Genomic DNA, 71,884 nt, shown 5'->3' on the forward strand with positions numbered 1-71,884 from the left:
GAGCATCAGCCTTAAGAGTTGGGGTCTTATATGAGGCCTTAAATAGAGAGGCATTAAATATTTGGGGCAAGGAATTATATCATTACATACACATTCTGTCTTCAGTGGGGAGAATCAACTAACTGCCAGAGCAAGACTAGAGCTGGGAGGAGAAAGGAGGAGGAGGGAGGTGACAGTGATCAGTGGCCTGTGTCACAGTGATGGTGGCAGGAATGAAGGGAAGTAAAGCCTCAAGGGAAAAATCGAAGATGTATGGAATCCCACCAAATCTGAGTCCACATTCAGTAACAGGAGGTGACAATTGGGAAAAGTTGGGAAAAGCTGAGAAGTGACTCATTAAAAACAAACAAACAAACAAAAAAACAAACCTTTTTTTTTTTTAGGATTTATTCACTTATTAGAGAAAGAGCAGGGGGAGGGGCAGAGGGAGAAAATTTTCAAGCAGACTCCCCACTTAACAGGGAGTGTCCTCAGGGCTCAATCCCGTGAACCATGAGATCATGACCCATGAGATCATGACCTGAGTTGAAGTCAAGAGTTAGATGCTCAAATGATTATGCCACCCAAGCACCCCCTGACTGGGGGGTTTCTAGATGGTATGTTGTCCTTTACTGTGGTGGGACAGGTGGCAGGAAAACATGGAGAATGGGAACCCAGGCAGCCTGGGGCTGGAGCCTACATGCTTAGTTGTACTGCTCTGAGGTCAGGGCTCCAGGATTGGGCTAGGGGAATGAAGGAAACCTAATCAAAGTGAGAAAACATCCCTCAGTGGATGTAGGTACGCCGGACTTCCTAAACCCTCATGCAGCCAGATCCAAACCCGGCCTTAGAGCCACTACAGGCCTTTGTTCCTCCCTTCCACCCAAGAGAAGACACCTGAGGCCTCAGCTATGCCCCTGAACAGACCATGGGGTGGGGGTGGGGGGCTGAAACCGATCCTACTAGAACTCTTGTGTGAAATTTATTATTTCTTCAACCTGTATTCCTGGAAAATCACTTGGGAGCTCTTACCCTGATAACCTAAAGCTAAGCCTCCATGGCTGGCACAGTATTGATGGCAGGGTGCAGAGATAAATGATTTTTGTCATTTGATTAATTTGATTAACTCATCTTAAAATGTGCCTTGAAGAATAGATGCCCCCAAAGAGCTAATAAATCAAATAAATCATTTCAAAAAAGAAAAACCAAGAGTCAGGACTGCCCTACCACATTTTAAGACGTCCCACAGAGCCATAGTAAGACAACAGCAGAGTTCTGGTGTAAGACAAATAGATCAGGAGAGTTTAGAACCACGTCTCCGTGTTTGTGGAAACATATGTGCAAAGACAAAAAGAAAAGACAGTTTAAACTCACAGAACAGTGTGCTTTCTGGAATCCTCTCGTTTCTGTCCAAACATACAGGCACTGTATGGTGCGGTCCGTGAACACACCAGCCTTGTAGGAGGTGCTGAATGGAATGACTTCCTAAAGCACCCCAGGGACAGTCTCACACTCATTCCAACCAGAAGGTTAAGCCATAACCTTCAAGACTTAACCCATAGTCAAGTCATGGTAATAATATCTGAGAGGTTAAGAAACTTGCTCAAGGTCACACAGCTAATGTGTGGCAGAGGTGGAAGGCAAATCCAGCTTACGCTGACCCCAGAGCCAATGCTCTCCTTGCTTATTAGGCAGCAACCACCCAAGGGAGAGAAGGCTGTGTGGGCTGGAACCATTGAGAAAGCCTAGAAGCTTCCAGAAACTCTTGAGCTCAATCTCTGAAGCAGGAGTGGATTTAGGCAGCAACCTGGGTTGGATTGTTCCGAGCCAAAAAAATCCAGCCTGGTAAAAAGGGCCACAGCACAGGATATCAATGGGACCACAGCACAAGAGCCCCACAGGAGAGAGAGGTCAGACTAATGAAGAGCTTGGAATGACAGAGAGGAATTGGGACTTTGAATCTATTTGAAGTGTTGCTTTGATTTTGTCACTCTCCTGCTCTACAACATTCTATAGCTCCCTTGGCTACTGTCTCCTCTTTACTACTCTCCTATGTAGATGGAAAGATGTGGGGGGAAGCCTGGAGACAGACTTATTAGGCATCACAGTCCAAGATGGAGACGGCAAGGTGTGCAGGGGAGGCGAGAAAGGAAGAGTGCGCACTCTGGGACAGGATTCTGTGAGAAGCCCCTCATCCCCGCTACCCCCACTGGCATCTTACTACTCTCACCAAAGTAGGGATCACTGCTCCCCGGCAGCATCAGTTAACATGTCCAGTTTAGCAATGAGCTGGGACCTTATTCTTCTCACAGAAGGGAGCCACCAAGAGCCAGAAAAATCAGCTACTGCCTAAAGCAGCAAAAACCAGCGGACAGCTCCTTCCTGGTTCCATCGAGGCCCAGAAAATAAGGGTCAGACATTCCCATGGGCTCATCTCCGGCCCCGCCTCAGGCAAGTAAATTTTTCACTGACTTGGTTTCTTCATCTGTTAAGTGGGGGATATTAAAAGTGCCCATGCCATTGGTTCGATGAGGTTCTCCTGAGATCATGTCCGTGAAACCTTTCCTGTAATAACGGGCGTATACTAGGAGCTCAGTAAGTTAGCTGTTACTGTTGACAACCAAATAATTGTTTAAGTAATACGTTCACCCTTGAACCATGTGACTCACAGCCAAAGAATGAGGGACAGAATTCTCAAATATTATGTATTTTACAGCCTGCTCCCACCAGGAGGTAGAAGCAAGTGGGCCTTAGAACTAAAAAAAAATAAAAAAATGTCAGAAGATGACACAAATTCCATTTGATTCAATTCAAGAAGTTATGAACTGTCATTTTCCCCGCTGTGGAGATTGCTAATTATAAATGGATGGAGAGACAGATGGGCAGACAGTAAATCGTGAAAGCTAAATATGCATTCTTTCTTTGAAGCACTGATTGATATAAAAAATAAAAGAAGAAGAAGGAAGGAAGGAAGGAAAAGAAAAAAGAAAAGGAGGAAAGGAAGGAAGAAAGAAAGGACGGAAGGAAGGAAGGAAGACCAGTTCCCCTTCCACAGGCTCCTGCTTGTGTGACAGAAGTCCGCAGTGTCACCTCTAGGGGTTTCTCATTATTCAGCAGTTTTGGGAATGAGTGATTGATGTAATTAAAGTTATTGGTAAAGAAAGACTCAGTCACCAAGGTATAGATGAGTCAGCAGAAAGTTTAAGTAATGAAATAATGTTCCAAGGAGTGATTCTTAAAATAAGCTTTTTTTTTTTTTTCCCCTCTTCTTAACTCTAGACATCTTAACCATTGCTGGTCAGCAAAAAGATGTGAAGTAGTTAAGACGTGGGACAAACACACCACATAATTTTAGAAATTCTCAGTTGAAGTCATTTTCAGCCAAAAGAAATCATAAGCATGAAGTAATTTTAGGAAAAGCATTCATTTCTGGAGTGTCAACCTTGTGCTCTAGTGAGCTTTGCTCACATTATCTCATTTAATCCTCACGTCAGAGGGAGATATCATTGTTATCCTCGTTTTATAGATGAGGACACTGAATTTCAGAGAGGTTCTGGAAATCTCCCAGGGTTACCAAGCGGGCACATGGCACAGATGGGAATGGAAGCCAGGCAGGCTGGTACTAGGGCCCACCTGTTCAATCTTCACAGCTTCTGGGCCTTTCTGTGGTGGTTTCTCAGTCACTTAGTCTTGTTCACAAATACACTCTGGATAATGAGTGCCATCCAGATTTGAACTCACCTCGGTCTGACCCCAGAACTGTTTCAAAACTCATATTTCTGGGGGAGAATATAGACCAGTGGATTGGCTTGGAGTCCATTCATCTGTTTGCGTTTCCACTAACATGTATTGAATCCTTTGGCCACGTCAGGCTTTGGACTCTGTGTTGGTATCACGAAGGTAGCTGGGAGAATGTGTGATAGTCCATGTGACAGATGACAAAGAGCGGTGGAGAGGAGGCAGTTGAATAGGATCCCCTAGAAGGATCTATGGGACCTGGGGAGTGAGGCCATGTGAGGAAAGAGAGGTGGCGGCCTGTTTCTGAAATTCTTCCACTGAGGGAAGTGCCCACAAGGTGACCAAGGTGGGCAGAAGGTCCTCACAGAGGGAGGAAAGAGGGAACAGGTGGGAGATGTGGTGGGGAGTGTTGACTCTGACTGACATTACAGCCAGGGGCCCAACAGTCTCCCCCACAGTAAACAAGGTTACCATGTGTGACCATGGGTGGCTTTGGGAGAGAAAGGAAGGGGACAGAAACTTGCCACTTGTGAGCAGCTGGAGAAAGAGGACATGAGGGGCAAGGACCACCCCCCCAGGTCTAGCACCCTCTACAACTCTGTTCAGAGCTGGAGGTCCCAGCTCCCTCTCCTTCCCCTAAAGAAGGAAAGAACAGCCAGAGTCTTCTGCGGTGTGAAAGGGCACATTGGGTAGTAGGTCTTGGCCATTTACCCCCAAAGAGTGACCCACAGACGAGAAAAAAAGGGCTTCAACCTTGCAGATCTAGGGGCACGGAAGGAACAACAGCCCAGCAGCGTTGCAGAGATCTTTCCAATTTGGTCCTGCCTTCTCCAGCGCAGGCGTGGAGATTGAGGACTACTGTCCAAGGCGTTTATTCAGAAAGGAGCACGGGGAAGCTGGCTGGGGAAGGGGAGGAAGCCTTCCCTGGCTCTGTCACCAGACAGCTTTGTGCTCTTGAGCACGTCAAACAAGTTGGGGCCTCTGTTCCCATACCTAGAAAATGAACAGTTACCATTTTCCAAAGTGTGGTAAGCCCATCTCCGGGGCCACACGAGGTGGTGTTAGGTAGGATGAAAACTTGCTCCTGTGGCCCATGTAATTTTGAAGGCAGTCTGCAAAGCAGAGGAATGGGGTTGGGGGGGGGGCTCTGGGACCAACCAGAGACCCCGAGAGGGATGCCGCTCACCTTCGGAGCCCAGGGCACCAAGAACCTCACATCACGAATTTGCTTTTTATCATTGTCTTGTGTTGATGCCAAGTGATACTCATTTTCCAGTTGCAGCACTGGTATAAATATCCCTTTCAAAATAAGTAGATGGTGATAAAACTCCAAAACTTGCAAGAAGTTATTATGGAAATAGTGGTTGTGATTGTCGGTGGCTGGGACAGGGACACGGAGGGTGGGAGCCCCGGAGGGTTTTGAGGAGGCTGAGCAACATAAGGGCTCATTCCTTACAGACTCAAGTCCTATGGAGCCTTCTCAGACATTCCTCCTACGTGGTGTAGGAACTGGCAGGTGTTTGCCAGAGTAAAAGAGAAAATTTAAAAAGGAAAAAGAAAGTGAGTAAGAAAAAAAAAAAAAAAAAGTTTGGTGAGGAAAACAACTCCACCAACCAAAATAAACCAGGCCAGTGATTTTTTGTACCACACTCTTCATGAGAGCAGAGAGGTGGTGTTTATTCTAAATGAACCCTTTTCTCCAAGTTGCTGCTAATCTACGCTTTTACGTGATCCAGGAAAATCGGTCCTCATGGGCCAATGAACATCTTTGCACGTATGAGTATTTGGAAAAAGAGTCACCTATTACCACAGGGTTTGGATTTAGATGCTGGATACAAATAGAGAGCAAACAAAACTAACAACAACAACAACAAAAAAAACCCTTGTGGTTTGGATCTAAAAAAAAAAAGTCTCAGAAATGACAACTGTGTGGTAAGTCTGATGTCAAACTGAGTTAGCTGGGAAGGTGTCTGGGATGCTGTGGAACTGTGAGGGTATTTGGAATCTAGGGCTAACAGATGTCTCACTCTGCTTGAAAGATGTCAAGATGCTGTTCCTAAGGGCCTATGAGTTCCCTTGGGACAAAGCCACTGATAGTTTTACAGAAAAAATGCCCAAGCTGAAAAGACCATATATCCAACACAAGGGGTCAAGAAAAGAATTGGGGGGTTGGAGGGATGGCAGGGAGAAACAGTAAAGCTAAGACATAAAGAAAGGAAGGAAGGAAAAAAGGAATGGAGGGAGGGAGGAGGGCGGGAAGGAGGAAGGGGGGGAGGGAGGGAAGGAAGGAAAGAATTCAAAAATAAATACATGAAAGATCCATGATTCAGGGCCTTGAGTCCTATTCAAATCTTTGTTTGATAGGAGGTGCTCTGTGAACCTAGGGGTAAAGGAACATTGATTTTTGTTTGCATTATGTAGGATAACGGCGTGCGGCGGGCAGACAGTCACTTCCAACAGGAGAAAATGAGCAAATCTTTTCAGCTAGCGATGATTTACAGAAGAAAACCCTCCTTGGCAGGGGCAGCAGGCTCAGACCCTCCTTGCTGTCGAGTGTCTGGGAGAGATGGCCCATTCCTAGCTTTGCCCTCATCTGCACTTCACACGCGGAGTCCTGAAGAGGCAGCAGTCCTCCAGCAGCGTTGGAGGAGGGCTAAGATGTTTCCGGGCCCAGCCTAAAAATATCTCCCTTGACAGCCTGTCACCGTGTCTGAGATTCCACCATTATAAATTCATTCCTCTCTGTTAAGGCATTTTGTTTCCAGCTCTCTGTTAAAATACGAATATCCCAGAGAACACAGCTCGGGCGAGGCACAGGCAGAACACAGCCGAGGAGTGAGGAGACCTGGATTTCTGGCTCCGTTCTGCCTGGGAACTCACTGTGTGAGCTTGGGCGAGTCATTTTCACTTTCTGGACCTCAGTGTCTCCACTGATTAAAAAAAAAAAAGAGAGATAAAGAAAGAAAAAGAAAAAAAATACAGGAGTAAAAGGGCAGATGTGGTGGTCAGGGAGCTCGAAGATGTCTGGTTTCAAGAGGGAAAACATTGTGCTCATTTTAGGGTTTGTCCCTGGACGCCCTGTGTCCACTGGAACAGCTCTTCTGGGCCAAAGGGCATGGAGGTCAGGTCAAATAGTGTCTTACTTTCTCCCTCTTAAAAAATAAAATAAAATAAAATAAAATAAAATAAAATAAAATAGGGGCACCTGGGTGGCTCAGTGGGTTAAAGCCTCTGCCTTCGGCTCAGATCATGATCCCAGGGTCCTGGGATCCAGCCCCGTATCGGGCTCTCTGCTCAGCAGGGAGCGTGCTTCCTCCTCTCTCTCTCTCTGCCTGCCCCTCTGCCTACTTGTGATCTCTGTTTGTCAAATAAATAAATAAAATCTTTTAAAAAAATAAATAATATAATAAAATCCCTGTGCCTCTCTTATATTTGACATCTCAACAGATGGCATCTCCCAAGTCTCTTAGTGCCCAAACCCTTGGGGGCATCCAGAATTCCCCTCGGCCCACCTCCCACATTCAATCTATCAGCAAAGAAGCCTGTTGACTCTACTTTCAAAATATGGCCTAAACCTGATCACTGGGAGCAACCACTACTTCTCTGGCGACCTCCATGGTCCAAGACAGCATCACCTCCCCCTGGATTCTACCATTAGCCTCCTAGCTGGGCCCTGCTCCAATCATGCCCACCCAGAGCTTCAGCTCTTCATGTTTGGGGATGCCTCGAATACATAAATTAGATCCTATCACTCGCCCAGACCATCCCTCTCTTCCTTTCTCTCTCTCATCATTAAACCCAAAGATCTCACCAAGACCAACAAAACCCCCTATAGCCCAAACCTGGGTTTGCCTAGGCCTCATCACCTCCTGGAAAGTTCCCCTTGCTGTTGCTCAAATTTGTTCTGACCTCAGGATCTTTGCACTTGCCATCCCTCTGCCCAGAAATCGCCCCTTCCAATATCTTCATGGCCTACTCCCCAACTTCTTTCTGGTATCTCCTCAAGGGCCCCTCCTAAGGGATGCTTCCCAGACTACCCTGGCTAAAGGAGCAAAATCCCTTCCACATCCTCATCCTACTTAATTTTTTCTGCCAATACTCATCATCCGGACATTGTGAGAAGCCATCATCACACTCATTTGCTCACTTGTTGTCTCCCCTTCCACAGTATAAGGTCCAGGAAGGCAAGCTTTGTTTTGTTCACTGCTGCAAAATCATACCTGGAATGGCGCATCTGGGATATCTTAGGTGCTCAGGTTAAGCAGAACTGCACTAACCTGGAGGCCAATCTAAGCATTCTATGGGATGGGATCAATGCCAAGGTCTTTCCTGCACTATTTCAGCAGGACAGGATGTCCTGGGGAGTCAAAGGTAGAGCAGACTGTTGAGAGATCAAGGTGGGGCAGTGTGGAGGATACAAGGTCGGCAGGGGAGATGAAGACTCTCAGCAGAATTTACAAGTTCATGGGCTGCAAGTTCTTTTTTTTTTTTTTTTTAAAGATTTTATTTATTTGTCAGAGAGAGAGGGAGAGAGAGCGAGCACAGGCAGACAGAATGGCAGGCAGAGGCAGAGGGAGAAGCAGGCTCCCTACTGAGCAAGGACCCCGATGCGGGACTCGATCCCAGGACGCTGGGATCATGACCTGAGCCGAAGGCAGCTGCTTAACCAACTGAGCCACCCAGGCGTCCCGGGCTGCAAGTTCTTGATTGAGACCAGAGGAAGCCAAAAGGCCCTTGTGGACAGATTCCAAAAGGCAGACAAAGGGTAGGTTGTGAGTGGGAGGAGTTCTGAACCACCACCACCAGGGAGAACTGATCTGAAATTTATTCTATCCCAAGGCTGGTCCAGCCAGCTTCCCAAAGCTGAGCTCTGAGCATCAGGTCACTCCCCTGTCTAACTGCCTTCCCAGGCTCCCAGTGTCCCCCCATCAAGCCCCAGGGAGTGCTGTGAAGCTAGAGAAGGTGGGAGGAGGGGGAGTGCTAAGGAACATCAGTCATTCTTGCAGGATCCTCCCCAAAGCCTCAGTCTGCCGCCCTCCCTTTTAACCCCAGGCCTTGGCTAGTGTCTCTCATGAAGTAGTCTTAAGAGAGTGTGACCCCAGTAACTGTACTGAAGGACAACTGTATGCCACTCACTAGAATCCTCACAAAACCAGGGGTGGTATAAGGCCTCATTTTACAGATGATAGGACTTAGCCTCCAAGGCCCAAGCACCCAACCAGTAAGCCATAAGCTCTCTCGCGGACAGCCCACACCTCCATTCCCGCGCTGCCTGGGGGTTCCCTGGTCACACTCTGTCCCAGCTATTACAAGGCTGAGGCTGGAGAGGCTGCCACCTATCCGGGCCTGCACCACAGGAGCCCAGTCTCCCCCTAGGCCTGAGCAGCCCGCCCGCAGGGGGCGATGGTGGCCCGGCTGGCTGCAGTCGCCCTGAATGCGGGGTTGACCAGCAGGAAGCAGCTAAGGTTAACGAAAGCGCCAGGGCCAGGGCCAGGCGCTAGGGGAAACCCTGGCAGCGCTAAGCACCCCGCTCCCCGCCCCCCAAGGCGGTACCCTGGCTGTGATGAGCGACGCTGCCAGGCCGCCAGTGCTGACCGGAGCTCTCTAGCCCTTGTTTGATGAGCAGCGGCCAATAAATTCATTAATCATCATTTTATGCCTCATCAAACCCCCTCCAAGCCCCTCCATGGGAGTTACACAAATTAGCCCCTGAAAAGACAGTAATTTCAGTATAGCGAGGTAAGTGCTTTCTGATGGGCTCCGCACACAGAGCTCTCCTGACAAGCCAATCCATCAGCGCCTTGGGGATGGGGCGCGGCCTTGCCGCCCAGCCTAGCCCGGTCTCACCCGGCCCAGCCCTGGCCAGCCTCCCCTGCGCCAGCCCTCTCAAGTCCTGCCCAGCTTAGCTTCCGGGGGCTACCTGGAGCGGGTCTCCGACGACGGCTCCCCTTTCCCGGGCTCCTTTACCCCCAGGCACCGCAGGCTGCTGTGTCTGGCCTCCTGTCCTCACCCACCCCAACGTCCGCCCCAGCCCTTCCGAAAAGAAGAAAAATTTGGCAGTGGGGGGTGTCCCAGGCCCAGCTTGGGGAACGAACTAAGGGTGGCGGAGGAGGACGAGCCAGCTTTGAAGTTCTGAACTCCAGACCCGGGGAAGGAAGAGCCAAGCAGACCTTTCTCCTCCTAATGCCTAGATGTCCGGGTTCCGTGACCCCTTGAAATTATTGAAGGGCTGTGTATATTGCATGCGCACGCTATGGGGCGGGCTGGAGGGTAGGTAATCCATGGCGTCCCGACAATTCTGAAAGAAACGCCAGGCTCCAAAACACACCCATCTGGGAACAGAGAAGGGGGTCCTTCTGTCTAAAGGGCTGCTCCACGGGACCCTGGTGGCGGGGGTGGAGGTGGGGCGCGCCTAGCCTTTTTCGTGGCCCTGGTTTCTTTCTCTCTGAGACAGCCACCTGGGGCGAAAGACGACGCCTGGGGAGGAAAGCAAGAAGGGATTTTCTATCAAATGGACCGGGGCCGGTTGGACTCCAGCTTGGGGAGCTGAGTAAGAGACGGGAAGGGAAAGAGCCAGAGAAAATTCTGGTGAGGAGTGGGATATTTGCAAAAGCGAAGCCCGCGCCGCGCCTTCTCTCTTTCTGGTCTTGGAACACAGAAGGTCCCATGAGCACCCTACCCGGCGGCAAGGGGCCATGCAAAGGAGGTCGAGGAGGAGCGGCCAGCCGAGCGGAACCTACAGACCGGCCAGCGCACTATAACCGTGGAGGGCTGGAGCGCTGAGCGACGCGCGGCTCCTTCATTAGCTTCCCCTCCGCGGCGCTGCATGCTTCGGAAAATAAGTTAGCAAACGGGGAGCCGTTTATCTCTTTTATCTTGGGGCCTGATCCAATTAAATAAGTGCACATTTACATTTGCATCCATCAGGCGAGAGCGCTGAGAGCCCGGGGTTTGCTCGGAGCAAATAAAAGCAGATTTCACTGGGAAAAAGTGGCGTCTGGGCGCGCCGGGCTCGTCCGGGCGCCGGAAACGAGCGCAGCGAGGAGGGCCGCCTTGGGGACTGAGAGCTGAGGCCTAGAGCCGACAGGAGGCCAGAGACCCCCCGCAAGGGCCGGAAGGGCGGACCTGGGCAGGAGGTGCGGCCAGAACTGCATCCCTGCCGCAGAGGCGATCCTCCCTTAGGCCACAACCTGGGCCCCCTCTTGTGTCCTGGACCCAAGTCGCATTTAAACGAAAACGAAAACGAGAGCAACTCTGGTCAGGTCACCGAGGGAGACCCGTGGGGTGGGTCTAGGGACAGTCCTGCAGTTTTGGCCAGTTTGGAAGGAGGGCAGGTGCCAAGGTCTCAGTCAGGCCCGATTTTCCTAGTCGGTGGCCGAGTGGAAAGGGATTCCAAGATCCAGGCCGAGGACGCGCCTCCGCTTTCCCCCAGTATCTCTGCACCGGGGGAGATCAGTCGACACTATGGGTTAGCGCTTCTGTGGGAGTAAAAACGGACGCTCAGGTGTGCACCTCTTGGTTTGCTGTGCCGACCTCATCAAAATTGCTTTCGAAATAGGAGGGTTTCAAGAATGCGAAGGTAGTTTTGTTTTTCCTTTTTCTATGGATGTCCAACGCATAGGCCAAAAGACAGAAACGGTTTTACGGGGTGCGGTTGCGTGGTAGACCCCGGATAGGCCAGCCCGCAGACTAAAAACAAAACTGTGCGGGTTCCAGAACCCTGGCCCAGAAAGGCCAGCAGAAGGTAAGCGCACACCTGAAGCCTAGCGGGAGCCGGGGCGCGCTGCCTGGGCCACGCACCGCGGCGGTCTCCCACCCGCACACTGTTTCAACCGTGGGCGTATTTCCTCAATTGCCTGCCGCCTAGTTTCTGACTAGTTTCTGCCCAAACCGTGGCGGGAATCGGTGGGGTTAAAACTGTTCTAATCGCGAGCCCTGCTCTCCAAATCTCCAATGCTAACTGGGTCCTGGGACCCGAGCCGCGGCGAGTGCGGCAGCTGGGCAGTTTCAGTTTGACCCGCTTGGGGTTCAGAGCTAAGACCCCGCTGGGGGTGGGGGACAGAGCCAGGTCTTGCCTTAACTCCTCCTCTCTGCCAACAGCGTGGCGCCAGGGGACCAGTAGGCGGCGCCCTTCCTAAACTGCATCCGCGTTGGGCTCCCTCCTGGGAGCGCAATCACATTCCTTTCACTTTGGGCCCTTTGCGAAGCGCTATTGCTTGCGTCTGCCCGAGCTGGCAGCTAGTCGTGGGGGACAGGTGGGTCATTTCTGAAACTGCACGTACGACCCTCCCCCGCAACCTTCCAGGCTCCAAGGGCTTCGCACCTCTAACAAAACGAGAGGCCCCGAAGGGTTTGCAAACCAGAAGGCCTCGATGCAGGCCCGCACCCAGGCCGGGGAACAACATTTCGAGCTCAAGCACCCCGAGCCGAGGAGCGGGAAGAGAAGCAGCAATCTGCCCTTTCTGTAGCTTCTCCTCAGTGTCCGATCATGCGCCCTCGAGTATTGACTGGGCTGTTGGCTCTTCACCCCCAAATCCCATGAACTGATTCGGACCCACACAGAGAAGTAAGGGAACAGATCCAGTCAGTCCCGGTTTGGCGGGGCCTCAGGGCGGGTGACTGCATAGACCCCACGCAGTGATCCCTCTTGCCCCTGCTGCCTGGGATTCGGCCCTCCTGGGACCTGAGTGCCAAGCTAAAGGCTCCTCGAAGGGTCCAGAACCAGCGCAGTCAAGTGCAGGTGGCAAAGGCCCGCGCTGCCCCCGCACCCGGGTGTCTTAAGCACTGCCTCGCGCAACTCCCGCACCCCAGTCTAAGCCTGCGAACAAACCTCGACTCCACTGCACCCCGGAAGTTTGCCCTCAGCGCCTCCAAGATGCTCTGCCTTTGAGACGGCCCAAGACGCAGCCAAGCGGGCTCGAGGAGGCATCTGGGAGCGTAAAGACGCGAAACTACTTCTAGGATTAAACGCTGGAGACATCTAATTATCCGAACCCCGAACTGCGGGGCAGGCTTCCCCCAAACTGGAAAGTCTCTAGACACCAGACAAATCACTGGCCAAGAAACCCAGCTCCGCAAAGAGCAAACCCCAAACTTAATTGGAGGCTTGTATTCAAGATGAAGTACGCAGAGAAACCCGTAGACCCTGCAGAGGCCAAGGGCAGGAGGGATGCGGACAGGGGGCAGCGACTCGGGTTCCAGCCTTCCGGCCCTTGGTGGTTTCGCTCCCTGGCCGGGAGGCTCCTCGCGCCGCCCCTCGTTGGGGAGAAACGCCGCGAGCTCCCCGGTGCGCGATTCCCGTTCCCAGGGAGCCCCGCGGGCATTCGGCTCCCAGCCCCGAGCCTCGGATCTCAGACTTGGGAGGCCCGCGCCGCGCTATTTGCATATTCCCGAGAACACAAGGAGGCCTGTAATTTTCTTTTTTAAAATCGTTGGGCAGGGTTTAGGGCCAGCGCTTCCAAAACCCCGCAGAGCTGATGTGGTCCTTAAACTCTCTCTCTTAAGAGAAGGGGACTGGCCTATTCTTCTGACTTTTTTAGAAGAGAAGGTGAATCCTGGGGCTGCATATTCAACGGGGGGGCGGGGGGGCGGGGGGGGAGCGGGGTAGGGGAGGAGAGGGAAGCTGATTGTGAACTAGGCTGTCGGGGGGTGGGTGGGTGGAGGGGGCCGGGGCTCCGGGGTGGGGGGGGGGGGTGGTAGGGCTAGTCATCTCTGGAATGCAATTGTTTAAAAAAAATCATTTATAATTAAAGGGACAAAATAAAATACGATCATCTCATGCATATTTAATCACTCACACTTCCAGCTTTGAAACCATTTTCCCTGCGTGAATTTTCTCACTAATTTAAACTCTTAAATCGACTGCTGTTCGCAAAAACATCTGGACAATGCGGTTTGCAAACTTGTTTAAATTTGAATAAGGGAATGGAGTCCCGTCGCAGGTTTAAAAAAAAAAAAAAGCAAAATTTAAAACTTCGATGAAAGTTTGGGGTGTGTCTAAAAAAACAAGTAGGGTTAAAGTAATCTTGAGTAGAAATGCAAATATGTGCATTCTGATTTAGGCTAATTAAACCGGTGTTATGTGCAAACACATTCACTCTGCACTCAAGCTTGGGTTTAATAGAGCAAATTAATTCCCCTGGCTGGAGTATATTTTTGCGGTAAACCCTCCCCTCCCCCTACCACCGAAAATTTCCCACGAAGTAAAACAGGTCCTCGGTTCCACCTCTCCGACGCAAAATGGAGACACGAACACCGACACTGTTGGCGGGCCTCCGGCACAGGGCGGTGTCTTTTCCCCATTTGGGATTGAGACTCATCCTGATTTTTCATTTTGAGATGAAACATGCGGGATTAAAAGTAGAAAATAAACCCCCTCCAATACTTTTGTTACTACTTAGACTTTCGAATCAGAGACAGGAAAAGTGCTAACGCGACGACAAGCCTGATCGAGTCCACAACAGCCTCATTATCTAGGCAAATGTCTTCTAACTTTTGAAGGCCACTTGTCCAAAAAGGGGCGCGTGCGGGAGCGGGGGCTGGGGGCACCCTCCAGTTCGTTCGGGGCTCCCCTCACTGCCCCCAAGCGACTGTGGCTCTCCATCCCCCACTTCCGCCCACTCTCTCCAATCTCCGACTCTGCAAAGTGCAGGCTTGTATTTCAGGACAAGTGTGACACCTACCTGTGAAAGGGGGAAACCGTCCCCTAGCCAGTCCCGCGGCCCCAGTCTCGCGGCTGCGCGGGGATCTACGGGGCTGCCTACCACCCGCACAGTCGCGGCTGGAACATTTACTAATTTAATCAAATCCAACGAAGAGATCAATGCCCAATTTTAAAGGGGTAGGGAAAACAGTGACTTGGGAAAGCCTTCTCCTTGGCATCCCCTAACGCTCCCCGCCCGCATTAGCCCACAGCACCTTTGAAATAGTAATAAGGGCTAAATCCGGCATAAAATCGAACTCATTAGCAAAGTTCACCAGCTGATTGCTTTGCATAAAACACGACACTGATTGGAAGTAATTAGGTTAAGCGATGGTGCTCGGGTGGTGCGTGTCTCTAGCAGGCTTTACCATCTCTTCTCCCTTCTGGGCACACACTTGGGTCTCTCTGCTCCTTCCTCCAGGGTCCAATCTCCCCCAAGCAGCCTGCATCAGGGATCCAAATCTGCATTCCCAGCAGGGCCAGGGTCCCCGGGGCCTGCCGCCTAATTATGGCTTCCCCCTGGCACACTGAGGTTCTGTGAAACCTTTCATTCCCCACTTCGGGAAAAAAAAAAAAAAAAAAAAAAAAAAGAAAGAAAAAAGAAAGAAAGAAAGAAAGAAAGAAAGAAAGAAAGAAAGAAAGAAAGAAAGAAAGAAAGAAAAGAAAAAAAAGAAAGAAAGTTGCAGTTTCCACCTTTTGTCCAAGGGGATGGACAGTTTATTGAGGCTTCTAAAAAGTAATGAGTGGCTCTGATTATGTTAAAATCTCTTTTAATTAAATATTTTGCATTTTACAAAGGCGGCTGCAGTTTCTTTTACTTTTTAAATCTAAGAGTATAACCTGTTTCCTTTCTGTAATAATACTTTAGCTCATACCCAGAAAAATCAATAGGTGTAAAAAATTAAATTAAACTTGTATTTTTAAACTATGAAACAGTTTCGGGGGAAACACAAATGTATATATTTATATTACAAAAAAAAACATTAAATGCCTGTACAGGTGTCTTAATTTCATAATTTACTTCAAAGATATTGAATTATCAATTTAAATACAAAAATGCTACATTAAATATACAGAATAAGATTTAATACAAATCCTTTTTTAAATTTTTTTTCTTTTCGGTTGGTTAAGACATTTTTGTGTGGGGAGATGTTTACATGGGTATGTCATCCATCTCCATGAACTATAAACTTTTTAATAGGAGGGGTAGTTTTGTTTTTCTCTCTTGTTGATGGAAAAAATAACTGCCAAGGCCATGTTTTTTTAATAAATTAGGAAAGTCCGGGACCGACGCAGCCCGCGTTAAATGTCGGACATACCTTTCTTCAATTCATAGGGAGAGTCTTTGCACAGGTCTAGCTGAGACTGGCTCCGCAACATTTTCGGGTCTTTAGCCAAAGCGTCCGCTCGGTTCAACACGGTCTGGTTTAATCCATTGAAATGCGAACCCGGACCGGTTGTGGGGCCTGGCCCTGGCCCTGGGTGGCCGTGAAGGTGTCCGAAGGAGCCATAGTTCGTATAGCCGGGATAGAAGGGCGCCGTGTAGTAGAGAGGCCGGGACAGCACCGTCCCGCCGGGAAAGGGGCACTGCGCCGAGGGTGAGCGCGATGGCGCCGGGGCCGGCGATGCGCGGCTGCCTCCTAAGGCTTGCCCTGCTACCGGCCCGGGGCACGGTGGGCATGGAGAGCCTTCGCTCCCGCTGCCCCCGTCCTTGACTTTGTCCGAGGATGTGGCGATCTCTGCCAGAGACCACAGTTTGGGCTTGGCGAGCACCGCCTGTGGCGGCGGCGGTGGCGGAGAGTGTATGACCGAGGGCCCGCCGGGACCGGGGGGCAGCTCTCCCGCGGCTGGGTGCGGGCCGGGAGCCGGCGCGCCGGAGGGGTAGTGAGGGGCCGGGTCCTCGGCCAACCGCGCTGCCGCTGGCCCCGCCGGGGAAGGCCCGCCGGCGCGGGGGGGCCCGGGCAGCGCGTCCAGATGGCCCTCGGATGGCGGCTCCTTAAAATCCGAGTCGCTGAGGCTGCCCTCCGTCTCCTTGCCGGCGGGGGTGGGCGGCCCCTGAAGCCGTTCGCAGCCCGAAGCCGCCTTCTGCTCCGCTCCTCCTGCGGGCGAAACCCCAGGCCGTCAGGGGCGCGGAGGCCGCGCGGTGGGGCCCAGGTCCCCGCCGGCAAAGGCAGTGACCCTAGCCCCCAACCTCCAGGCCCCCCCTTTTCCTTCTTACTCCCGTTCCAACACACCCTTTCCCGCGTCCACCAACCTGCTTCAGGGCCCTCGGAGTCGCCCTTGTCCTCTGGCTTCTGGGGCTCATCCTCGTCGTTTTTCTCCAGATCAATGTTCTCCTCCTCCTCCTCGTCCTCGCTGCGGTTCCGCGGCGTCCACGTCATCTTGTTCTCCTTCTTGAGGCGCCGGCGCGCGTTGGCGAACCAGGTGGACACCTGGGTGAGGGTCATCTTGGTGATGATGGCCAGCATGATCTTCTCGCCCTTGGTGGGGTAGGGGTTCTTGCGGTGCTCGTTGAGCCAGGCCTTGAGCGTGGCGGTGGCGTCTCGTGTGGCGTTCTTCCGGTACGCGGGGTCCCCGTAGGGGTACGAGCCCAGGGGCGCCGCGTAGGGGTGGTACCCTAGGGAACCTGCCATCCCCGGCGTATGATCGTAGGGAGAGCCCTGCAAGGAACAGGCAAAGAGAGGGTGAGAGAGGGCCATGGTCCCCAGGACCACCTAGACGACCGAAGCACGTTTTCCCTGCGCCCAGGGGTCCGCAAGCTGCGAGGCCCAAACTCCGACTTCCCCTGGGGTAGGGCTGGCGGGCTCAGATCCAGGGGCAACTCTTCCTCCTCCTCCTCCTCCATAGGGAGTGGGGGGCACCAACTCCTGACTCCCATCCTTTGGGGACGCTTGAAGCCGTCCTGGTCTCAGCGGCACCCAGTAGGCCCGCGTCTGCCGGGGCAAGTCCGCCCCCCATGCGCAGATCGGGCCACCTTGGCCAGGCCCTCCACCCAGATGGAGGCCTGGGCAGCGGCGGCGACTCGGCACTTCGTGCCCGGATGTCTGCACGTTAGGCGCAAGGGGAGAGAGCAAGGGAAGTCAAGGCATTTTTTCCCCACATAGAGAAAGGCAAAGGAAAAGCTAAGCCTTGCCCGGGCACTCTCACCCCCCCCCCCCCCCAAAAATGTTACCCAAACCGAAGCCACGGCGTTTTTCCAGAAAGTGCACCCGGCCGAAAAATCCCGGATGCACCGCAGCTCGGCCGACTTTTCAGAAATCTAATACCTCCAAATCGGATTGCGAAGATAGGATTACGGATTTGCAACATTTTGGAGGACTAATTAAAGGCGAGGCCAAACACATTTACATTGACTTAGCGCGCTTCTGCTCTGATTTCTGGTCCGTTTCTTTTGAACTACTTTTCCAAAATGGCAAAACCAATAAAATAAAATAAAATAAAATCTGCAGGGCGGCCTGGAGCTCATGTTTGAGCCGGACGCTGCTCTTTAATTGCAGCGACCTCTCCCCCAAAAAACCCTCTCCGCCCGCTCAGCGACCCAAGCAGGACGCGGCTCTGCTCTCCGAGCAACTCCTGAGCCCGAGGCCCGGGAGAAGCCGAGAGAGACAGTCGCCCAAGTTTGCAGGGGCCGCGAAGCTTGGCGGGGGCGGTCGCGGTGGCGCCAGGGCCCGTGTCCTCCGCAGCCCCCGCCCGCCCCGCGCGGCCCCAGCTGCCCTTGCCCGCCGCGGCACCCGCTCACTCACCACGTATGAAGAGAAGGCGGCGGCGGCGGCAGCCGCGGGGTCGGCACCGTACTGGAGGTGCGAGTTGTAGCCCGGCGAGGGCGCCGTGAAGGCGGTGGAGCCGGCGTAGGGCGAGAATGCGGAGCCCGACGACGAGCGGCCGAGCTCATCCGTGCGGGGCCCCGAGATGACGCTGGTGCTGTACGCCGGGCACGAGTAGAGCGCCAGAGAGGCGGACGGCTGGTACAAGTAGCCCTGCGGGTAGGACATGGCCACACACGGGCATGGGGCGCGCCGCGCCGCGGCTGCCAACGAGCCGGGCGGCGCCCTGCGAGGGCGAGCGGGCGGGCACCTGGCCTCCGGCTGCCCCCGGCTGCCGCTTCTCGGGCCCCGGCTCCCGGGCTCCGGCCCGCGGCGCCTCCTCGCTGGCTTCCCGCGCGCCTCCGGCTGCGACTGCCGAGCCCTCTCCTCTGCGCGCCTTGCTCGCCCCGGCTTGGTTTCTCCCCCCTCCCTTGCAGCTTTCTCTTTTTCCCCCTCGCTCTTTGCACTGGGGGGCTCTGCTTTGGCTTCGCAAAGGTCCTGCCAAGATGCTAAGTTGGAAATTGAGGATTCTGACGCCTTGTGCGCGCCTGAAGCTCCTCCTTCCCGGGGTGTAGTCGGTGGGAGGACTGGCAGGAACCTCTGGGCGGCCGCAGCCAACCCGGCCGCCAGGCGCGCCTCGCCCTCTCCCTCTTCCTCCCCGGCTCCCTCTCCCGCTCGCTGGCGCTCCCCTCGCCCCTCCCTCGCGCCCGCCTCTCCTCCGCGGCCCTCCTCTCTACCCTCCTCTTTTTCTCCCCCCCCCCGCCCCCCCTTCTCTCCCGGGTCTCTCTCCCTCTCTTTCTCAGACTCTCGAGCGCCGGCCCCAGGATGACAATCACATCCCAGGCGCGCCGATCTCTTCCAACTTTCCTTCCCTGCTAAGTCGGGGTAGAGTGGCGATTCCGACACAAGGCAGGCCCTGGTGGCGGGGCCGGTCGCTCCGAAGCACAAAGGCAGAGAGGCGGCGGGCTGGGCGCCGGCGAACGCTCTGCTCTGTGCTTGCCACAATAAACCGCGGAGTTAGCGGATTTCTTGTTCCGCAAGAGGCTGGGCTCCCAAGCGGACCGTCACCTACCCGCCCCTGGCTTCTCCCCCAAGCCAGGGAGCCGGAGAGCGAGTTGGAGACCTGGAATGAAGGTCCCTGGAAGAGACGGAGGGATGCCCTCGTCCGGGGCGCGGGGAGGCCGAGATGACTGTCCCTCTCCGCCAGCAGCAGCAGGTGGGCGAGAGACAGGCCTTGGACATCTGCACGTCTCCGGCCTCCTTCCACCAACTCCCCGCCAAACGGCAAGGAAGGGGGAGGGCCGGGATTACGGGCAGAGCCTTTCTCTAGAGGAGAGGTAATGGGCAAGAGCTGCCACACGAAGAAGCAGCTGTACCAGAGTAGGTCCACGGATCCCACTACACCCCCTCTGGCCCCCACCATGCCTCGCCGCCTCTTCCTCGGGCTTTCCACCCGCAGCTCCCTCTGCCAGGCCGGTGGTGGTGGAGGGTGCGGGTCCCCTTCCCCTTAGCGCGCACTTTAGCACCCGCCCACGCTCCATTGCAAACACTCAGCTTTGCCCAACCCAACCACTGTTTGTTCAGCGAGGCGCTGGCAAGGCAAACACACACAACTGAGTCACAGGCAGAGCCCTTGCCCACGACGGCCACACAGTTAGAATACAAAACAGACCCCCTGCCTGTCTATCCATCCCGCGCCGCCACAAGCCAGACGCACTCGAACTCTGGGACAGACAGGGGCGCTGGTGAACCAAAACAGGGCTGGCACAGTGTTGGGCACTCCACTGGAGCTCGGTAAATCACGGACTTCGTGACCTTTCATAAAACTGCGGCACACGCAGGCCGAAAGACAACTACACAGTTCCCCGCAAGGACTTTGACAAGCAAGATACACTTCATTTACGGAGCTCCAGGCCCCTCACACTGACCCACTGAAGTAAACTCGGACGCTCTCCGCTGCAGGACTTCACGCAGGCGCGCTAACTCCTCCCCATCGTCAACTTCGCCCCCCCCCCCACGCTCCGCCCCTCAAGCAGACATTCGGCAATGTCTCTGTCAGCCCCGCCCTGTCCCTCCTTGCCTCCATCTCTAATTGGACGCTGGCCTCCACTGGCCCCGCCCCTCAGCGACGTGAGCCCGCTTCCCTCCGAGTCACGGCGCCGAGGGGGTGGGACCGGGCGGGGCTACGGCGCGCTATTGTCATGGAGACGAGAAGCCGACCGCCGCGGAGGCGGGCACAGCCCGGCTCAGGTGGCTGCCAGCGGGCCGGGACTGAGGCGAGGCCCGGCGCCCGGGACGGCCGGAGCGGGAGGGAGCGCCTAGCTGGCGGGTGATGGCTTTTCGGGCGGCCAACGGGAGCTCGGGTGTAGTCCGAGTGGTCGCGGGGAGCTACCCCTCCCCGTTCCCCTTTGCTCCCGCCTCTCGCGGCCCTTGTGCTCCTCAGCGCCCGCCCCCAGCTCCGCCCGCCGCCGCCCCTGCCGCCGCCGCAGCCCCTCGCGCTAACGGTCGGTAGCTGCCCGCGCGCGCCGCCCGCCGGGGGCTCGCGCCAGCCACGAGGGAGCGTCCGCGGTCCGCGCGCCCGCGCGGCGGAGGAGAGGTGAGTCCCGGGTACCCCGTCCCGCCGCGTTCCCGCCGGGTCGCGCCCGGGCTCACTGCCCCTAGCGCCGCGTCCGAGTCCCTTCGTGGACCGGATGGCCGCGGCGGTGCCCCGCGAGCCGCAGGGTGGGCGTGGGCCGCGTGAGTGTTGGGCCGGCCTTTCCTGATGTCACGGTGCCCGGGCGGGCGCTCGTGGGCGTGTCCCCTCCATCCACGCGCGGCCGCAGCACCCTCTCGGCTCTCGTCCAGGATGCCGTTTTCTGACATGGAGCCATGGAGGTTTGTGCCACCGAGAATCTGAGTCTGTCACACAGACATCCTCATTACATCATCCTGCCACTCTGGGCCGCTAGGCTATCCCCCCGTTGCCCTCCCCTTTCCTTTTACTGTCTTCTTTTTGGTGGCAAGGTCTGGAGAGAATCCCGAAAGATATTGAAGCATTTCGAATTTATGGTTCTGTTGCCGTGGTTGTCACCTCCGCTCTACGTCAAATTTAAGACTCATTTCTTAAGGATGTCTCTATTTTCTGCTTTATTTGCACATTGATGGCTCTGCTGCTCGGCTGGCCACGGCCGCCTGGCGTCTCAGACTTGTGTTAATATGTGAAATGGAAGAACTGATCATTAGCAGGCAGATGGGATTCAAATAGCATCTGGCGGGGTTTCTCAGTGTTCCTGTGAAAGTTTTTACGTTTTGGCTGGTAAACACGAGGTTTTTACCTTTTGATCTTGGTAGTGGCTACCGTTAAGGTTCCCTCTCTTCTGCCTTCTCCTTTATTCATCAGCTTTCCCGTTTGGGAACCTGCTTACTTGTTAAGCTGTAGTTTCACTGGTCTCTGGTCACTGAAGCCCCCCCGCCCCAACCCTCCCGCAGAGGTGGGAACACTCTCCCTCTCCTTCTAAGTTACCAAGATGACTCCTTTGGGAGGGGGGGGGGGGCTCTTGCATTTATATCCTTCTGAACATTTTAACTTAACACTGGGGATAGGCATGCCCTGATTGCTTTTAATGTAGGACTTTTAGAAAATTGTAATTTTAAGAGTTCCTAAAGGTTTATTGGTTTGTCATGTCTGCACGGATCCAGTTATGCATAACTCTTAAAATTTCAAGCTTTAAAATAAGATCCACAATTGCATTGCCAAGACATGGCTGCAAAGCTTGCTGTTCGAGTTTTGGCCGTACAGTTGTCATTGTGTAAATCAAGTGCAAAAGAGGTTATTCCTGTTTATTTAGTGTAATAACTGTTTACAGTTAAAACTTTAAAGACTCATAAAAGTAGGTCTGCTGTATTTTAAAGATCTCATCATTCTTGTGGGTGAGACACAACACCGGCGCTAGGAAAGGCAACAGATTGCTTCTGTCATATTGCTTTGCTGTTTTGGAGTGTACTTAAAGGATTATGATTGATAAGGCTGTCTTGCCAGAGAATGTTGACACAGGTGTGCATCGTTATCTTAATTAAGATCCTGAGAAAATGTTGTCTATAAAATGGTGACATAAGAAAGGGCAGCATATTTTTGTACAGTTTTGCTTTTGGAGAATTTAATTGCACTTGAAACCCGTCTTTGAGCTTCCAGATTTTGCGAGCAGTCTGGCAACAGAAGTTTTAGAGAGAAATGGTAGTTTAATGTTAAGTGCTCTGGCATGTAGTAATACTACTTGTGGCTTTTTGGCCATGCCTTTGTCAGCTTTCTTTGTGCTCTTTGTGGAGTCATGGTTACTAATTTAGAAAGAAAAGCATAAATGGGACAGTCTGTTATTAAGCAAACATTTATTAACGTTGAGAATAAATCTGTAGAGGAAGTCTCGCTTAATGTGCAGAAGCAGGAATATAATAAAAAATGTAAATATATGAGAAATTCATGCCACTTTATATTTTGGAAAACAGTCTCCTAGAATGTTTTAATGCTCGAAAGTAGTTTCTCTATTCACATCATCAAGTATTTAGCTTAGTTGTTTATGGAATACCTTGTTTTTATTTCCAGAAATAGAAGAAAACTGTTTTATTTCTTCCAAAGTATTGTCTATAAATTCAAATTATGAGCAAGTGAAGGTAGTGTCTTTAGCCTCTTATTAGTTTAAGGATCTTAATCATAACCTGGGCGACCACTAAAATAATATCACAGTCCTTTACTTCAAATTTCTGAATGCAAAAACAATAGCAAGAGGGATGCTGCTGATTATATTACCCTTGGCTCACCCAGCACCTAATACCCTTTAACATAAGTATTGCATTAAGATTTCCCCCTCTCTTTGTAGCTCATGATTTCCTGGAAGCTGGCTGTCCATCAGTGGTGTATATAAGATGTGTGAGTGTTTTTCTTTAATATTATAAGTCATTGTAGAAAGAGGAAATGAAAGTGGAGGAGGCCATAGGCATATGATCGGAGAAGCCAGGTGTAGAGTCACAGCTCATTCGTGACTCCAAAGATAATTAGCTGGCTAGAATTACATGGTAAACTAAAATCAAAGAAAGACTTATTTAGATTTGTTTGGTGAAACTAAAACAAGAGCATTAATTTTGAGATAATTGCTTTCCTTATCCCTCAAAGCCCCCCCCCCCATCAACATTTTTGTTCTGGCAGCTAAGATCAGCATCCCTCTGCTGTTACCCATGTGTTATTTTCAGATTTTATATGCTGTGTTAAAAGAAATGAAATAAGAATGGGAACTAATTTCCTATTGTGTGTCTTAATGAATAGCACCACATAATTGTTAATATACTTTTACATATAGAAATCTTAGGAAAAATTTAAATGTTCTTCAGTTGATAATGTGCAAGTAAGTGAAATCATGTAGTCCTAAGTGAATTAAACGTGTTCTTTAGAATATGAAAACAGTGCCATATTTTGGAATCATGTTTTAACTCTGAGGTAGCACAGCCTTTTTTGCATGTTAATAGCTCAATATCTGTGTGTTTTTCCCTTCAATTTCTACATTTTATCGGCTCCTTTAATTTTAACATCTTTTTGGTATATTGTTAGCTGTTTTATAGAGAATAATTGTTCTTAAAAGATGGAACTGATGCGACTCTAAGACAATGTAAAATCCTGGAATTGTTTTTTCCTTGTGTAGTAATGACTGGGCTTTGCTCTCACTGCACCACTGTGAAGTGTGATACTTATAACTTATTTCTGCATACATTTGCAGTATTTTTATAGCTAGAGTATACCTAAGCACCAATTTAGCTTGGCAAATTAACTTAGATGCTTCAAAATTGAAAACCAGTATATTCTAATGTAGTTCAAGTTTAAATCTTTATTAGTAAGGATGCACTTAACATTTGTTCAGGAGAAGGAAATATAATTTTCTCCGGCAGTTGTCATTTATGTAATTCATTTTTCTAGTCTTTTCTCAGGCTAATGCTATTCCATACCTCGATACAGCCTTTATTTGTTTATTTGGCGTAATATGGAGTGATACCTTGGAGGAAATTAGATTAGATATTCATATCTAATATCCCAAAAGTACTTAACTAGTCTTCTGTGTTTCTTTAAACAGAATCATTTTCTTTTCTTTTCTTTCTTTCTTTCTTTTTTTTTTGTGCAGGTTGTAAGTACGATGCTTCCATAATACATTTGGATGTTTTCAGCTAAGTTCACTTCTGAACTATGGAGTTCCTCCAAAAGTTGGCTGAAATTTATCCTTGTATATCCCTAAGCTCATCTGCAAGTGAGTGTCTGCGACACAGTGTGTTTGCTTGTGGAGTAAACCCAAAATAGTGTCAGTGTTGGTTTTACCAAAGTATTTATATTAGTAATAGGAACTAAGTACAGAATGTAAAGAATGTCACTTGAGGCCTTTGATTATTAAAATTTTACTAAATGCATTAAACAAAAGTTCAGTGAATAGAAAAAATTCTGATTCATGGAAATTTACTTAACAGTTAATTTTTAATGATATCATTGGATGGTGAAATTTGTAAACTCAGTGCTTTCCATAAAAGTCAAGACTGAGGTTATATTTTATAGAAATGGAGTTACTACTTAAAGGAAATAATCTGCTTATGCCAAATCACAGGTTTTGATTATTTTCATTACCCAGTTCTTTCAAAAATTAATTTAATGGGAGGATCAGTTCCAGGCAGTGGTACCAAACTCTTTTAATGACAAAGGGTATACAGGTGTGTGTAAAGCTTGTCATTTCTCATCAGAATAGGAACTGCTGAATATAAGCAGATGAGAAAAAATTATTTTGCGGAGTATTTGTGTTGTCTATTGGGGAGAGCAAGGAACTGGGTTTAGTGATAGAGAATATTTTGAGGTAAAGAAGATGGTTGTATGACCAAAGGAAAAAAGGCTAACTGAAACAGAAGGTAGCTCTAGTTAGTACAGCCTGCAGTAGAGGAAATGCTTCTCTGTAAACTTTCAAAGGGCTGAAAGTGATTTTTAACATAAAGATGAAATTATATGTAATTGTTTTTAAATAACACACTGTGTTTCCCTGTCACTGATTGGGTCTTATGGAGACAGGGTTTCCTGTGTGACTTGAAGCTGGTGCCTTACAGCTAGTTAGAAAATACACGACAGAAATCGAAGGAAAATGTGATGCAGTGAGCAGTCTGATTCCTCCCCGCATGCCTTTAAGCTTCATCTTTGTTGTTGTTATTGTTGTTGTTGTTGTTTTTAACCACATGTAAAGTTGTTGAATTTAAAAGACAGAGGATTGGGTGCTCCCCGCAAGGAAAAATGTAGGAAAAATCTAAACATATGTGCAAATTGGTTTTGTTTTATATCTGTTGTCAACCAAAATTTATTATTAAGGTTTATAATTCATGTATATTAATGATACTCAAATGTATTAAAACTAGTGCTCCTTTTATATAAAATAGGTGGGAGGGTCCCCTATTTAAAAAAATATATGAAGAAAACATGTCCTTTCAACAGTAATGGGTTATGGTTGATTAACTGAGAAGGTTGTACTAAATGTTCTCTAGTGGAAGTAGCTAGAGTGTGCTTTTTGAGAAATGTGTCATTCACGAATAAGATCAATTGAAGTATTGATAATTAAATTGTAATTCCATGAAGGAAGGAAGTGCAAGGGAAGATGAAGCTAACTATTGCTGTTTTTCTTTTTAAGAATCTGCAGTTCATAATGGAGCTACTGTACTGGCTATCAGAAGGAGGAGATTCAGAAGATAGGGAGGTAATACTATCTCTTTTAAAAGAATACTTTCCTCTGTAATCCTGAGCCTTTATTACATATAAGAACTTTATCTACCAGCCAGCAATTTCTTTAAATGTGGGGTATGAAACGATCTGACTTCCCGTGCTGAGTTTTGAGCTGCTTCTCCTAGGGCTGTGGGCTGTGCTGGGAGAGCGGAGAAACCTCATCTAGGCCTACTCAGCACCCTTAAAATAGCTTCTTTCTGAGAAGTAGACCTGTGACAGTGGCCTCCTCGGGCCTAGTAGACGTCATTTTAGTTGGTGGCTCATGTGCATGCATTCAGCATGTTGCTTGCGTGTCCTCATTCACCTCCCAGTCTTTGTTGTCTTCTCTGGGAGCGGACTCTGCACGGGGCGATCTCCTGCCAGCCTCAGCCAGACTCTGGGTGGGAGCCTCGGTGCTTGACAAGGGGCTCCAGAGCTCTGCCGGGGAGTGAGCCGGGCCCAGTCGGGGCTGCTGCGACGCAGGGCCTCCCACATGTGGGGGTCCTTTTCCTTGTTCACCCCTTGAGCTCCCTTGCCATTTTCCTGGCAGTCCTGGGCCAGGGGTAGTGCTTTCCTTTTCCTCTCACTCGGGCTGGCTTGCTGCTGCCTCTGCAGCTGTTGCAGGAACTCCCATGGAACGGAGGACTCTGTTTTCCTCTGGACGATGTCTTTGATCATTTACCCGGCTGCTTTTGCATTTTCAAAAATCTAATGTTAGTGTTAAAGAAGGACTCTGAGAGTCTCGAAGGACGAAATTCATGCCCCGTTGGTATCCGTACGAAAAGCTGCTGTCTCCTCATGCTGTGTTGCCATATTGAATATGCAGGTGAAATTAAAAACACAGTAAAACCCTTTTATGAAGGACCAATGCCTGAGAATGTGTATATAGGCTTAAGTTGTGGAATGGTATTTATAGCTATTTTTTTTTTCCTTTTTAAGAAAAATGATATACTTTTCTAGTCACCCAAAACATCTGCGTCCTGAACTATACCTATGGAGGGGTATATTTATGTATTATGGTGGTATATATTTAATAGGATAATAAAGGGTTTCATGGTGTCCAGTGATACAATTCAGAAATCAGTAAGCAGGGTGGTAGCTAAAAGCAAGTTCTTCCAATTAAAAGGACTAATGTACATTTAAAAAACAAAAACCTGCAGAAAGAAGACTCTTTGATCTTTAAATAAAATGATTTTTTTGGAGAACAGAACAAGAAGGCGAAGTACACCGATCTCAGATTCTCATATTGATGGCGAGGTAGACTTTGTAAGCCGAGGGAGCAATGTAAATGTAGCCGGGAAAAAAAATGGTGGTATCGGCGACTACTTAGAAAGCAGTTTACATTCACAAAACAATTGCATATTATGACCTTGACCAACTTTTACACTTCAGATACTTGGGTTATTACTTCAGTTTTTAAAGTATCAGTCTGTAGCCTGGGTGTAGAATGCGAGGGTATTTTTGAATTGACTGGGTCTTGCTGGTCATCTTAAAATAGGCTACAATATTACAAAGTTGAAATGTAATATGTATTAATAGAAGGAAAATATAAAATCTAATATCCGGGCAACTGAGACCTTTACACCTACTTTAAAAGTATAATCGTGACATCTACGACACTATTTTTGTCTTTGTTGTATGAGCAGAATTATGGGTATTCTACAATCCAGATGTCTTATTTATTAATTCCAAATTTCATTCTCAATAACGGACATTGAAAATAAAAGATGTATGTAGGAGAGTCAAGTTTTGAGTCAGAGGCTAATTTATTAAGCATTCGTACACGTACGTAGACCAGCAGCCTTGATTAATGTAGGACTGTGAAAGGGGACAGGTAACACAGTTTTCAGTTGAAATTTACTAAGGCAGCAGCCATTAAAATTAAATGTTTGTTAACATAATAGCGATGGCATTTTCTCCTCCTCCTCCTTGTGGTTTTGTCCAACTAGATGTTACAGTGGCAGTTGCACTGACTGTTGAGTGTTTAAATGATGACACCATTATGTGAAGTGATTTTGAAATGAGAGATTTCAGCCAAGAATTACATCTGCTCCCATCTCCCTCAAATCATACTCTCTGGCAGTACGGATTATGATTGATTTGTTTGTGACAGATTGCAGGAAACAGTCATTGATTTTTCAATATTTTACCTTAAAATTATTTACAGTTGTAACCATGGGGAGGTATTTCCATGGGCTGTCAGCCCCTGAAAGACTAGGATAATATTCCCTGCTCTCTGACAAGACAAATTACCTGTAATGAGTGCAGTAGCTGAAGGGTATACTTTTATTTTAAAATATGTCAATAACCCCAGTGACTAAACGAATATTGATTTAGCATAATGAAGCCTGAGTAATGTGAAAATGAGCTTTTTCAAGGAGCCTGGTAAAGACTTTCTTTTTAGCTGGTTGTGAGAAGCTTTTCATTCTTTTCAACTAGCTAGTGGAGATAAGGAGTTTTATATGCAAACCATCAGGAGTGATATTGTTGTTTGTGATAACAACCAGGGTCCAAATATTTTGCCTTTACTTTTATCGATTCTTTTTTCAGATCTTATTTTGAGTCTTACTTTCAGTTACAGAATTTGGTTTGCTTGATCTTATCTTTAACCGACTGAGGATTTTCACAATTTCAACATATTTTGCATTAGAACTTCTAGTAATGAATATTAAAATATAACTATGTGTACGATCATTTGTAGATGACATAATCATTATCTTAGGACATTTTAAATGGGCTATTGTAGTATTTAATGTGCTGTATTTTATGGTAGAATAATTCCCAGTCCCTGGACATCAGATTACTTTCAGTGGGAATGAAGATTAATTTACTTAGGCATCAGTGCGTGTTTTCATTTTCGTCCGACTTCCCTTCCCTTTTTTGAATGTAATTCTCAACTTTTGATAGATTAAGATCCCAATACATAAGGGCCTTCAAATAAGAATAATAGTAGAGAAGTATATAGCTGTATTTTACAATCCATCAAGGAGCCTGAAGACTTTGTGCCTGAATATGTATCTTCATATCTAACTTGGTTAGGAGAAAGCAAGGTAAACATGGCTGGTAGTAGATAGAAGAAAAGTAAGTATTTAAACAAGATGTCAAACTGATACTTCATGGGAATCCAGCGCATTTTATGATAACTAACAGTAATGGCATCTAATTAAAAAAGTAGTAGGTGAAGTTCCTTTAAAAATTCACAATGAGTTCCGATTGAAAGAAATTCAGATGGCTTTTTGTGAGTGCTAGTTCTCTTGTAGGATGGCATTGGAAATGTTGCAATAAAATGAAAAATATAAACCTGTCTTTTAATGGAAAAAAGGATAGACTCTAGAACAAAATATTACCATTTTTCTCTTCCTCAGGATTTTGCCTAAGGGTGTGACACAGATGATCTCTGTCACTCGTCTTAGTTGTGTTCTGCAGCAGATTGGATGCTTTATAAAATATTGGTCCCGTGGTTTCAAATGCTGTAAGGTTTCATTTCTCCATCACCCCCTCCCCCAGATTCTTTCCCTTTCTCTATAAATGGATCTTTGAAAATAGAACTGTGACGAATACACCATCATCATATATAAAACTGGTAGCCCACAAATTCTTCTTAAAGCATTGATTTGCTTTATAGTTTTTTTGTTGTTGTTAAGTTGATGTAGTATCTGTACAACTTATCCATGGATAAGGCGATAGATATCTGGAGATATGCTTTTCAGAAAAAGAAATGAATATAGGTTCTTTTTCCTCAATAGTTTTTTAAATAAAACTTTTTTTTTCCAGATAAATCTGGGCTAATGAAAAATCTATATTGTTGTTTAGTTTATTTTGGAGTTTAATAATGCATGTATTATACTCGGCATCTCTTGACCCCGTCATATAGTTTAAACCTGTGTGTTCATTTTTTTTACAGCGCATGGGTACAACTACTTAGGTGAAGCAAGTTTTAATAAATATGTAGTTAAAGGAAAGCTTTTTCTGGGGAAATTATTCTCTTTTGGATACGATGCCCTTCTCCATTTTCTCCCCCCTTAGGGGGGAAAAATACTCTGCCCTTGTTCTTCTTTAGGGAAAAATTATTTATATAGAGTGTTTTCAGATCATGCAAGTCATTGCCTGGGGTTAGTTAAAACATTTATTTTTTGAAAAGGAGAAAATGCCTGCATTTAAGAAAATCTTTCTTGTATTTATATCTATTAAGATAAACAGTTTACTTTGATACGGTACATACCAATCTACTTAGTTAATTTTTTTTTCCAGAATTCATTTTGCTGTGTTTGGTCTGACCTTCTATGATAACTTAATATAGGAACAAATTAGCATATAATTCTATTTTCCATGTGACCTCAACCAGTTGTAGAATCGTACCACTACTTTCGGAGGGCAATTCGATAGTGTACGTAGACTGTAGCATTAAGTGTTTGCAAATGTTCGGTGCATCCTGGCTAACGTGACGTCGAAAAGGTTTCAAAGTCAGTGGCAAGAGGAAATACTCACCCCATTACTAAGGTATGAAAACACCTCCTAAAGGTAGCATTTTTAATTAGTGTACATAATTGATTAGTGATTTGTCTTCCTCCAAGCCGAAAGCAGCATAGGGAAGTTGAGTGCGGTCAGGAAAGTCTGAGATATTAGGGATTGATGGTGACAATGATCATGACAACTAAATGGATTTTTTTTTTTTCCTTTTAGATTCAGCTGTCGGAGTTTGAAACTTCCTGTGGTCTGTTCAATCTAGATGCAAAGGACCTGAACAGTCAAGTGCTCAAGAGGTTTAAATTGTTTTGGATATTCCTATTTATAGACAAAAATATTTTTCCAATTCAGATCCTCAGTTGTTTTGCAGAAGAAGGTCATACTCTTCTTGATCATCCATTTTATTTGAAATGATTAGTATTGTAGAGTATTACCACTTTCTGTTTGAATCAAAGTATAGAAAAAATAAAATCATTTCTATATGTTGACTTTTTTCCTAAAATGTCTTTATTGGATCGAATGAATGTTTATACTTGAAAAAGAGGGGTCCCAAAAAAATCCCTCCCTCTGTCATAACAATTCTTCTAGCAGTCCAGTGTCACTGATACAACTATTAACATTTATGGGAGAAGAAGGACTTGAAAGGAATCCAGACATATATTTTACTTCTCTATATTAGTCCCCCTGGAATAGAACATTTCTGCTCACAAAATCTGTTTGCTCAACTCAGTTACAAGAAAATGTTGCCTTACCGGGCAGATCATTTGTTATGTGTTTGAATATTTGATTTATGTAAAGGAGGTGACATCCAGTTCTCTCACAGTTTTTTTATTTGTGTAGACCGACTAATAATGGGTTGCCTTGCCATTGGGAAATGCCTTGTTGTGGCCCGTGGCAGCTGTAGGAAAACAGAAGGATGCCTCTGGCCTCTGCAGTGTGAACACTGCGAAGGGGCCTATCTGATCAGAGACAGTCTTCTGTGAGGGAACTGGGGAGATTCACAGATGCTGGTGACACCTATAGAAACGGCTGTGGGTCCCTATTTTGTTCTTGATCCAGTTTGTACTCTAGCCACTTCTGTAGTTTCTACAAAGCATCAAAGGGGCTGTGATGTATTCTCAAGCTCGGGTCTCAAGATGGCCAAGTAAATTTATTAGACTAGAATATTGCTTCTTCTGAATTTTTTTTTTTTTTAAGATTTATTTATTTATTTATTTGACAGACAGAGATTACAGGTAGGCAGAGAGGCAGGCAGAGGGAGAGAGAGGAGAAAGCAGGCTCCCTGCTGAGCAGAGAGCCCAATGCAGGGCTCCATCCCAGGACTCTGGGATCATGACCTGAGCCGAAGGCAGAGGCTTTAACCCACTGAGCCACCCAGGCGCCCCATCTTCTGAAATTTTTAACTAAACTTTGTATTTCGAGATAAGTAGGTTTCACATGCAGTTGTACTAACTAATGGAGGGATCCCTTGTACTTTTTACCCAGTTTTGCCTAATCGTGACACTTGTAATATGTAGTGTAATAGTATCACAGCCTGGGTGTTAACACTGATATGCTCAAGGTTCAGAACATTCCCTTCACCACAGGGATTCTTCCTGCTACCCTTTCATATCCATACTCGATTCTCCCCTGCCCTTCTCCTTAATCCCAGCAGCCACTTGCCTGTTCTCCATCTCTATCTAATTTGGTCTTTGCCAGAGTGTTCTATAAGTGGGATTCTATTGTGTGTTACCATGCGGGGATTGGTTTTTCTCGCTCAGCATATTTTTTCTGGAGATTCGACTTGTCCTTCTCAGGAATTTATTCTATTTTATCGTTGGGTAGTAGTCCAGGGTATGAAGGTCTGCAGATTGTCTAACCATCACCGGTCGGGACTAAAGGCTTGTTTCCGGTTCCTGACTGTTATGAACAAAACTGCTATAAACATTTGTGTACAGGTTTTTGTGTGAACATAAGTTTTCATTTTTCCTGGGAAAAATGCCCAGGAGTGCAATTGTGGGTCATATGATAATTACACGGAGTCTTTCTTTTTATGACTAGACTTGATTTTGTGTGTGTGGAAGGGGAGACAAGGCGGACATAGACATTTTTGCGGTGTCTTTGCTTTAACTGGATTTGTTTCTGATTTTAAATATGCAAACTCCCTCGAATAACTTGTAGCCAGCTATCAAAAACAGTTCTCCACCATCTAGGTTTTGTTCTTATTTTTAGAGAAATACTTTTGAAAAAAATTGCTTTTTTTTTCCTTTTTTTTTTTTTTTGGATAAATAATTTGTTTGTAAAGGTAGACATATACGGTAGGGAGGATGGTGCAGAGCTGATGGGTTACTTGGATAAATATAGGGGGAATTTTCTAAGTGTTAGCTGAGACTTGGTATTCGAGGATATACTGTAGTAGCTTCTGAACAGATAGACTCATGTTTTTGTCACTAACCTCTTGCTGGCAGTTTTTATTTGTAGAATTAATTCATTATCTTAACAGTTGGTTTTCAGTAGTGTTGCATTTCATGCTCGGTTAATTCGACCACAAGACTTGTGTTTGTAAGAAAAAGAAGGAAATAAAAACCAAAAAGCGTCTTTTCCTAGTACACGAGCCTTAAAAATGCAACGACTTTATATGATGCTTACCAGAAGAAACCACTCTGTTCCCAGCCCTAGTGGAAATCATACTGTTTTACTATATTTACCTCAACACAATGAGACATGTACAAAACCATGTCTGCTATATTTGGGGGGAGGCCCACTGAAAAGATTTTTCAAAGACCATTTTTACTCTGATATTTCACCATTATATATTTTGACTTTAGAACTCTTACCGAAGACTGAGATCCATTTTGTTTTTAGAAGCATTCAATGTCATTTACTGGTTAAAATGGTCCTGCTAACAAAAGTCAATATTATAAATCTTTAACTTTTTCAAGTGAGGCACTAGGCTCAGGGGACCCCAATCTTTCAGTGCTTCTAAATATAGTTTCTATCTCTAGCCTGTTATGTTTATGAGCACAGTGATAGAAATGACCTAAGACAATAAAATGGTCCTTGCCCATAAAAAGCACCTGGATAAAAGATAGCATGTATGTATGCACATGGTATCTTTTAATACCACTAGGTCACTCATCATTAAGCAGCTACTGAAGCACCCCACCTTCCGGGCACTTTTAGGTGCCGGGAACCGAACAGGAAAGAAGGCAATACAGCCCCCCACCCCCACCTAACCTTCTCTTAGCCTGGTCTTCATAGGGCATAGATTAGGGAGTGAGGACAGGGAAGAAAAAGAAACTGAGAGACCAACATGACTGCTCATGACTAGAAATCCAGAACCTTCAGAACTCAGGAGAAAGCCCAGGCCAGATGGAACTGGCAGAGCAGGCCTCACGGAAGATGGCAGAGTGGAATTTTGAAGGAGAACGTACGTAATATGGAGGATATCAGCAAAGAGACGGAAATAAGCTCATGTGTGGTTTGTTAAAAGTGGAGTGGAATCTGGTCTGGCTAGAATTTCCTGGGGCATCGAAGGGGTACGACACTTTCCCAAAAATCTTCCTGTTTTAGGAGCTCACCACAAATGAGGCATGCTATTTAAAAGAGTAATACTTGATTTTAAATACATGGGTTTGAGTGAAAAAACAAATGGATACTCTTCCTCCTAAAACTAGGGCTTGGAAGTATGTTTCAGCTTTTAAGCCTCCATCTGTGTGTGTGTGTGTGTGTGTGTGTGTGTGTGTAAAACAAAATATTTTCCTCCCTTTATGTTTGATAAGGAATAAGAGGTTTTATACTATTATGGTGTCTTAAATGTGTAATCTATTAAGACGGTCATACTTCTTAAGATTTTTGTTTATTTTGGGCTTTAAATAGCAAAAGAACTTAAAGTTCTTAAAGCTCCAAAATGAAAAGTGCAAGATCACATATAGATAAAACTTTATATCAAGAGAAGATTTGTAACGCATAGAGAGAGCTGATGGCGTTTACTAAGGAACTATTTTGAGTAAGCTAAGAAAACACAAGCATTGCTGCTCGTATTTTTTTTAAGTGCATGAAGTGGTAAGACTGTTAAGGGCCTTTTCTAAATATGTGCCTGATTTTTCTAAATATGTGCCTAATTTTAGGAAAGTAAAGAAAGTTAATAAACTAGGAAGTTAATTTCACCAAGGCCCCTTGAACTTGAGAACTTGGAAGAGACCTAAGGGTCTATTAGAGTTTCTTTACATTTGTAAAATCATAGATTTGATCAAAGCGATTTTAAAATCAATCACCAAAATTACGGTACTTAGGGTTTTATATGTTGTAATAGTGATGCCAATATACCTGACTTCATGGCATCGCCAACACAAATCATGTTTTGTGGAAGGGCTACACTAGGTTGGCGACCTAAAAGTTTTGAGTATATATGAAGAGGAAGCATTGCGGAATCATCTTGTAATATTGTTCAGCAGTTTAAAAAATAAAACAGTGCAATTTTAGTTTTTTAAAATTTTTTTACAAATACTGCAAATCATAGGTTGGTTACCACTAGACTTCCTGACTCTGCCATGATTGCTGTATTCTCTGTATATTCTTTTAAAATACCAGACACTTTATAATTTTGTCTATAATTGTTTATATATATATTCTCCACAAAATGTTTTTAGAACAACTTATTGCTAAATTACCTTAACCCACTTGCCATCTTTAAACTTTTCTGTATGAACACTGAAGTGTGAGTTGCAAGATACATTGGTAGAGTATTTTAGTTTTTCCAGGAGCCTTCTTATTCAAAATAACTTTCAAACTCAATGTGTAAAAATAGCAGGCCACTTCCTCCTGCAGGCCTCTGAAGCTGGAAAAGACACATTCGCTATATGAAGAAACTGAGTCCCAGCAAGATGAAATGACTAGCTACTAAGTAATAAGGAGGATCTTTAGACTCAAAAGCAAAAAGCAAATGCATGGAGATGGCCTGTCCCCAGTTCTGGGAATTCGCTTTAGGGATGCTTGTATCACACCCCTATCCTTGGTGTATCTTATCCTACGTATGTCAGAAACAAATGTCTGCTTGCCATCTGTACATGTCATACGGACATTTGGGCACCAACTAGGGGTCTAAGTACCAAGTTCAAGGGTGTTAATCTCAGAACTGAATTTCAGCCAAGAGAATATTGCATTCGTTCACTACTTTTTACGCCTCCCTGCTGTACCCAAGCACTGTGATAAATCCAAGAACCAAATATGAATCCGATATGTTCCCTGAGTTCAGTAAAGTGAGAACAGGGCTCAGGCCTGGAGGAGAAATGGTGAACAGCACACAGTGCTTGCTTGTCGAGCGTAGGGCTGAACCTATACTACAGAGATGGGCGTCAACAGACCGTTTCACCCTTTCAACCCAGCACAGTAAGAGGGAAAGCCAGATGCTGTGGGACCACAGGGTCACAGCTTCTAAAACCAAGCCTTACAGATGGCGGACAAGGTCAAGGAAGGCTTCCCAGAGGAGAGGGGCATTAGGATTGAGCTCTGAAGGAAGAGGGCTCCAGGCAGGGGGAAGCAAAGACCAAAGAGCAGGAGAGCCTGATGCATTTGGGACTCTGAGAAGTTTGAGCAGAGCAGGAGGAGTGTGGGCAGAGATGAGGAAGTTTGAGGAGAGGCAACAGGGCCAGGCTGTAGAGGGCTTTCATCTGCCTGGCCAGGAGCTTGGACTTCATCTTAGGTCCGCCTGATCAGGTGTGCATTTTACAGATACCTCTTTGGTGGTGGCGGGGCAGGAAAACACTGGAGACCAGCAAGATCAGGTGGAGAGAGACTAGTTGGCTGATGGTTGCTGGTAAGTGTTCAAGAGGGAGGGAACAGTTGTCTGAGCTAGGGGAGAGGCCAGGGAGGAGAGGTGTTGAAGGATTGATGGGAAACACCAAGATGCTAGAAATAAAAGGGCTTGGTGACTGGTTTCACATGAAGGTAAAGGAAAAAATATGACCACGAGGGTGTCCACAGAACTTAAGCAATCAGGTCATGGTGTCAGTGTTCTGGGACCAAGGTGAGAAGGTCTTATGGGAAGAAAAAACACCATGTGGGCCAAAGAGTTGGGTTTGACATGGTAGTAGAATAGCCAAGGAGTTTGGAAGGCAGCATCTAGTAAGCAGGAAGGGACCAAATCTCTTCTTCCACAGTGATGCAATTTGTGTCTTCTCTTAACGGGAAAATTTCTCCAAAAATGTATTTTTTCTCCTTATTAAGTGTTCTTTATCACGTGATACAGCTGTGAAAAGCAAGTCTGAGATGGAATAGTTCAATATTACTAGGCAATGTTTGTTTTGAAAAAGATGGGGTTCAAGAGTATGTAAAGGGAGTAAAGTGAGTGTTCCAGCCACGGCTGTCCCCCAAACATGAAGTGTACTCTTTCAATTGTGCATAAAAATTTTTTTTAAAGATTTTGTTTATTTATGTGTCAGAGGGAAAGAGAGTCAGAGGTAGACAGAGGGAAAAGCAGGCTCCCTGCTGAGCAAGTAGCCTGATTCGGGACTCGATCCCAGGACCCTGGGATCATGACCTGAGCTGAAGGCAGACACTTAACCCACTGAGCCACACAGACATCCCGTGCATAGAAATTATAAGATAGAGAGAGGCAAAACATTTCCAAGGCAGAAGAGCACTGGAGAATATTTTTGTTTTGGGAAATTGATGACTTTGGATTACAGCATAAATTTAAGTGATTAGTACGTAGTGTTATCTGGATCTTAATACCTCAGACATTCATTCCACAAGTACTTACCAAACACCTACTAGGTACAGGATACTGGACAGCGTTGGTCATAAAGTAGAGACGACAGTGGGCATGGTCCTTCCCTCACAGAGTTTATAGTCTAGCTGGTGGATTGTTAATCGTAAAGGTAGATTTTTATGATATTCCTGCCTGTATCTGCTTGATGTAACTAACATACAACATGAGGAAAACTTGGGACTCTCAAATCCATGATGTTGAACCAGCCTTGCTCATGTGACATAACTCCCATTTATACAGCTATGGTGAATAATCTGCACCTGTGTTATATAATTCTTTTTATACATTGTTAGATTCAATTTACCAGTATTTTGTTGAGGTTTTTTGAATCTATATTCATGAGAGATATTGGATTTTAGTTTTCTTTTTTTTATAATTTCTAAACACTTTTTTCTGGTTTGTTTATTTATTTATTTTTGGTACTATGGTAATTCTGACCTCATAGAATGAGTTAGGAAGTTTTCCCTCTTCTTCTGTCTTCCAAAAGAGACTGAAGAGGGCGCCTGGGTGGCTCAGTGGGTTAAGCCGCTGCCTTTGGCTCAGGTCGTGATCTCAGGGTCCTGGGATCGAGTCCCGCATCGGGCTCTCTGCTCGGCAGGGAGCCTGCTTCCCTTCCTCTCTCTCTGCCTGCCTCTCTGCCTACTTGTGATCTCTGTCTGTCAAATAAATAAATAAAATCTTTAAAAAAAAAAAAAACAAAAGAGACTGAAGAGAATTGGTAGAATTTATTTCTTAAATGTTTGATAGAATTCGCCAGTGAACCCATCTGGGCCTAGTGTTTTCTCTTTTGGGAGATTATTAATTATCGAGATTCAGTTTATTGAATAGTTAGAGTTAGGCCTATTCAGATTGTTTGTTTATTCTTGGGTAAGTTTTGGCAGATTGTGTCTTTTAAGGTATTGGTGTGCTTCGTCTAGATTGTTAAATTTGTGAGCATGGCATTCATAGTATCCTTTTAGTGTCCATTGGATCTGTACTGATGTCCCCCTTTCACTTATATTAATAATTTGTTTTCTCTCTCCTTTTCTCTTAATTAGCTTGGCTAGAGGATTATCAGTTTCATTAGTCTCTTTCAAAGAAATAGTTTTGGTTTCATTGATTTTTCTCTATTGAGTTCTTGGTTTCTACTATATAATTGGTTTCTGCTCCAATTTTTATTATTTTTCTTCTGATTATTTTGGATTTAACTTGCTTTTCTCTCTCTAATTTCCTAAGATGGAAACTTAGATTATTGTTTTTAGAACTTTCTTTTTTTCTAATATATGCATTCAAAAGCTATGAATTCTCTAAGTTCTGCTTTCCTTCCATCCACAGATTTTCCTAAGTTGTGTTTTCATTTTCATTTAGTTCAAAATGTTTTGAAATTTCTCTTGAGATTTCTTCTTTGACCCATATGTTATTAAATTTTCAAATACTTTGATTCTTTCAACTATCTTAATTAGTTTCACTAAGTGTAATTCCAGTGTAGTTTGGGACCATATGTGGTATGAGTCCTATTCTTTTAAATTTGTTAAGGTGTGTTTTATGGCCCAGAATGTGGTCTGCCTTAGTGAATGTTCCATGTGAACTTGAGAAGAATGTGTATTCTGCTGTCATTGGATGAAATCATCAACAGATGTCTATTATATATCTAGTTTATTGATGGTGCTGTTGAGTTCAACTATGTCCTGACTGATTTTCTAATTGCTGGGTCTGTTCATTTATGATAGAAGGGTGTTAAAGTCTTCAACTGTAATAGTGGATTCATTTATTTCTCCTTGTAGTTCTATCTATGAATATCCATCCATCCATCAGTGAATTCTTAGGTTCTCTCCATGTTTTGGCTATTATAAATAATGCTGCTATGAACATGGGGGTGCAGTTATCTTTTAAGTTAGTGTCTGGTTTCCTTTGGGTATATTCCCAGCAAGCATATTGATGGATTATTGGTAGTTTTATTTTTAATTTTTTGAGGAAACTGTACTGTTTTCCGTAATGGCTATACTATGTTGTAATCCCACCAGCAGGGCTCAAGGGTTCCTTTTTCCTCACATCCATGCCAGCATGTGTTATCTCTTGTCTTTTTGGTGATAGTCATTCTAACAGGTGTGATGTGATATCTCACTGTGGTTTTCATTTGCATTCCCTAATAGCTAGTGATGGTGAGCATCTTTTCATGTATCTGTTGGGCATTCCTATATCTTCTTTGGAAAAAGGTCTATTCTAGTTTTTGCCCATTTTATAATTGGATTATTTGTTTATTTTGGATTTTGCTTGTCTGTTTTGTTTTGCTATTGAGTTGTATAAAATCTTTATATATTTTATGTATATTAGATATTAACTTCTTATCAGATATATAGACATTTCAGATATATGAAAATACTTTTCCCCATTCCATAGGTCATCTTTTCATTTTGTTGATGGTTTCTTTTGCTGTGCAGAAGCTTTTTAGTTTGATATAGTCCACTTGTTTGTTTTTTATTTTGTTGCTTGTGCTTAGGTGTGATTTTTTAAAAATTCGTTACTTAGACCCAAGTCAAGGAGCTTTTATCCTGTGCTTTCCTCTAGGAATTTCATGGTTTATATTTAAGTCTTTAATCCATTTTGAAGTAATTTTTGTGAGTGGTGAAAGATAGGGGTCAAGTTTCACTCTTTTACATTGAATTTCCAACTTGCTCAGCACCATTTATTGAAGAGATTGCTTTTCTCCAGTAGTTATTCTTGCCACCCTTATTAAATATTAATTGCCCATATATGTTTGGGTTTATTTCTGGGCTCTCAGTTCTGTTCCACTGGTCTATTTGTTTTTTAACAAGTACCATATTGTTTAATTACTGTGGCTTTATAATATAGTTTGAAGTCAAAAAGTGTGATGCCTCCTGCTTTGGTCTTTCTGAGGATTACTTTTGCTATTCAGGAGATCTTTTGTAGTTTCATATAAATCTTAGGAATGTTTTTTGTATTTCTGCAAAAAAAAATACAAATGAGAGGCAAAAAAAAAATGCCATGAGAGTCTTGGTAGTGATTGCAATTGCATTTAATCTTTTGGTAGTATTGACGTTTTAACAATATTAATTTTTCCAATCCATGAACATAGGATACCTTTGCATTTATTTGTGTCTTTTTTAATTTTTTTCATCATTTTCTTATATTTTCATCAATGTCCTTGGCTAAATTTATTCATCAGTATTTTATTGTAATTGGCACTGTTTAAAATGGGATTGATTTTTTTAAATTTCTTTTTCAGAAAATCTGTTGTTAGTTTATGGAAATACTACTGATTTTTGTATATTAATTTTGTATCCTGCAATTTACTGAATTCATTGACACAGATGTTTATTATCAGCTTGTGACAAGACAAATACTAAAGATTAAGAAAAAGACTGGAGACACTTATATAGCAATTTGATATTGCCCTGAAATCCAAGGGCATGATTTTGTATTTTACAAAAATTCCAATCTACAGAAGAGTAGAATTAGAAATAAAATCAAATAAAAACAAACTGTTGGTCCATCACTACAGATAGATGGAAAAGCATGGGACAAAGGAGCAGTTGAGAAAATGGTGATTTGGGATGGAAACAATAGACTTTTGCAGGTGTCTGGAAAGTGCCCTGAGAGCCCAGGGAAGAAGGTGGAATAGCTGAAATACAGAGAGAAGGATGATTAGGGAATTTCAGAGCAGACATGGCGGGAAGGGTAGAGCAGCATCTCCCTTCTACCTCCCCCCTGCTGTCAGAGTGATCTTCCTGAAACGGAGATCTGATTCTATCATACCCTTGTTTAAATCCTTCAGGTAGAAGGGCACCTGGGTGGCTCAGTGTGTTAAGCCTCTGCCTTCAGCTCAGGTCATGATCTCAGGGTCCTGGGATCAAATTCTCCATCGAGCTCTTTGCTCAGCAGGGAGCCTGCTTCTCCCTCTCTCTCTGCCTACTTGTGATCTCTCTCTGTCAAATTAAAAAAAAAAAAATCCTTCAGGTAGATACCCTCCTGTTTAACACTCCTCTGCCCCTCAGCGCTATTTGCAAGGCTGCTCAGCACTGGATCAGCAGACCCCGTTAGCATCATTGTCTCCCATCCCAGCCAAGCATCCTCCCCACAGAGTGGCTGCTTGCTGGGAACAGACCCCAGGAGGCACTGCCACCTCCTCACTAAATAACTCTGAAACCAGCATCGGGAGAGCTCAGGGATGGGGCAGAGCAGGGAAGAAGCTCATTGAGGTTAGCCCACGGGCTGTAGTTTGTCAGCCCCTGCTCAACGTTCCAGAGGCCTCGCTGGCTTTACCTTTAGAGTTTCTAAATCCCTGGATCTTCTCCCCCCACCCTACACCCCCCCGAAAATAGCACAAACTGCGTCATCTGCTTCTCCTTGCCTCTCAGTAGCAGAAGCTTGAAATGTCCTTTACCGATAAAGTGAAAGATGCATGACAGGCACTGAACACCATGGGAGTGTTTGTAAATTTAATCCTTAACCAGGGTCTTCACGAGAGATGGCTGAGATTCCCGCTGTGGAACTGTTTGGGAAGGAAATGTTGCCATCAACCGATTCTGGAACAGCAGCCTCACCCTACCCGGGTTTGGCTGGGTTGTGTAAATGCTGGAGCCAGAGAGTCAAGTTAAACTTTTCCTAAACTGGGGTACCACTGGGACTTCGAGGACATGCATGGCCACGGTCTAGATAGACTGTCTAGAATTCGCAGCTGTGTGGAAAACGGCATGGTTTGCTAATACCTTTGAGGTAATAGAGCAGTAGACAGTAGAACAACACATACCTTAAGCCAGTAGACGTTGAAGGCAAGCACGCTCGTTTCCATGGTTATATACTCTAGAAAATGCTCAAACCAAAGAGTCATATCACTTAAAATCCAAAACGATGGGGTTACTAAAACTGTGACATAACTAACACCAGACAAGGGGGTGAAGGAAGATACAGCCTTTGTCACCTGCCTCGGCCCCCAAGAGGCCCTGTGGAGGTCACCCTGCCTCCCTATCTCCTCGACGTCACAAATCAGGATGTCTTCTGTCGTTGTGACCAAACAGGACCAGCCTGTAACAATGCTAGAGCCCAGGGAGGGGTGAGGCTGTAACCCTGACTTGGTCCTCATCATCTCCTCATGCTATTTGGAAACTGGCCACAATCCCCTACTCACAAAGCAAACCAGCATTTCCTGCTCTTAGATGCAGTCCTTGTCAGTGCATCCTTTGTAGCTGGCAGTGAAGCAGTGTCCTCGAAGATCTCCCACTCTTTCTCTTTCATTGTGTATTCGATATTTAAACACTCCCAGGAAGCACTGATGCTATTCCTGATATTTCCCGCCTTTAATTTATAGGATCTTCAAACCACTTAGAAATTATATTTCTGGGCCACATCAATTTAATGAGCACCTACCAAGTCTCTATCATGTAGAATCAAATCAGAATAGTGTAGAATATTATTTTGTTGTCACACAGATGTATAGGCTAGCTTTGTTTTCCTATAGGCTCTTCTCATGAGTGTGACGTAGCTATTTAGACTTTACCAGAAGGATATAAGTTAGTGATTTTAATACCTCCTTTCTCACCATTTATCTTTGACATTTCTTTTTACCACCGAAGTCTATTTTGAATAAATGTATCCAGTCTGAAGAGGATCAGTTCTAGTTTATTCTGATGTTGTATGCTTTAATGCTTGAATTATTTACTACGGGTTTGGTTATTGACCTATTTTATTTGTCATTTTATGACATACATATTTTCAGTGGAGACGCTTAGGCTAAGCTATATTTATTTATACCACAGTACATTAACCATAAAACTATCTAACTACAGTAAAACCACGGTAATCTGGAACCCTCTAGGGAGTGAGTTATACAAGATAGCCAAGTTTTAAGAATTAACTTTAACTATTTGTGATGGAAGCCTTTTAAAAATGGATCATGCCTTTCCCTCTTACCTTTGAAACTGAGTCTTATTGAACTTTGATAGTAACTCATGGTCATCGGTGAGAATTGTCCTATGTAACTCAGCTCTCATTTAAGGAGTTTTATTTATTTATTTATTTATTTATTTATTTATTTATTTTTCAGTTCTCTTTCTCATTTGTTAACATGGTCCTGTTTCTTCAGTTGCTGTCAGCTGTATTTCTTACCCGCCCAACCTATAGTCTTTCCTCTGCCCTTCACATTGTTGTTTTTATGCTTCTGTGCACTTGGGGACCAGCGATGGGCACTCGTTAGAATACAGGCAGCCCCGAGAAAGGACTTTGGGGGTCCCACTAGCGGTTCACAGACTATAGTGGTATATGAACTAGCAAGCTGCTCTTGTCCTTCCAGAAACCCCTGTTCTCTCACATGTCCGTGCTCTGTATATTTTAGCCAACAGGATATTTAATTGAGGGACAGCTGCTCTAACTCCTCCCCTCAACATCTTCTCCGCTTGGCAGGACTCTGCAGAAGTCCCCTACAGGAGAAGGGAGCTCTGGGCCTCGTGTCTGTGACGGAAGGCAGCTAGTTGAACACTCCTTAGAAAAGAAAATCAGGTTTAAAACGGACCTCATTTTAGTTCAGAGTTTATTAAGTGACGACTATATTGTGATAATATCCTGCTAGTTTCCTTTTCTTCTTTATCCTATTGTTTCTTCTTCCTTTTTTATAAAATGACTAAGCTAAAGCCTTAATTCTAAAAGAATCTCTAGTCAAAACTGTGGAGTCCTTAATTATTCTGATTTTTTAAAAAGTTTTATTGATTTATTTGAGAAAGAGTGAGAGCATGCTTGGGGGAGGGGTAGAAGAAGAGAGAGAAGTAGACTCCCCACTCAGTCCCAGGACCCCAGGGATCACGACCTGAGCCGAAGGCAGATGCTTAACAGACTAAGCCACCCTGGGGTCCCAATTATTCTAATTTTTTAAATGCACATGATTATGGATGCATTATATACATTTTTAACTTCACGTTCTTTGCACACTAACAGAATGAAAAATGCATTGTTAAAGGTCCCAATAGGTGAATGTTAGACCAGAAGTCTTGGTTCTTAACGTTTCCATGATGCTTTGCCGCTTCTCCAGTGTTTTCATCATGTTTTCTTATTGAGTCGTCGGAACAACACAAGGATTATATTGTCCCATATGTCAGTACCTGGAGATCAGAGGTGTGGGGGCACCTAGTGACCTGCCCAAGGTCATACCACAGTGAGTGCCTTCAAAACTGGGCCCAGATCTTCTGCTTCCCTGGCCAGTGAGCTCCCTCCCACGTACCCCCAGCTCCCACATAATTGGTAATAGGTGCAACTTAGTTCCCAAGGTGCAGACTGGAGCTACCAGCCTCTCTGAGTAGATCGAGCATGAGATCATCCAAAGCAAGAGGAGGGGAATTCGATGGGTATATGATCCTGAGGGGAAGAAGTCTGTTGTCCTGTTGTCTTCAACCAGCCCTGATCTGCTCCTGCCTTTCTGGGATCTGAAGGACCTGTTGGTCAATAATTTAAGGATTCTGGGACAAAATACAGCTGCTTTGGTTATTATGTGGATAACTGTCCAGTGTTTTAGGGAGTCTCGTATTGTTTTACCTAGTTGTGTTTGGACATAGATTAGTACTGTTAATGAAATCCTTATTTTTCAGAACTAAATAATAAATTATTTTGGACTCATTTCCTACCCATTCCTTAATACAAACAATATCTTCACCACTTGTGTCTTTATTTTTAGATCTTAAAATTTGAGCTTTTCTTTGGGCTGGAAATAAGATAATTGGCAATGCTGGATTTAATCTGTCATTTACAAATTCTGTGGCTTTTTGTTTTAAGAGTTGTTAAGGATTAAAAAAAAAAAAGAATTGTTAATGATAGGCCATATTAAGCCTATGGCCAGTAGTTTTGAAGGTCTGATAAGATACTGTCTTTATTGAAATAAACCTTAAGCAGATGTATATTTTTCTTTTCATTTTTATGTGTAGGTATATATTTGCGAGCAGACCGGAAATGCTTCCTGAGGAGTATCCCCCAACCTCCCAAATTCTAAAGTACTCTCATTATCTACTTTAGTTATCAAAAAATCAGAAGTTTAGGTTGATCTATTTATATTAACAGACGGGTACTATCAAGTTAATCCAGTAATAAAGTTCATTTCTCAAAGATGTTACTAAAATCTTCAAAATATTAAAGACTTAAACCCTAAAAATTGGTATGGAAATGATTACATGTTCCCTATTATTTTTCCCCTCTCTCCCAGAGTGATTAATTTCACTTTCCGTGTCTTATTCCATGAGCTATAATGCTTTTGCTGAGGTTCCTAATTCGGTGAAACCTGTTTAGGGGATCATCTCTGTTAGAAAGACAGCTGCCGAAAAGGCATTCACTTTCCGAGCATGGATTTTAGATTATGCCCAATCAAGACTTGGAACTGGCAGAACACCTGTTGGAGACGTTTTTCTACAAGGAGATGGTCTCTTTAATCAGATTTCATTGCACTTGAGAAAAAGGTTCATTTAAAAATATGGGTAAAACAGCATCTGCTTTTATGATTCATCTTCACCGTACTTTTAAAGCTGAGAAACCAATTCAGAACTTATTTATGACATTGTTCTGCAGTAGAAGGAGAAAGTGCAACAGCGTGTTGAAAAGGAAGAACTTTCCCAGACGTTTGGTTTGGAACTTTCTCCTGTGGCAGAAATGTCAGAATTTATTTTGGGGGCTTTGTGTGTGTGTGACTATAATTAACGACAGGAATTCTTACGGGCAAACTTTTTAAATGGCTAAGCTAAATTGTGAATACCCGGAATGAAATCCAGGGAGCCTTCCTCTGTTGAAATCTGTTGCATTTATCTGTGAACAATGCAAAGCATTATTGATACTGACTAGTGTTTAGAGAAGCTACACTTGACTTTCAACTCTGCTCTAATTAGAGGCACCGTTAAGTACATAAAATGTAGGTACTTCCTCACATCTGCACACTCTACTGAGTGTAACTATTAGAAGACAAACTTCATTCTGCAGACTGGAGTTTAATGGTATAACTGTGCAGACCAGAATATCAGTTAATTTTCAAAACATTTTATTCTACACCAATTAGCTCAGGTCCTGGAGGGCAAAATGACAAGAGGTTACTCGTTCGCTATGTATTTAATTAATTGAAAAATGCTCAAATTGCTTTTACAGTTGTTATTAAAAAGTAGAATCAGTGTTGCCAGTGCTCAACCATAATTGGAACCCCAGGGAATTAAATATTTAGCATTAGTAATGTAACAGCACTTAGGACACAAATTTCTATTTTCGTAATGAAAGCTATACACTGTGAGTACGAGCGGCTAGGACGACAGCCGTGACAAGTGAACCGGCCTGGGATATTTCAATAAGACACCTCATTGGACAGCAAGTCTTAGCACATTACTCGTTTGTAAAAGATCTGCAAGTTTAATTCCCAGTAGAAACCCGTTACCCAAGTATTTAGATTTCTAATTGCATGCAGGATGAACAGTTGGGCAAATGTCTTGCCATAAGTGGCTGAAATGTATAGTACTTTCTAAATAATCCTATATAAGTTCATGCCTTTGTCAATTTAAAAATAGCAGGACTGTCAGGGAATAAAGATCTTGTTTGTTTTAAGTTTAATTACATTTTAAGCGTAAATGCTTTCAATGTCACAATGAGAAAAGTTGGATACTGGGCTCTAATGAGCCGCGCTGGTAGACGGCTGAAGACCCTAAGGGATTCCTTCCGTAAATTAACTGGATAAAAGTACTTGGTTAGGATATAGTTGATGGCTGAGCCGTTCTTAAAACCCAGTTATAGAGCTGTCTCTCCCTCCTGTTTTCATTCTAAACAGGCCCTGTAGAGACTTTAACAGCTGCCTGTTACAACTGTTCAACTTGTCAAAATGTATTATATTACTCCACTAATAAATAGCATTAAAGGGTATTTGACTTCATTTCTCATTTTCAGAGGGGATCAGGTTGATAAACACAACTGGCTTAGGCTGGCCTTATTTTAATTTGTTTATGTCATCTAAGTAATATTGAAGGCCCGTGGTTTGAATTTCGCAAACATTTTCCAGGGGACGTGAAACTCACAAAATAGTACGGACATTGGAAACAATTAATGGGGGCTATTTGTTGTAGTCTTTGTCCTTGAAAGACATAGGACTTTGACATTTTTAGCCCACATTCAAAGGGTTTGCAAAACCATAACTAAACTGACACCCTTTGAAACACAACTGGACCAATTCCTTTGCCACTCATTCCATCTTTTCTTGTGGGGGGGGGAGTTGCAGGATGACTCAATCTCCTAATTTTCTCTCACTTGCCATTGTCTCTATATCAGTGTTTTGAGAATGTATCCAAACTGACCATGATTTTCTTCTATTTTATGTTTTGTAATTTTTAGAAAAGTACATGTTTATTTTAAAACAAAAAGTTGGGGGGACACCTGGGTGGCTCAGTCGGTTAAGTGTCCAACTCCTGATTTCATGGTCTCAGGGTCGTAGGATCGAGCTCCAGTTGGGGTCCACACTGAGAGGGGAGTCTGTTTCTCTCTTTCTCCCTCTCCCTCTGCCTCTCCCTCTGCTCACGCCCTCTCTCTCTCTCTCAAATGAATAAATCTTTAAAAAAAAATAAATAAAACAAAAAGAGAAAAGAAAAATGTAAGAGTTTATTGGATAAGTTCTCCCTTTCTCCTTCACCCCTGACCCAACTTACCTCCGTGGTGGTCACTTTTGCGAACAGTTTGATAACATGTCAAGCATTCATGACAATTTCTGTGCATATATATATGCGCACATGCAGGTATGTATGCATGTGTATATATTATATATAATATATTCAAAGAACAGAATTTGTAGATGTCTGTGACTTGTTTTTTCCTCACCTAATTTGTCATAGCCATCGTCCAATACTGGTGCATAGAGCTTCCTTTTAATAGCTAATTGCCTTTCCAAATTTTGGAGATATGAAATTTATTTATCTACTGCCTATTGATGTCATGTAAAAATCATCTCCAGTTTTTTGTTAGGGCAAATAGTGCTGCAAACTTCTGAGTGTGCCTCGGTATGTGTGTTTGTGGTATGCATGTATTTGTGCACATTATAATAAAATATTGAACTAATATTTATTTTTTAAAATATTTAATTAATTTATTTATTTGTCAGAGAGAGAGAGCACAAGCAAGCAGAGTGGCAGGCAGAGGCAGAGAGAGAAGCAGGCTCCCCACTGAGCAAGGAGCCCGATGTGGGACTCAATCCCAGGACACTGGGATCATGGCCTGAGCTGAAGGCTAGGACTTAACCGACTGGGCCACCCAGGGGTCCCTGAACTAATATTTAGTGATTACTCTGCGCCTGGCATTATTTTAAGCACTTTCCACATATTAACTCATTTCATCTTTATAATAAAGCGTTAAGATGTATTATTACCCCCATCCCTCTTCTACATAGAGGAAAACTGAGGACAGAAAGGTTAAGGAACACCAGCGAGAAATTAGCAGAGCCAGGCTTCAAACCCTAGAGTTTTGGCACACCAGAGTCTGAGTTCTTACCCAATACAATGTGCCTGCAGAAATATCTTGTGCTTTTTCCTTGTAGTATGACTTTCCTTATTGGTGATTTGAATGTAGTTTTATGTATTTATTGCCCTTAGGTTTCTTCTTCAGAGAGGTGAACTGTTCACGTCCTTTGCTCATTTTCCTGTAACATTATCATCCTATCAAATTACAGAAGATGTCTATTGAGAATGGCTACTGACTCCTTGTTATACTTTTTTAAAAGATTTATTTATTTATTTTAGAGAAAGAGTGAGTGGCAGAAGGAGAAAGAGTGAGGAACAGAAGGAGAGGGAGAGAATCTCAAGTGGACTCCCTGTAGAGCGTGGAACCTGACATTGGACTGGATCTCAGGACCCTGAGAGTATATACGACCTGAGACAAAATCAAGGATCAGATGCTTGACCGAGGCACCCAGGCGCCCTTATTCCTTGTTATACTTTATTAAGTTTTTTTCTAAGTCCATCGTTGTATATATACTTGGTTTTATTTTAATATTGCCAAGTTTTATTATATGAATTGAGGTATGAGAAAGCCTTTCACTATCTCAAGATTAAAAGTGTGGTTTCCTACATTTTCTACTACTTTTAATTTTTTTGAAGTTTTGATCTTTAACTCATGTGGGATTTACTTGGGTGTGTGGTGTGAGATAAAGATTAAACCTTTTATTTCTGGTAACAACCACAGGTTCCTTCTGTAAAGCATCTGTTCTTTTTTCTCCATGGTTTCATATATGACCTTTGGCTAATGCAATATTCCACCTACACCTGTCTCCGGATTGCCGGTTCTTTGGAATATTCCATTTGTCTAATCCTGCAACATCACACTTTTTAAAATCATTAGAATGTAAAAGAAAGCTTAAATCTTTTAAATTTTAAAAAATAATCCTTATCAAGTACTCTTAATCTTAAATTATAAAAGCAATACGGACTTATATTAACCAATGCAAATAGTTTAGAAAGGTATAAAGTCATGGTAAAGAGAGATGTCTATGTCCTAATTTTCAGAACCCGTGAATATGTTCCATTACGTGGCAAGAGGGAATTAAAGTTGCAGGTGAAATTAGAGTCACTCATCAACTGACCTTAAACAGGGAGATTATCCTGCATTATCCAGGAAGACCAGTGTAATCACAAGGGGCTTTAAATGTGCAAGATGGAGGCTGCAAGGTCAGTGTCAGAGTGATGCAATGTGAGACAGATCAACTGAGCATTGCCTATTGCTGGCTTTGCAGTTGAGGGAACAGGGCCATGAGCCAAGGATGATGCTATTTCTGCTTTTCTGTGTTGGACTCTGTTTCCTCAGTTCTATGTCCTCTTCTTTCTTGCTTCTCATTTTCATGGAGCACATCCATCCACTGCTTTCTAAAGAAGTCTACATGGAAATAAAATATTTTTGTCTGAAAATGTTTTTACTGTAGGTGTCACACTTTTCCAAAAGCTCTGTTTTATACTCTGATGGCTCCTGTTTGGTAACAGCCTGTTCTTGTTTCATAGCTATAGCATCTTCTCTTATTTCTCTGAGGCTATTAATAATCTGATGGATCTTATTTTTTTGCTTTATTTTTAATTTGGTAACTTCCGTGATAAATCCTGACAACAAATGTATATGAGTATTATTCACAATTTACATTTGACAAATTCTGGGAAAGCCTGAATTTGAACATAGGCCTGTCACAAAAGTGCCATATTGTTTTATCTGACTTCTAATAGATTTGGGGAGCCATTAGGAAGGATTTTTCTTTTTTTCTAGCCAGTGGGAGAAGTTTGCAAAATTAACTCGTGAATGATATTAGGGATTTTTGTTTTTTAAGAGATTTCCTAGACTTCACTTTTATAAGTTACAATTACACTCAATACCTAAGCCTGTAGTTAGTTTCCTAACAGTGGTATAACAAAGTACCACAAACTGAATGGCTTAAAACAGCAGCTATTTATTCACTTATAGTTCTGGAGGCCAGAAGTTCAAAATGAGTCTTACAGGACTAAAGATCTGGTCTTTGGCAGGGCTGGTCTCTTTTGCTAGCTCCAGGAGAGAATCTGTCCCTTGCTCCTCTAGCTTCTGGTTGCTGCTTTTGCTCCTTGGCTTGTGTTAATAATTTTATTTTAAACACTATTTTCTTTCATTCCCTGCATAGTCTCAGTTTCTTCTGGATCCCATTTTTTATGTTTGCTTGGGTGTTTTTCTTCCATGTTGGAGGACCTCCTCCAATGTCTTGCAATCTGTAGCTATAATATTTAAGATGAAGTTCCTAAAAAGTTGATTGGAAGCCCTGTGTACATTTATGGAGTTTGTTGATAGATGAGTTTCACTTTGGGATGATCAAGTGAGATCAAGAGTAGGACACTTAATTGACCACATCCCCTAGGCTCCCCGGGGTGGAGGGGGGCATCTAATTTGTACAATGTATCCATTGACTTTAGGTATGGGAAATGGGTTATTATCATTTCTTTCTACCAGTAAAATACCTGCTGGTGTTTAGAACAATCACTGAGGAATGTCAGTATGTCAGACTGAGGCCTGTCACATGAAGGACTTCTGTTGGGGATGTGCTGTCGTGAGAGATGGGAAGTTAGAAGAGTTTCAGTCAAGGGTTTAGGTCAAGCAGTCTAGCACTTGTTAGAGGGGATTTGAAAGATCATGAGTCAATCTAATGGTTACAGATGTAGAAAGTTTCTAGAAAAAAATAGTGAAGCAGAAGGAAATGAAAGGAGATGAGACCCCAGCTCCTGAAATTCTTCCAGCTGAAGCCTCTCAGAAGAAGTGGTTTGGGGTGAGAAGTGGGAGAAGGAATGAACGTGTCCTGGGGAAAAGAGGACTAGTTCACAGAAAATCCAATTGGAGTCAAATCCTGGTGAAGTCTCGGTTGGGCTTAAGATGAACAAGAGAGCTCAGGAAGCAAGGACAGCCCTGAGAAAATGCCTTGTTTCTGAAGTGCTCCTGGTGCTGAGAACACACAGTGTTTTCGGGAATCTACATCCATCTTTGTTGCCACTGAGCATGGCCTCCGGGATGGTGAAAAGAACACCCGCAATCAAACACATCGTCTTTCCTCCAAGCATCCTCTGCCAGTTCTGTGCTCTCCCAGAGCTTACATCCTTGGGGAAGAGCAGCGGATGCACAAAGGTTCCTAGAGGAATGGGATAGTTTCAGAGAGAGATCAGTCTTAAGCCCCCCTTTAGCTAGATCCTGATCTTTCTGGCCCATGGCTGGCCTGATGGCTATTGCCAGTTGCAAAAATGATTTATGGGCACGTCCTGTCCTGCTAGTTGGTAAATGCCATAGGAGCAGGTGCTGCCCCTTTCAAGAGGACTGTTCTCACCGTGCCATATATGCAGTGAGCAGGTGCTCCATTTATGCTCACTCGGGGAGAAGACAGGGCAGCCCGAAGCACAGATTCATGAATGGAGACTTGGACATGTACTGGCTAGCTCAGGAAGCAGAATAAACAGTAGTCTAGGGATGACATCATTTCTGGCTTTGGGCTTAACCCATGCCAAGTGAAAAGGACTGCTAGGACTAAGTGTCTGAGTTGTTTAACTGTGATTAGAGTACAACTTAGAATTTCTGCACCTGTTAATAAAGTGAATTCCAAGGAAAGAACCCTCATAGGAAATAGTTGGGGACAAGGCAAGTAAAAAGGTGTGTGAAACCCCACACCCGAGCCCCTACCCCCTTCTCATTTGCTGAACCAAGGCACAGGAAGGTCACCCTGGTGGTCATTTTCCAGTTGTTGCAAACTTCTGAGTCCTCATATCCCTTGGGTCTGATCCACCTCAGTGTAATTACAGAGCTGAGAAGCTATAAGTGTTGCTGGCTGCTTGTGAAGGGTGAGGTAATGATCTCCAGGTGGAAGATTCTGGAAAGACCATGGATACCTGGTGAGCCACCCCCCAGGGGTTTTGCTGTTGCTGATGGACTTTTCCTGCTTCTCCCAGTGCCTTTTTAGGCATCTAGGTCTTGTGTTTGCTTTGCCTCAAGCTCTTGTCCTCTTCCTTCAGGGCCTTAGCTCAGCTATCCCCTCCTCAGAGAGCTCCTCCTGGGTCTCTGTTTTCTCGCTCCTGGATCATCTCCTCTTCTGGAAGCTGAAAGCTGTGTCTTTTATTATTACGCTACTCAGAGTCTAGCACCAGTTTTGTACATCTCGATTGAAAGAATAAGTGAGACTAACCACAGCAGGGCTAGATTTTTCTAGACTGGAGAACGTGTGCAGTTTTCCTTGTGCCTGGCCTGGAGGAAGCTGCCACCAGAAGCACCTCTGTCACCTTGTAATGTTGCCAGATCTGGAACAGCATACCACTTTATGATGGAATGACACTGAGATCCGTGGGGAGAGGAAGAGTCTGTCTGCTTCTCCCACCCCCTTCATTCCTCCCCTCCTCGCCCCACATCTGTGTTCCAGCTGTGACAAGTGAATCTCTGTTCTTCTGGTGGGGGGGGAAGTGTGTAGATCCATGCTCTGGGGTTGGAAGCTGACTCGCAGTGTCAAATAAGAACTCGCATTTACAAGCACCACGAAACACGTGTAACTTGCACGATCTCATTTAATTCCTGCAGGGGGGTAGAGTACCACCATTATTCCGATTTCACAAGTGAAAAAGGGAGGCTTAGAATCCAAGTTCATTGCATCCATGAACTCAAGGACCAGTATTCTGGCCGGCACTGGTCCAATGCCAGCTGTTTTCCACGTCTGCATCACAGAATCACTGCCTGGAGTCATGACATCTCCAAGGAAGGAAAGTGCGCAGAGGTCATCTATCCGATCCAACTCCTGTTGGCATAGAAGCGCAATGACATTTCCAGCCACCAATCTTTCCTGGCGTGAACACCAGCGCTATGTGGCTGATGCCTCACAGGACAGCAGGACTCGAACCTGTGGCTTCCTGAGGCGAAGAGGAGCACAAAAGCCAGCCCCAAATCATCTTCAGCAAATGCACAGATCTGGAATAACTCAAATAAGTATAGCGCGTAGCCTGAGAAAGACCCTGGAGGGACCTACCCTAGCAAATATTTCCTTTTGACTGCCCACTAATGCAAAACACTGGAGATTCCAGCCGCTGGCTTTCTAGAGCCCTCAGTGCCCCTGGGCTTTGTGTTAAACGCAACCTTCCAGCAGCCTGAGATCGCAGACCCATGCGGCGACCAGGTGGAATAAAAGCAGCAGGGCCCTGTTCCAAGAGTTACTGTACAGAACAAATTCTGGACTGAAAGCACCTTTCCCCCCAAGTTCATCTACTCTTACAGTTCCTTAAGCTTGAAAAGCTTAGAGGGCAAGGGGAATACCATTGAAGTAAGTAGGTTTCACATCCTGGCGATGTTTTCCTAGCTGCCACATGTGGCCCCGTGTTAAGGAGCTGAACATTTCTGCACGCTGGTAGTCCAAGTCAGCCCTCCCCTCCCACAGAGCTCCTCCTGACTTCAAAAAGCATTCCACGGGGCTGCGGTGAAGAGGAAATGGAGGACAGGGTTACCACTTACGCTGCCTGAATTCATTTTCCATCCTTGTGCTTTCGAGGCTTCTTAGAACCACATAGGAGACAGAAGTGCAAAGGGACTTGAGGCGTTGTCTTCAGAGAACATGCTAGAAGCTCCAATATTTGAGTGAGAGACTGTGTTCTCTTAGAAACCACATTTTTAAAAGCATAACTAAATGTGGATTTCAACTGGGAAGGGTCATGGGCCAGAAGCACAAGGTATGCTGAATCAGTTAAGGAAATCCTTGTTACATATACAAGCTTATCTCTTTGCCTCTCCCAGGAAGGAAGCAGCCACCCAGAGTGTTTGCCACAGGAGGACAATTCCACTGGTGGCACGCAAAGCCAGACTGCCAAGGCGCTGCTTACGGAATGGCGTAGGAAATGGGCCGTTGGCAAACCCTCGCTGTGCATAGCTAGTAAGAATGAATAAGTCTGGAATAAGCCGGACACCCCCTGATCTGGGCAGTCTTAATGGTGGCTAGACTGGTGAAGTTTTGATTTATTTTTTTTTCTTCGGCCTGTGAGTTTCTCCGAGCTCCAAGGGAGCAATACAGTCTTCTCCATAGTTTTCCCTGTTGGACGTAAACCAGCGCCATGGTGTTTTGTCCTACTTTATATTTTGCATGAACACGTGAAGTAGTAGAGTCATTGATATTTTTTTTTTTTTAAATCTGCTATCTTGGGGCAGAATGTCTAGCACAGTATGATTGGTTCCTAGAGGAGCTGCCTTAAGTCCAACCAATCGGAGGTTAGCAGACTTTGTTAGACTGAATGAACAGTGGTTGGCTGATGTTTATTTTAGAATGGAGTCAGGCAAGGACTGTTGGTCATACATCTCAGAGTGTGAGGAACCGTGTTAGATGCTGTGGGCATCATGTATGTAGGAGGGAATGACTTATGTCGCACACTGGAGCCCTTCTGTTTTCCTACTAAAGTGGTATGTACTGAGTCTTGAATCTCACTGGGTTACCATTCTCTTGGGGAACAGAAGGGTGGGGCCCTCCGCACAGCCCCTGCTCCTGGAGCTGTTCCACAGCCGTCTGAGCTTGACGTGAGTCAGTCCTTTTGGCCTTCCCCCTTCTAACCATGCGGTGGGGGGAAGGGGGACTGTGGCCAATGTTTCTCTGTGTGAAGCCAATTGGCCCATTTGGGGCTTACACTCAGGTTCTTAGTCTTCTTAGCACCTTTCCTTAGACAACTTGGCACTTGGGATGTCAGTGCTAATTGTGAATCATTAGCAGTGGCTTTCTCTAATGGGGTCACCAAGGGAAGGGCTCACTGTTACCGTGTGAGCTTGGTTTTTAGAATAGAAGCAAACAGAGCCTGGGCGTTATGAGGCCAGTAGGTTCCCTCTCCCATTCCAGGGGACAGCTCAGTGGATAGTGCATCCCATGACCTAGCCTGCGTCAAGATAATATGCAGGTCTCAGCAGCTAAATAGTCCCTAGAAATTGGGAAGCCACTGCCGCAAGCGTATGAGCTACAACACTATTTTTGGTGATGACCAAAAGGCCACCATGCTGACTTTTTGGGGAAAAACATGTGTCTTCTCTAAAAATGTGTGATTCTCTGGGCTAGTCAGCTCGAATTAGAGCAACCTGACAAGTGATTCAGCTGATGGACTTTGTTAGCTCAAGACTGAATGTTTTCCTTATGTTCTTCAGTAACAAAGCTTGAATGTCACAAGACATATATGTTTAAAGAAAAACATTTACTTTTTAGTGCGTTTGGAATTGCTGAGTTATGGTACTCAACTACATGTAATACGCACAGCAGCCTGGATCTGATAGGCCTTAAGCCTGTAAGAGGAATGTTGGGAGGGGTCTTTAACCAATCTCCAGATCCAATTAGTAACCATATTCAAGTGGCTCAGCTCACTTACCCTCGCACTCCGACCCCCAGGTTCAAACAGTGTCCCTCATCCAGTGTGGCCCTCCTCTCTGAGCCCAGATATGTCATCAGAACATTTCTTAAACAAACAAGCGAAAACAAAACAAAACAAAACAAAATAAAACAAAACCCACTTATTTGTTTATTTGAGGGGGAAGGAGCAAAGAGAGAGAGAGAACCCTGAAGCGGACTCCCCACTGAGCGAGGGGCCCCACTCAGGACCCCAAGATCATAACCCGAGCCTGAATCAAGAGTCAGCCATCTAACTGACCGAGCCACCCAGACGCCCCACATCAGAACCTTTCTTAACACAAGAGTCCAAGACAGGTGCTGGAACTGGCCCCTGAGAAGGCATGTATATGCTAGCTCTGATCCAGCTTACATCAAGGAAATTTCAGCGCATTTCTTGTTTTGATCCACACTGGTTTGTGTTTAGATATTCCCATCCTCTTTGCCTCATGACTTTTGTGTGTGACTGTCCCCGGTGTCCATTTCCACCCTACAATTACTGCACATGCCCTGGTAACTACCAAGAAGGAAAGGAGCTTTTCAAAGTCACATGCAATTTCACATCACAGTATGAAGCAAGGTAATAGTCACTGACACTTAACCGCACTCACTAGACCTTCTTAGTTTGAAAAGTGAACCATATTCAACCCTTTAATTAAAGTTTCATGAAGCCTATTGATTGGGAAAAAAAGTTTTTCGGATCATGTTTGAATACCTCAGGGTACATGTTCTTTAAGCCCAAATAAAGGCTGTCTGCCTATGTGTTCGTGCGTCATCACAACTCAACTACTAGCAAAACCCATTTGAGCCCCCATTATTTGCCAGGTACTACACTAATCATTTTAAATGTGTTTGGATTCATTTTCTAGGACTGCCATAACAAAATGCCACAAATCGGGTAGCTTCCACAACGGAAATTTAGTTTTTCATACTCCTGGAAGCTGGAAGCCCAGGATCAAGGTGTTGGCTGGCTTGGTGTCTGCTTTCTTCTTGGTTTGCAGATGGCCCCCTTCTCCTTGTGTCTTTCCTATGTGTGCGTACATCCCTGGTGTCTCTGTGGACCCAAATTTCCATTCTTATTAGGACAGCAGTGGGATCGGATTAGGGCCCGCCCTCATGTTCTCCTTTTTACTTTATCACCTCTTCAAAGCCCAGGTCTCCAAATACGGTCACGTTCTGAGGTCCTGGGGCTTACTGGGGCTTCAAGCTTCCTGATGTTTGTGCTAGATGCTGACATCGTCTCCACTTTAGAGTTAAAGAAACAGAAGTTCATAGAAACTGAGCTCTTTGCCTGATGACCTTCATGCAGCAAGACTAGCATACTATTTGCATGTTCTGTATTTCTTATTCTGTTGCATGTATCAGGGATACAATTTTGTTGATGGAGTGAATTTTTTTTTTGAAGATTTATTTTTATTTATTTGGGAGAGAGAGCATGCATACAAGCAGAGGGAGGGGCAGAGGGAGAGAGAGAATCTTAAGCAGGCTCCATGCCCTGTGTCTTAAGCAGATACAGGGCTCCATCTCACCACGCTGAAATCATGACCTGAGCTGAAACCGTGAGTTGGGCACTTAACCCACTGTGCCACCCAGACACCCCAATGGAGCGAATTTTTAAAGGCCCATTGAAACTTCTAGATTTCTTTCAAAGGAGGTGTATGTAGCAAGGTTGTTAATGGAGCTTCTGCCCCTTATCAGCTGTCACTTCACCTTTCTGGCTCTTGGTTTTCTTCTCTGTAGAAGGGGGTGGTAAATGATAGTACCCTCCTTAGAGAGCTGTCACAAGGAGGACGAGAGATAATGTACGTGAAGTCCCTGTAACAGTGTCTGTACATAACAGGCATTAAATATGTTGGTAGCCATTATTACTTAGGTGTTGTTCGTCTGAGGAAGATATATTTTCACAATGGGACAAAGTGATTATTATCACCACATTTGAACATTTGAAAGTGTTATTACATCCCAATTATTTGGCTCTGTATATTATCACGATTTCGAATATCATTTTGAGTATGTCATGTCCTTTCCACCAGCAGCGTGTCAGAGACTGGTGTAATGTGTCAAAAGTGATTGAATTCACTGGCCGTGTGTCATAAATGTGACACAGCACCAAGAAACAGACAGACAGTACCTGCTTGTAACACGTGCTGGGTGTACCAGTGGGTTTTTCTTGGGGTTAGGTGACGTGCCAGACTGTTGGAGCAGCTGAACGCTTTTCTGGGGAATCCTAAAAGACTCTAAGAGATGATAATTATTCCCTAAAACAAAAAACAAAAAAACAGTGTTTAAAAGGCCCCACACTCTATAGTCACTCTGTTAAGCTGAGGTCTAAACTGGGCCAATAGAATGTTGTAGAATAAGGTCTCCCAGAGGCCATGTGGAGTGGCGGAAGTTGGCTTATCTTTCTCAACAAAGCTCTTTGTGCTTCTGGTCTTCCATGTTTAAGAACAAATTGAAATCAAATCGAATGAACTAAGGAATACTAGAAATACTTTAGGCTACTGGAGAATCTGTATATTTGATTATTATTTTGTGAGTATCATTTTTTTATTAAGAGAACATAACTGAAATAAGTGGTTTAAGGGACCGATGTGAGTGGATGGTGAGCCCTGTGTTTAGAGGCCTCGTGCTTACAATGACACAGAGAGTGCAGTCAGGAAACTGGAAAACACGAATGTAACAGGATCAGATGACCTAGTTCCAGGGTTGCCTATAAAAGTCCCAATTTTTTATCTCTCCTCCCTTCTCCCAGTAGTAGATTTTAATTACATCATATTTAAAAGTATACCGCCTGCCCCTGAAATTTTATGTACATTGAACATATGTAACCAAAATAAGGTCAACTTTATCAAGCAATTGTTACACATGTGATAGCAAAACAAATTAGAGGTAGAGCAAAAGAGAATTAAAAGAGAAAGATAGACACATCACTATCAAAAGAGTTGAGTTTATTATTTGTGTGAAGTGTTGTTGGAATTTGCTGCTGTTGTTGGCTGCTGATACACACCCAAGAAAGCATTGTGTCCGTCTGTCCGTGTGTCTCACTGGAATGTGACCACATGGGAGTGATGACCACTCATCATTTTCCGGGCAGGAGGCCTTTCCGGGCAGGTTCCTACTGCCCCATGATCCCTGTGTGTCACACCCCAAGGCCATGGTTTCCGCCTCTAGTGAAGAGTCATGCTGCTGGGCATGCTAGCTCACCCCATCACAGTGCTTCACTCCCAAGTCATGGTGACCCCACCACGTAACAAGCCTCTCTAATGGTCAAACATAGAGAGTTATTGGCCTTAATGAAAATAACCAACACCATTTCGTGTGTGTCTACTATGTGTCAGGCTCTTCACGCGAATTCTTATTTAAATCTTACAGACATGCTGTAAGGTGGATAGTATCCTCATTTTACAGATGAGGTCACTGAATGTAGCAGAGACGATTCTATGTATTGGGCAAGACTCATTTTTTTTTTTTAAGATTTTTAATTTTATTTTGTCAGAGAGAGAGAGAGAGCACCGTCAGAGTGACAGGCAGAGGCAGAGGGAGAAGCAGCTCCCCGCCGAGCAAGGAACCTGATGTGGGACTCGATCCCAGGATCCTGAGATCATGACCGGAGCCTAAGGCAGAGGCTTAACCCACTGAGCCACCCAGGTGCCCCAAGTCTCATTTTTAAAGACTGTATTCCCCAACTCCCATGCCTTTAGCCTGGGACCACATGACTAGTTCTGGTATGTGTCACTTCCAGAGGTAACATAAGTGAGTATAGGCATAAGCACAGATGCTCCACACTCTGCCTTCCCATCATGGCAACCTGTGTTGAGCTGGTAATGTCAACAATAATAGAGGCTGGGTTGCAGCGTCAGTACATGGTGGACGGCCACCCTAGTGAACTCATCCAACTCATGGAGGACTTTATGCAAGTGAAATAGACATGTATTATGTTTAACCACTTTTTGTTTTGTTTTTGAGGTTTATTTGTTACTGAAGCATAGCCTAGCCTATCCTGACTAATGCATTGAGTCTCATAGGAAATAAATTACTTGTCATGATTTTGTGGATGCTGATCTAGAACTCCTGCTCAGATCTATGGCTACATAGCACCCTTTATCCTTCTTAACATTATCTCTTTGGTTAGAACAGGGGAAAGAGCTGAATGATGTCTGGAATGAGACATTGAATGCCCCTAGAGTATGTAGATATTATACTCTGGTATAATGGGACATTATACTCGGATTCTGTCTTCTTCCTTCTCACTGCCCTGTAAGTGATGATCAGAGGAAATCCAGTCAATAGTCAGTCTGAATGATATTTATTCTTCCAACCCCAGATGGTTTAACTTGAACGACCCATCCCTATCCATCCCTCTTATGACAAGGGAATTTATCAGAGGGCTGAGTGGGGTAAAGGAAGGAGTCAGAGCCCTGGATTAGAGAAATCACATGTAAAGTTCATGTGGGTCTGGGTTATAAAATTTTAATTTCTCTAGAGCCTCTAGATGATTTCAAAAGGAAGGGATGAAAAAGATGGCTGTGTTGCCCAGGATGGATTAAACCAGGTTTGTAGGTAGTTATTCACAAAGATTTGATGATTTATATTGGACCTTCATTCATGTGTTCATTTACTGGGCATTTTTAAGGTCTCCAAGTATTAAAAAAAGAAAGATCAATAAAACCAGTGCCCTTGCCCAGCAGGAGCCAACCATCTTGATGTTAATTCTGACAAGTGAACAATTATAACACAGCATGATAGATATTACATTCTATAGAGACAAGCATGGAATGCCATGTAATTGCCAAAGCAGGCCCCCTGATTCAGCTGGCCTGGGCCTAGAAGAGGTAGGAAGGTCTTCCCATAGGAGCAGCCCAGCAAGGTCTTGAAGGCCAAATGGTCTTGAAGGCAAAGAACTGTGTATAAAATTACAAAACCAGTGGCATCCTGTCCTTGAGATTCTCTAGGGCAGCTGATCCTTAACCTCAGGGCCTCGAACCCACATAGTCCATGGATAGTTCTCAGGTGTTTTTTATAAATCTCTGAAATAGGACCCAGAATCTTGTGTGCAGCTAAATTCTTCTGATTATACTTTCCCTGTATTCTCAAAGTTTTCTATACCCTCCAAAATTGCTCACTATTGCTCCAGAGGACACAACAGTTCTTTGGGAAATCTAGCTCTTTCATGGTTGAGAAATCTGCTTGCCTGTGGTAATTTGATGGTGAAGATAAGCTTATGGAGAATAAAATCACTCCAAAGATTTTTCTGCAATATTCTGACATCTGGGACTTCATAAAACAAAATGGTTTATAATCTCAATGCCAAAGTGTTGGTTGCTCTCTCTCTCTCTCTCTCTCTCTCTCACACACACACACACACACATACCACACATCATTTTTAAAAATTCAAAAGATAAACATATAATTAAAATGAGAAGTCTTTCTCCCATCCCTCGACCTTACCATAAAGGTAAGTGGTCTTAGCTTCTTCTTATATTTCCAGGATAAAAAATATCGATTATAGACTAATATACATATTTTTATTTAACCTAAAAATATCAAAGTGTACACTGCTCTGTCCCCTGCTTTTTTGTTCCCTGTCCCTTCGTGAGTGGTACATCTCAGAGATCATTCTGTAGCAACATGTGCTGGACTAGATGATTCCCTGGATGGCGGCCACCAGGTTCTCTTGCTGGGTTTCTCTGTCCCAGGTGCCCGGCCCTCTGGCATGATGCTCCTGGAGATTGCTTCCAGACATCCAATAACGCCAGTACTGTTGCTCTGGTCTATCCTCATCCGTCTAGTTTAAGGTACTTTCGCCGATATTTTCCTAGATTAAATTCCTTGCAGCAGAGTTGTTGGTTTAGGGTGTAAACACTTTCACAAATTTTGGTAGACAGTACCAAACTACCCTTCAAAACAGCTGAGCCAATACATTCGAACACACAATGGACCAAAGTACCTGTGTCTGCTTGCTCCTGATATTACCAAACATTTTGATTTTTGGCAACATGATCGGGAAGAACCATTCTTTCACACTTGCTTTGATTTGTATGTCTTTAATTATGAATAAGATTGAGGACCATTTCATAGGTTTATTCAGTCTGTATTTTTTTACATCTCCATGTAAATTGCCCATGCATACCCTTCATCCATTTTCCCACTGGGTGTGCATTTTTTCCAACTGAATTATTAAAACCCTTTGTCAGTTAAGGAAATGAGCCCTTATGATGTAGGTCGCAAATAGCTTCCCCAACATATCTTTTAACTTTTGGCTCGTATTTGGAGTGGGGCCATGTTAAGTTTTTTAAATGTATACATATATAAATTTATCAATACCCAGAAAAGCTGTTGAGTTGAACCGGGTCTCAGGATCCCTTTAAGTCTAAAGAAAACTATAAATAGCTAGTTACACTAATGACCACACAGCCTAAAGGAACGCACACCCAGAGGTGGGTCTTGGCTGACTTTGGTAGGCAGGTGTAGGGCAGCTCTGCCGTGTAGGATTTAGCAATTGATTCTTCTCTCCTGTAAGATTTGTCTCTCCTCTATGTTACTCTGGATTCTAGCCACTAAATAGTTGCTACCACAGTCAAGACTTGATGTTTTAGGGGTGCCTGGGTGGCTCAGTCTGTTAAGTGTCTGCCTTCAGCTCAGGTCATGATCCTGGAGTCCCGGGAGGAGAGCTTGCTCACTCTCTCAAATAATAAATAAATAAGATCTTTAAAAACAAACATTAAAAGAAAGATACGATTTTTAAAAATCTCTTTATTGTTGCCAGAGAGTCATATAGCTCATTGTAGTGACTGGATTTTTAAAATCCAGGCTGTTAATGTCAGGCCGATCCCTCAAAAACGTGGCGAGGAGTCCATGAATGTCTGTGGTGGAAGGAAAGTGATTCACAGAGGGCTGAACCTCTCTCAAGGACACTCTGAGACTTCTTGGGGGAGCTGGGAGAAGAAAATAAGAAATTAGAAGGAAGACATTAAGTTACTTTGAGGTAGCTTTATTTTTCTTTTTAGAGGTTTTATTTATTTATTTGAGGGAGAGAGACAGAGAGCATGAGCAGGGCAGAGGGAGAGGGAGAAGCAGACTCCCCACTGAGCAGAGAGCCCAACGTGGGGCTCCATTCCAGGAACCCCAGATCATGACCTGAGCTGAAGGCAGACACTTAACTGACTGAGCCACCCAGGCACCCCAGAAATAGCTTTGAATAATTTATGATCTCGTTTTCAACTTCGGGTGAAACATGGATCATCCTCGTAAATTTTTACAGCTATAAAGCTTACACTATTAAGGAAAATTCAGTCATCTAAATTATGGAGCTTCTCAAAACCTCAATATGCATTTGAATCACCTGATGATCTTGTTAGAATGCAAGTTCTGATTTGGTTGGGGTCTAGGGTGGGACCCAGATTTCTGCATTTCCAGCTAGCTCCTTGTCCCCAGACCTCAAGGCAGCCAGGGTCTAAAATGCACAGAACCTGGGGCTCCTGGATGGCATCATCAGCTGAGCATCTGACTCTTGATTTCAGCTCAGGTCCTGATCTCAGGCTCATGAGATCAAGCCATGGGTCGGGCTCCACGGTCGGCCACAATCTGCCTCAGATTTTCTTTCCCTCTGCTTCTCCCACTTGTGTGCTCTCTCAAATAAACATTTAAAAATAAATAAAGTACACAGAAACTGAATTTTCCTCCTAGGCTTTCTGGCCTCTGCTTCCTTCTTTCTTTCTCTGGGTACAGATCTGATAGGATTTATGTGCACACAAACACATGCTTCATATATGTCTTCATCTTTCTCTTTTCTAAAACATTAATTGAGAAATAGGCCATCCGTTGTTACAGAAACCACAGTGTACTTCACAACAATCCATTGGGTCCAAAAGCAAAACATTGACAAATTGATACTTTTTGGCTTGGTCATGCCTGATTTAAAGGAATGAACCCCAAAGAGGCTATGAGCATTGGAAACTAACTTGGACCACGTTTAAATTGTCCTCCTTTAAAATATTAGCAGCTGTGTGCGTAAACCAACATTTATGTTCTAATCAAAGGTTTGCGGCAAACGGTTGATGAACGAAAGAGATGAGGGAAGAATGCTTCGAGATGTTTCTAGTAACAAAAACGGAAATAGGATATTTTATGTCTTTAAAACAGCAGACATGAGTCTCAACTAAAAAAAATTTCATCCTGCTCTGGTTTTTGGAGGAGAAATTGACCACTGTTTGAAAGACCAGGGTCCGGGCTCCTAATGCCAGCGGTCATAATAAATACTATTGGGTGGGGGGAAAAAAAAAGTTGAAGATCCAGCCACATTAAGGGAGAATCTATTCACAGAATAATTGTATGGCAAGGACCTCTGAAGAAAAGCTTCCAAAATTCCATTATCTTAACTGTCACTCGCCACTTTGAGTTGTCTCGGTACTGTGTGTTTTCATGAATTACCCGAGCTGTTTGTTTTTGCTTTATCAGTCATCACCCTGTCAGCTGGGCCATTCATCAGGGGAGTTCAGAGCTTGAATAGGCCCCTATCCACTCTCACACCTCATTGTGTGAAACTGTTTACCAGCATTGCCTTTTTCTGTAAATATTACAAGCAGAGCCCTGAAGGAGAGAGACGTGTGAAAACAAAATGGCCTAACCTTGTCGCGGTCGCGGAGCGAAGCAGATCTGGGCTGGCTGAGACTTTGCAAGTCCTTGCGTTTCCCGTATTCAGCCGGATAATAACCTAGTCACCGGTCTGGAAGTCTTGTGGATGCTAGTTAATTAGACGATCTTTAATTTGACTTAACATTTGTGTCAGTTGGGTGGAAGTGAGACTTTGTAATTAGGGAGTACAGAGCGGCTTCCTGTCACCGATCTGCGCCCATATTCTAATTTAAGGCACACTTTTGCAGTGTATTGTCACACTTCATGTGCCGAGTTTCAACCCTCCCCACCCCACAACTGTCTTTCATGCTTGACTAGTAGCAGGGTGGCCCATATTCTACAACCAACAGCAAATGGACCCCGTCTCCTGGACTCAAGGGCCAAAAGTTTCTGCGTGATTCACCCACCAGAAACAATTTCCTAGCTGAAATGAATGTCAACAATTTTCTGTGGAAGCTAATATCCCCAGCCTGCAAATGGGTATGATTATTTATTTACTTATTTATTTATTTTTGGTCTCTATTTGTACCAACGTTACAGATGCACAGATTTTTAAAGCGTCAAATGATTCTAAGTTTTGCGAAGAAAACCAGCCGTCTCCCCAGCACCCCTTCCCCAGAGGCGACCACTTTGGGCTCTGGCAGTAGATTGTTTAGAAATTAATTTCACAGTGTGAAATAGCCTGTTTCGCTTTGCCTATTTTTGAATGTTCTATAAATGGAATCAGATTGTTGTGACTTGCTCCTTTCACTTACCATTAAGGTTTTTTGTTTTTTTTTTAATTACTCCTTTTTATTTTTAAGTCAAGGTGTAATTAGATACAATGAAATGCACAGATTTGAAAGGTACAGTTCAGTGAGTTTTAACAAATGAATACACCCACATAGCTGTACACCAGTCCAACTGTGGAATATTTCTGTCACCCCAGAGAGTTCTCTGGAATACTTCTGCAGTCAGTAACCCTCCAAGAAGCAATCGCTTTATTTTATCATCACAGATTACAATTACCTTCTCTAGAACTCCCTATATGGCATCCTATGGTAGGTACTTTTTTGCAAATGGCTTTTGCTCAAAATGATGTTTTTAAGACTCCCACAGAAATCTATTCCTTCTAACTACCAAATGATATTTCCACTGTGGTATGAACTTGCTGCTGGTCGTTCCGTTGTTTCCAGGTTTTTGCTATCGGCTGTCTCTTTATTACCGAGGGGTAGAAGTCCTTGTATTCCTAGATAACATGGCCTTTGTCAGAAATAGGCTTTGCAAATATTTCTCCCCATCTGTATTTTGTCTGTTCTTAATGGTGTTGTTGGATGAGCACAGATTTAAAATCTGGAGTACATCCCATTCATGATTTTCTTATGATGAGTACTTTTCGTATCCTGTCGAAGAAATCTTTGGCAACCACTAGATCATATCGATATTCTCCTGTTTTCTTTCAGAAAACATTGAAGCTTTATGGTTTCAGATTTTTACAGTAAAGCCTTCTCTCACCACCTATGTTTTGCACATGGCGTGGGGTAGAGAGCAGGTTCTTTTTTCTTTTCTTGCAATTTTTTAATGGCTAAACAATTATTCTAGTGTGATATGTTGCAAAAATTTTCCTTTCCCCATTGGATGTGTGTGTGCGTGTGCGTATGCCCATGCCTTTGTTAAAAATCGGCTGACCATGCATGTGTGGATCTCTTTCAGGCTTTTATTCAGCCTCATCGACTTGTTTCTCTAGCTTGATGGAAACAGCACAGTGTCTTAATTATTGTGGTTTTAAAGGAAGTCTGGAAAGCACGTGGTGTAAGCCTTCCAAATGTGTTCTTCTATGTAAGGTTCTTTTTCCTATTCTTATTCTTTTGCATTTTCAGAGACATTTGCAATCAGTTTGTTAATTTCTACTAAAAGCCTCTTGAAACTTTGATTGGGATCGCACTGAAACCGTAGATTGATATGGGGAGAACTGACACTTTAGCAATATTAACTTTCCCAATCCCCAAGCATGTCACATGGCTTATGTTTTTATTCACTATCTTTCTGCAATATGGAGTAGGTTTTGGAATATGAGTCTTGCATATATGTCCTTAAATTTATTTTTGAGTAGGGTATGTTCATCCTGTGATGGTAAATAAATAGCTTTCAGAAATCGTCTTCTAATTGCTGGTAAAAAACTGAAGTATAATTACATTTTATATGTTGACCTTGATTCCTAGGACTTTGCCAAATTCACTTTTCAGTTCTAAAAGCTTTCTGAGGTAGGTTTCTTAGAATGTGTTATATATACAATCATGTCAACTGTGAAAAAGACGTTTTGCTTCTTTTTAATTTGTATCCCTTTACATTTTTCTCACATTGTTGGGCTTGCTAGCACCTTGAGTATATTACTGAATGGAAATGGAGACAGTGATTATATTGTTCCTGAACTAAGAAGCATTCAATATTTCACTAATGAATATGAGATTAACTGTCACTCTTTTGTATATGCCCATTATCAAGCTGATGAAATTCCCTACTTTTCCTAATTTTTTGAGAGTTTTTTTTGAACTTGTGTGGAATTTTGCCAAAATTTTTACATCAAAATACTTTTTTTCCTGTGATTCTATTAATGTGGTGAGCTACAACTATTGATTTTAGAACGTAATACCAACCTTAGTATCCTAGCCTAAGTTCCACTTATTAGTAACATGTATCCCTGCCATGTAATACTGAATTTGACTTTTTAAATATATTTATCAAGGACTTTGTCTATATTTACTCTGCATCATTTTGGTCTCCAATTTCCTTTTCTTATAATGTCTTTGTCAGGTTTCAGTAACAGGGTCTTGCTGGCCTCGTCAACCAACTTGAAAAGCAACTCCTATTTTCTCAGTTTGGGGTAAAACTGGTATTGGTGTTTTTTTTTAAACTTTGATAGAATTTGTGAGTAGAGCCACCTGGGCCTGGGGTTTGCCTTGTTGAAATGTTTTTAATTATGAATTCAATTTGAGAAAATAGATTGAAGGTTATTTGCATTTTTCTGTTTCTTTTTGTGCTAATATCGGTACGATGTGTTCTCCAGGCATTTAACTACTTGCCCTAAACTTTGAATTTATAGGCATAAAATCATCGATGTTTTTTTCTTTTTGCAGACTTGAAGTCATTTTCATTATGTAATACGATCCCTTTATTACTGGTAATATTTCTCATCTGAAATAAACTTTTATAAAAGATTTTATTATTTATTTGAGAGAGAAAGAGCCTGAGTGGGAGAAGGGTCAGAGGGAGAGTGAGAAGCAAGCTCCCCACTGTGCAGAGAGCCTGATATGGGGCTCAGTCCTAGGACCCTGAGATCATGATCAAAGCCTAAGTCAGACACTTAACCAACTGAACCACCCAGGGGCCTGAACCACCCAGGTGCCCCTGAAGCCAACTTTGATATTAACAAAGCTACTTTAGCTTTCTTCTGAGTAGTGTCTCCCTGGCATGTCTTTTTCATCCCAACCTGTCTCTTAATATTTAAGGTGGTAATTCCAGAGGCAGCAGAAAGTGGGCTCTTGATTTTTTATCTAATCTAACGATCTAAATTTTAATTAGTGTGGCTTACATCAAATGCAACTATTGAATTAAAAACTGTCATCTAACCAGCTATTTTCTATTTGTTCCACTTGTTCTTTCTGTCTTTTTTCCTTTCTGCTTGCCTCCTTTGTGCTTAATAGAGCCCTGTTTATGATTCAGCATTATTTCCACCATTGGGTTATCATGGATACCTCTTCTGAAAAAAAAAAAAAAAGAAAAAACAGTAGTTACCTTAGAGTTTACCATATGCATCTTATGTAATAAAAGTCCACTTTCAAATAATCTTGTTTTATGACTAGTGTAAGGACACCAATACATCCCCAATGTCTTGCTCACATTCTTGTTCTAATACTGCCATAGATTTACTCTTACACATGTCATAAAAACACAAGAGGACTCTTTTTGTTGTAGATAGTTATCTTTCAGAGCAGTTAAAAACCATACAAAATGAATGTTGAACTTGGTTTACCTTTAGATATGTCATTTCCAGTGTTCTCAGTTTCTTTGTGTAGATTCCAGTCTCTGACAGCTATTAGATTCCTTCTGCCTGAAGCACTTTCTCTAACCTTCGTTACAGCGTGAGTCTGTGGCCAGTGAGTTCACTCAGATTGGGTTTGGGTTTCAGATTAGCAGAGTCTTTATTTCTCCTTTTATTGGAAGACATTTTTGCTGGGTATAGGATTCTGAATTGACAGATTGTTGTTGCTGTTGCTCACACACAGAGACGTCATCCATGATCTTCTGGGTCACATAGTTTCTGAGGAAAAGTCTGTGGTGATTCATATCTTTCATCTGAATTCTGATATATGGAATGTCCTTTTTGCCCTGCCTGTCTTCCTAATCTTCCCATTGTCCTTGCTTTGCAGCAGTTTGAATACAGTATGCCCTTGGTGTGGTGATTCTTGTGGAAGGGGAGGATTTATTCTGCTTGGTGTTCTTTCAGGGTCTTGGAATGGTCGTTTGGTATCTGTCATTCATTTTAGAAGATTCTTGCATATTATTTCTTCTTATCGTTTCTTCCTGGCATGCCAATCATACTTGGTTAGATCTTTTATCTACATATCCCTTGGATGTTCTGCTGTATTTTCCCTCCATGCTCCATCCTTCCCCACTGTTCTGCAAATCAGTGCCAGAACTGTTATGAATCTAGTTTCCGTATGTGTGAGGCTGACTAAAGGAATTTGGTTGTTGTTGTCTCCTCTCATCTTCTCCAAATCCTTGTGGGTTCATCCCTTTAAAAGATTGTTTTCTGCCATTTTAGGAAGCTGAGAGTGGAAGTAGATGCATGTGTGCAGCCTGCCATTTTTACCAGGAAGTTGACTTTGAATTTCATTATTTAAATTAAGCTTAAGTGGTATTAAGGACTATATTTTCTATTATCTTCGGAATGAACTAAAAAGTGTTATAGCTTATCTTCTCATTTGGAAAGAATTTTGCATTCTCAGAAATAGAGAAAAGAATCACAAATAACTATTGCTAATATTTATCACAATTCTCTGTGCCAGTCTTGTAAATGTCATTCTTGTACTAACTAATTTAATCCTCACAGTGACTTTACAGTATAGACAATCTTATTATCCTCAGTTTTATGGTTGAGAATAAACTGAGGTACAATTAGATTAAGTAATTTGCCCAAAGATGCAGAAATAGAAAATGACAGAATTTGGTTCCTTCACCAGTCTGTGCTGAGTGCCTTTAGCAAATGGGAAGATAAATGCTTTTAGATATTATCTTTGCTTCTAGTCTCTGGAATTCTTCATGTACTACCATTACCTCTCTAAGAATCTTAATCTATTAATCAGCAAGTACTTATTTAATGCTTATTATGTGCCCCAAATTGTTTTGTTCACTGTGGGGGTATAAAGAATATAACAGGGCTATTTCTTTTGGGGAGTTTACATTTCTCCAAAGAAAAGGCTCCCCAAAATGTGAAAATAAGTTTTATGGTCCAGAGCGGTATCACCATTCAAAAAAAAAAAAAAAAAAGAAAAAGAAAAAAGAAAGCAACCTTGATTTGATCCAGATGCTCAGAAACCATGGAAAACACATTAAAAACAATGATGATTATTCAAAAGTTTGCTTAGCCTCTGGATTACCCATGGAGATTTTCACCTTTCCTTTTACCTCTTTTTACTCCTAATTCTTAGCTGTTGAACTGTTTATAAATACTTCTTCCACAGAACAAAATAAGAGGATCGTTTATAAACTCAAAAGGTCTTTATAAAAGCTTGAAGTGGAAAGAGTCTCAAATTTTTGGTCACACTCAAATTCTTGGTCCAGATATATATCACCTAGGAGAGATATATACATACACACTTTTATTCCAACTATCTTCCTTCCCCCATCAAGATGGTTAACTGAGAATTAACATGTATTAGGGGTGTCCCCTAGTATTTCTGGAATAACCATGAGTAAATAAAGGGTATAATTGATACAACATTATCTTTAAGTTGTTTCACACAGTATCTGACTCTTTTTTTTTTTAAAGATTTATTTATTTATTTATTTGACAGACAGACAGAGATCACAAGTAGGCAGAGAGGCAGGCAGAGAGAGAGGGGAGTTAGCAGGCTCCCTGCCTTGCAGAGAGTCCAATGCGGGGCTTGATCCCAGAACCCTGAGAACTGAGAACCCTGAGAACTGAGCCACCCAGGCACCCCATAGTATCTGACTCTTAAGGGACACCTAACTAATATTTATTGTTTCACTGATTGAGTAAATGAAATGAAAGGAATCCTAAGGTGAACCTTCTTCTAAAGAATAGTCCCCATGAGTTTGTCTTTTGATTTGAAGAGATTTTCCTAATACAATGTGCATCAATATATCTCAGGGAGAAAGGACGCACTCTAGGATCAAAGGGCTATATTCGTTTAGAGTCATGTCTACCCTTTGCAGTGCTGTAACTGGCAAACAGCAGGCACTCAATAAACATTTGTGGGATGCAAAAATGAATTATTTGACAGTATATAGTTTGTTGCTGGAGAAAGTCTCTAGGCCACAGAACAACCTATTCAAGGGGAAATTCTGGACAAAACTAACAGTAGCAATAGAACAGTTTTTGAGAAAAGACTTGACAATGTAGTGGTCAGACCATCCACTCTGGAACCATGCAGACCAGGGATCTAGTACCGACTCTGTCACTTACTAGCTAGCTATGTAACCTTAGGAAAATTGCCCAGCCTCTTCAAGTCTTCATCTCCCAGTTTTTCAGTGTGGGGTAGTTTCAGTATGTTGTGTTTGTTGTAATGATTAAGTAAGATATTTCACCTCAAGAGCTTCTTTTGTGACCAACCACCTTAAGTGCTCAATGAGTGGTATATACCGAGTTCTTGTTACACAGAGATTACAGGAGTTGAGGCCGTGGCCATTTGGATCTGTAGAGAATCTTAACAAAAATAGGGAAACCTAAAACAGAGGTGTCAACAACCTTCCTATGTTCCTCTTTTCTTGCTTTAGGGATTTTGAGTGACCTTTATTTGACTGTATGGGTGTGTGGAAAGGTACAGGATGGGAGGGGAGCTAGAAATCCTTTCCACTTTTAGAGAAATGCCCTCTATCAAGGATTTATGCTGACAAGGCAACATAGGCACACCCTATCAGCTGAGGATGAAAACAGCCACAGACAATGGGATATGACACAGTAATGAGTTCTCATTTGTCAGGTGTC

At 43.9% G+C, this 71,884-nt stretch overlaps 1 protein-coding gene and 1 pseudogene across 1 annotated transcript; one reads left to right on the forward strand and one right to left on the reverse strand.

Moving 5' to 3' along the window:
* Positions 1-15,236: 15,236 nt before the first annotated feature.
* Positions 15,237-18,916, reverse strand: IRX5 (iroquois homeobox 5). Its single transcript, XM_047712039.1, has 3 exons — positions 18,163-18,916; positions 16,674-17,079; positions 15,237-16,518 (listed from the first exon to the last, which is right to left on the reverse strand). The coding sequence occupies exons 1-3, from the start codon at positions 18,409-18,411 to the stop codon at positions 15,722-15,724; spliced, it is 1,452 nt and encodes a 483-aa protein (XP_047567995.1). The 5' UTR covers positions 18,412-18,916; the 3' UTR covers positions 15,237-15,721.
* A 1,352-nt stretch (positions 18,917-20,268) lies between these two features.
* On the forward strand, positions 20,269-30,921 carry LOC125088533 (uncharacterized; annotated as a pseudogene).
* Positions 30,922-71,884: the final 40,963 nt, after the last annotated feature.

The sequence above is a fragment of the Lutra lutra genome, chromosome 17, assembly GCF_902655055.1.
Source record: "Lutra lutra chromosome 17, mLutLut1.2, whole genome shotgun sequence".
NCBI lineage: Eukaryota > Metazoa > Chordata > Mammalia > Carnivora > Mustelidae > Lutra > Lutra lutra.

Excerpts from the sequence above, each read along its gene's own strand:
- IRX5 (XM_047712039.1), bottom strand. The coding sequence starts at position 18,411 with ATGTCCTACCCGCAGGGCTACTTGTACCAGCCGTCCGCCTCTCTGGCG. Across the intron at positions 17,080-18,162 it reads CCGCCTTCTCTTCATACGTG|GGCTCTCCCTACGATCATAC; the intron begins GTGAGTGAGCGG and ends TGTTCCTTGCAG. Across the intron at positions 16,519-16,673 it reads CTCCGAGGGCCCTGAAGCAG|GAGGAGCGGAGCAGAAGGCG; the intron begins GTTGGTGGACGC and ends TTTCGCCCGCAG.